Source organism: Gossypium hirsutum, chromosome A07 (assembly GCF_007990345.1).
Source record: "Gossypium hirsutum isolate 1008001.06 chromosome A07, Gossypium_hirsutum_v2.1, whole genome shotgun sequence".
Lineage (NCBI taxonomy): Eukaryota > Viridiplantae > Streptophyta > Magnoliopsida > Malvales > Malvaceae > Gossypium > Gossypium hirsutum.
The window spans coordinates 81,329,721-81,401,809 of record NC_053430.1 but is presented as its reverse complement, the minus strand read 5'-3'; the positions used below and the strand labels follow the sequence as shown (position 1 = coordinate 81,401,809).

The 72,089-nt window shown below is 35.8% G+C and overlaps 1 protein-coding gene, 1 long non-coding RNA gene and 1 other non-coding gene across 4 annotated transcripts; 2 read left to right on the top strand and 1 right to left on the bottom strand.

Annotated features, from left to right (window-relative positions):
- The first annotated feature begins 14,128 nt into the window (after nt 1-14,128).
- Nucleotides 14,129-14,234, top strand: LOC121204125 (small nucleolar RNA R71). The gene has a single exon (XR_005899053.1). It is a non-coding gene; the product is annotated as a small nucleolar RNA R71 (small nucleolar RNA).
- Nucleotides 14,235-38,823: 24,589 nt separating this feature from the next.
- On the bottom strand, nt 38,824-53,894 carry LOC107952790 (auxin response factor 8). 2 transcript variants are annotated; one of them, XM_016887964.2, is made up of 15 exons: nt 53,420-53,894; nt 53,282-53,338; nt 53,039-53,151; nt 52,831-52,929; nt 52,691-52,747; nt 52,438-52,593; nt 52,282-52,366; nt 51,069-51,159; nt 50,802-50,966; nt 50,606-50,728; nt 47,748-47,823; nt 42,079-42,226; nt 40,262-41,235; nt 39,980-40,170; nt 38,824-39,168 (listed from the first exon to the last, which is right to left on the bottom strand). In XM_016887964.2, the coding sequence occupies exons 1-15, from the start codon at nt 53,427-53,429 to the stop codon at nt 39,102-39,104; spliced, it is 2,412 nt and encodes an 803-aa protein (XP_016743453.2). In that variant the 5' UTR covers nt 53,430-53,894; the 3' UTR covers nt 38,824-39,101. The 2 variants fall into 2 exon arrangements, with proteins under 2 accessions (XP_016743453.2, XP_016743455.2); XM_016887966.2 differs by lacking the exons at nt 52,831-52,929; nt 53,039-53,151; nt 53,282-53,338; nt 53,420-53,894 and having other exon boundaries at nt 51,069-51,154.
- LOC121231880 (uncharacterized) lies at nt 43,822-49,554 on the top strand. Its single transcript, XR_005930033.1, has 2 exons — nt 43,822-45,881; nt 49,300-49,554. It is a non-coding gene; the product is annotated as an uncharacterized lncRNA (long non-coding RNA).
- Nucleotides 53,895-72,089: the final 18,195 nt, after the last annotated feature.

Here is a 72,089-nt window from a genome sequence, read left to right as displayed (position 1 = left end):
GGTAGCCTACCGAGTAACACTAAATCTAACCCAACGATTACCATTCAAGATAAAGAAGGGTTAGTTGAACCTGAACCAGAACCAAGGCAAGGAATTGTGGCAAGTAAAGGTAAAGGTGAGGTGGACCACAATGAGTAAAAACCGGTAAGTAGAGAGTACAAACCTCGTGTGCCATACCCTAGTGCCAGAAGGAAAGACCACACAGATGAACAATTTGGTAAATTCTTTAAACTATTAAAGAAATTACACATTAACTTACCATTTATTAAGCTCTTTCGTAGAAGCCAAACGCAGTTAAATTTTTAAAGGAGCTTTTAGCAAATAAACGAAAGTTGGACGAGGCATCGCATGTAGAGTTGAACGCAATTTGCTCAGCCATTCTACAGAATAAGCTACCCAACAAGTTGAAAGTTCCAGGGAGTGTTACGATTCCTTGTTTGATTGGTACTTTGAACGTGAATAATGCATTGGCTGATTTAGGGGTGAGCATTAATGTTATGCCTTATAAAATGTTTAAACAGCTAGGTCTTGGAAAACCCAAACAACCTAGGATGAGCATTCAATTGGCTGATAAAACCATTAGATTTCCTAGGGGTATCATTGAAGATGTTCTTGTTAAAATCCATAAATTTATATACCCAGTAGACTTTGTTGTTCTAGATATGGAAGAGGATAGTAACATACCTTTGATTTTAGGACGACCCTTTTTAGCAACTGCTAGAACCATTATTGATGTTGGTACAGGTGAACTCACACTTCGTGTGGGTGATGAAACAATCACTCTTCAAGCTCGTAATTTGAACAAAACATCGAATATTGAGGGTGGTTTATAAATCATGCTACTAATACCAATCATGTGGTGCAACCTTCTTTGCAGGAAACACGTTCGAGGAGCATACATGAGCCATGTTCAAGTAACAACAAAGGACCCATCTATGAAGAACGAAGACTTCAGGTTGATAAACTAGATGAATGGCGAACACCTGTCAAGGGAAAACCAAAAGCACACGAAAAATTGAAGCGACACCACAATGAACATAAGGATGAAACGAAGTAAATTAAAGTTGAGGAAAAAATATTTTTAGATGAAAATGACCCCCACATTGCTACTCTAGAGCACAATACGGACAGAGCGACTCCTTTCGCAGTAATGAACATCTTTCCACATGGTACAGTCGAGGTAACACATACTGTATTTGGAACTTTTAAGGTAAATAATTCTCGAATCAGACCTTATTTTGATAAAATTGATAGTAGAAAGGAGGAGTGCAAACTCCTCGCACCACCATGACCACGCACCCGAGAGGTAAGTCTAGCTTAAACTATAAATAAGCGCTTCTCGGGAGGCAACCTGAGCACTAACAGTGTTGATTTCTTTAAAATTTTAGTTTTCAAGATCCAAAACATTAACTGAATCCTTGAAAACAGATGGTCCAAATCCATACGGCCAAGCACACAGGCTTGCCTTAGGTCGTGCTCATACCACGGGAGGCGACACGGTAGTGCGATACGGTCGTGTGAAAACAGAGCAAAAATTTTACCCAAAACACGGGATTCGATACATTTCCACAGTCGTGTGACATGGCCGTGGACAGTCCTATCAAAATAACATGGTAGTGCGCCACATCCGTGGAAGAAACTGAAAAATTAACACGTGTGTACGACACACCCATGTCACCACCCGTGGTCGAGACTGTCAAAAGAACACGGGCGTGCGCATATATACACGGGTGTTGGAGAAGCGAACCACATCGCGCATGGTCGTGCGATACAACCATATGACCATATAGCCTATACACATAGGCGTGTCCTCAAGCCGTGTGGTGATTCCTCATTTCGCAATAAACACGGGCTGGACGTAACCCACACAGCCGTGTGACACGGCCGTGTGAGACCAGTGTTGGGCGACACGGCCGTGCCTCTTTTTAAACTCGTTTTATTTTTATTTTCTTTACTTTTATTTCTATTTATTTTTTAAGATTCATGTTTTATATTTTTAAACTCTACCTATCTTTATGGTAATCATCGAATTATTCCCTTAATTCTTCTTCACAGTAGTGTCTTTTCATTTATCCCTCAGAATCATGTCCTTCCTTCAACTTTATCTTCAGTTCTCGCTCTAGCTAATCCAAGGATCTCATCCACAATCTCAGGGCAATTTCACTTCTCTTCCTCTCTTTCGATATTATATTTATATTGCTATTATATATCTTTGTACATTGAGGACAATGTACATCTTAAATGTGGGGGGTTATTTATATCATTATCAAAAAAATCCCTGAATTTTGTCTTATTCTCACTTGAATCACTCATATCATTATTAGAATGAATTTTGATTAATTTATGATTTTTATTGATAAATCTTGAATTAAAACATAAGCATTTATGCATTGATTTTTTAAACTTTAAGGAATTAGAGAATTAAGCATGATAAGTTGATTTTTGAGAATTAAAATTTTTAGGTTGTTCCCCCAAGTTTAGGTATTATCTTGAGTTGAAATTCACAGGTTTAACATCAAAAAGCCATAATTTTTGTGAGATCTTGACCTTTAGAGCATATATTATTTCTTTCATTTTATTGTTCTAGAACTTGATTGATTATGCATGTCAAGACCACACATTTGATTTGATATGTCAAGATGATAAAGGCACTTAGGTTTAACCCACTCACTCCATAAAAGCCTACCTTCATAATTAACCCTTAGTGAACCCCCTTGGGCCCAACAACCCATTCATTGATCTACCGTCAATATCAACCCATAACCCATTATTGTTGAAATCCCCTAAATTAATTTGATCCCTAGTTTTGTCGAGATTTGATTTGAATAATTTGCTTAGCTATGTTTTATTTTTGATAGCTAGCCTATGTTACTTGATTTGTTCCAAAAAAAAACACATACATACATATTAGTAGTAATTCTTTATTTTTGAGCTTAAGTATTTAATTCCATATCCTATGAAGAAAAGCTCAATTCTAGGATCTTCTAATTAGGAATGTAATTTGTTAGTTTTAGTATTTTTCTAGTTAGGTAATTTTTCAATTCAATCTCGATTCTAACCTTTTCTTTTAGCTTGTGACCATACCCCCTAACCAAAGCCAAGCTACAACCCTCTAAAGACCTTTTGATTGATGTTTCATCTCAATATATAGTGGTGGAGATTTGATTTTCATGCAAGCTATGGTAATAATTTTTCATATTGACTATTGAGTGCTTAACTTGTTGACCTTAAACACCTCGAGTGATTTGAGTGAAGCCTTAGTGAGGATGTTAAACTTTGTGATATTTTGAATCAAAGGTGCTTACTTAGATGAGGGGAGACACCTATGTTTTCGTGATAAAATGCTCAACTTGGAATGTTTGAAACTTTGATGTTCTTCTAGCTGAATTCTCAATGTATGATTACTTATGGATTATTTTGAGATATTATTGACAGGAATTATAAGTTGAGAAAAATGAATTCTTAATTGTGAGTTGAGGATTTTGCTTGAGGACAAGCAAATGCTTAAGTGTAGGGGTATTTGATAAATCGTAATTTATACATATTTTTATCCCATGCTTAGCACATTTATGGATATTTCTCCTTAGATTTGGTGAATTTGATGCTCCTAATTCTTTAATTTCATGTTTTATACTTAGGTGAGCATAGGAAAGTAAAAAGAGCGAGAAACGGGCCAAAAAAGGAGAAAATGGGCCAACGTGGGAAATCAACACGGCCTGGACTTCCCTACGCGGGTATTCCACATGCCCGTGTAGTGTTAGCAGACTCTAACATGACTTGGACTTCCTTACATGGGTAGACCACACGGCCGTGTCTATTCAACAGACTTTAACACGATTTAAAGCACTCGCACATGAGCGTGTCACACAGGCGTGTCACTGTCGAGCCCAAGTCCAGTTCTAATCAGAAAAGGGTACTTTGGAGGGCTTTGAGGCATCCTAAAGCCTCTTTAAACACACTAGAGGAGAACTAAATGAGATACACGGAGTAGGAGGCAAGGAATTACTCGAAGGAAGCTGATTGATCCATCTTAGAAGCCAGATTCTCCTACAAGATTGAAGATCTCCCTTCAATTTCCTTCGGGATTTTTGGGATTCTTTATGTTTTGCTATCATTATTCTTCTGAGATGTTTTCTGTAATACCCCCTACCCGTATCCATTGCTGGAATACGGTACGAGGCATTACCGGAGTTTAACATTTTCAAATAATTCTGAGTCATTTATTATTCATATTTTGAAAATAATCATAGCGTCTCTCTATTAGGCCCTCGAAGCCCCAAACATACATTAGAAACCAACCGGAATTAAATCGGGATCATAGAAAAAAAAATTTCGCAAAATCTTAAATTATATTTTCATCTAAGTACTTACCATTTCAATGCTCCTTATAATTAAACATGTTACCATTCAATCAATAGCTTGGCACCTGTCTAAGCATCAAACAACATCATTGTTAGTATACTTGCACATATTTCATATAAATTCAACATTGATATACCTATTTTCTCGACATATCACACTTGAGTTTAATAATAATCTCAACTTGCATAAATTCCTGGTATCAACATATTAAAGATAATCATATATGTACATGTCACGAAATATATTATTCTCTTACTGTTTCTTCATAAGCATATGTGATTCATTTCGTTATATCAATATTTCATACACCATCATTTCCTTATATCTTATGTATATTTATTTCGGTAATAGTTCGTATTAAACTTAACATAAATTAAATTCCATGTACCTATACTTATTTCATTTATCTATTTTCTTAATTATTTTATACAACTATTTTGTACATATATTTCCATGTGACCAATTCCTATAAACATTTCACACAACCATTTTGTATAACCAATTCATATAACCATTTGTCATCTGGTACATATTACCTGAATATTAGTTGTTCAACAGATGTCTTGGAGTCTCTCATTCATGATCTTATTTATCTTCGACATGATGCCATAGTATCTTTCAACTATGGTCTTACTCGTTTTCTGTCATGTTGCCATGGTATCTTTCAACCAAGGTCTTATTCATTTCCCCGTCATGTTGCCATGGTATCTTTCAACCATGGTCTTACACATTTTCTATCATGTTGCTATGGTATCTTTCAACCATGGCCTTACACATTTCATTTCAGAAAACACACTCCCGCGAACCTCATCCTTACAGTGGGATTACCAGTCTAGGCTAAATCCCCTGTAATATAAACTCATAGAGTATTGTCGGGATTACCAGTCCAGGCTAAATCCCCTGCAACGACAGTTAATCTAATGAGCTTGGATCTGAATTACCAGTCCAGGCTAAGTTCAGACCCTAATTCGGATTACCCGTTCGGGCTAAATCCATTTTCCACATATTCTTTGGGAGGGCTATATCAGAATAGGATCATCCGTCCGGGTTAGATCCTTTTTACCGTCAATTCCTTTTTAGAGATCCATCGAATTTTCCTTTCATTCAATCGGGATTTCTTCCCCTTTTTATCAAATATATCAATGTTTCATCAATTTTTATACAATGAACATTCAAATCATATTCACATCAATAACATACATTTCAAGCATTTAAAAATATAATTCGAGTTACACGATCTTACCTCGTTGCTTGTTTGTGTTTATAATTTCACTAATTCGATAACATTTTCCTTTCCACGTTCAAGTCTTGTATTTGAGCCGTTCGTATCTTTATAAATAACTTTGATCATAATTTTCATTCATTTCATATTCTGATACGATCAATCAATATTCTAGGCAAAATTACCATTTTACCCTTGAACTTTTAATTAATGTTGATTTTATCATTAGGCTCAGAAAAATAAAATTCTTGTAATTTAATCCTTGTTTCAAGCCTAATTATTCTCAAACATATTGAAAATAGCCCATGAATTCTATGAAATATCAGAATTTTCTATAATTTCAACACTTTTCAATTTAATCCCTAAAACATGTTTTCACCCGATCTTAGTCTAAATTAATAATTTCATTCAATTTTTTAATTTAAATAATAAAATAACCCAATTCATGCAATTTGGTAATTTCTGACATTTTTATAAAATTTCCCATAAAATTTTATTTTCATTCAATTTAGTCCCTGAGCCTAAAACATGCAAATTAGCCATGCTAGTTGAATATTCATATATATTTTTCCTCCTCTTCCTCTCTATTCCTCATCCTTAATTTATATAACATGCTACAAGTAACATTATCAATAATTTCACTATTTACTTATATGTATATTCAAAACTGTCCATTTGCATCATAGTCACTAAATTATTTATATCTTAAGGTACAGAACTCGAAATTAAGATCCACTAATTTTCCATGAAACTAGACTCAATATCTTCTTACCATAAAATTTTTAAAATTTTTTATTTAGCCAAAAAGTACAGTTTATTTTTTAAAGTCACCCCTATTCTGTTGTCTGACAATTTCGACCATTCTTCACTAAAAATTAATTATCTCCTAGTACAAGATTCAAATGATATTCCCGTTTATTTATCTTGAAAATAGACTCATTCAGAATTCTAAGAATATAAATTTAATTCCATAATTATTTTTCTCCAATTGTTAATGATTTTCCAAAGTCAGAATAGGGGAACCTGAATTCACTCTGACCTTGTCTCACAAAATTTATTATTTCTAATAATTCACAATTCCATTGATTACATCGTTTCTTTTATAAGAAACTAGACTCAATAATATTTAATTCCATATTTTTTTCATCCTCAAATTCGATTCCCACAATTTATTGTGACTTTTCAAAGTTAGCCTACTGCTGCTGTCCAAAACTGTTTTAGTGCAAGATGTTTTTTATCATGTTTATAACACCTTTATTTTCTTTCCCTACACTATTTCTCATTATTTTCTCTTATCTTCTCTTCTCTAACATATCAAGAACATAAGACCATATAAAAGAAAACTCTACATTAACATCAATTCCATGCTTTTTCAACAATATCAAACGTAAAAATATATTGAAATCTTGATGTTCTTACCTTGTTCCATTGATTTCAACCTTTAACTTGATTTTCGCTCTCCTCCAGCTTCTATTTGTTGAATCTAACTTGATATTTTAGCTCCCCATAGTCTCTTTATTATTTTCCTCTCTTGGTAACCATAGAAATTCTTTTAATTTCTAGGTGAAAATGGTGAATTTTTTGTGGAAGGACTAAATTGTAAAGGAAAGAAAGTTTCTTTCTTCTCTTCTTTCTAACGTGGGGTGCATGGAAGAAGATGATGGTTGGTGTGTGTGTTCCATCTTTCTCTCCACACATATATATTTATACTAAATAAAATAATAAAATATCATTAAAATTATTAACTAATTAGTTAATCAACAATATCACCAACATCATCATTGCCTTTTAGATTTCTCTCTCCTTTTCATTGACCATTTTGCCCTTTATAATCTTCAAAACTTCATCCTTAAGTTATCACTTAATTTGGTAAAATTACAATTTAGTCCTCATAATTCTTTACCTATTCAATTTGGTCCTAGTTCATCCATTTTCCTTATTTTCTAGATCATTCCATCCTTAAAATATTTTCACTATTGGTCCTTCAAATTTTTCATATTTACACTTTAACCCCTCAAATTTTAAGTATTTACTCTTGAGCAACAAAAATTTTCTCACTTTTACAATTTAGTCCTTTCCTGAATTAATATATCATAATATAATTTTCAATGTTGACATAACTCAAAATTTCCCCTTTTTATCACTTTCTTTCCTTATTTTACTATATTAAAGATAATATCTTACTGTAAAAATTTTCGGGATATTACATTTTCTTTTTCACTTATGAACTAAATCCCCCAAATACCTAAAGGGAATGAAACCTAAGATGGATCTTGTTATTATTTTCTGAATTATATGATAAATATTTGACGTGTTCTTAATTATGAGTTCTTAATTCTTGCTTTAATATTCCAGGATATTGATTCAAGTATTGATGTGCTTATTCAGAGGAGCTAAAGTCTCTGTCTAAGAGTAGATCTAGCATAATTAAGCAGAGTTGGTTGCACCCCTAGACATAGAGCGACATAATTTTGCCAGATTAGGGTGAAACCTAATAAGGGAATCCATAGATCGAGTTAATGCAACACTAGGGGTTTTAATTAGAAAGAGATTTCAATTAATCAACCTAGGGTTAGATGTTGTTAGTCTCGAGAGAGATAATAATATAACTTAGGGATTTCTACGGATCAAGTCAAGTGAATAAATCGTCTGATTCAGAGTCAAATAACAAGTGCAGTCTAGGATTTTCCCTTGGGTATTGTCCAAATCAATCAGTTTTTCCCAAAAGTATTTCCCCAATTTTCCTCCTGTGCATTCTTAGTTTAGTTAATTAATTTAGATAAAACAAACCCCTTTATTTTTGGACTAGATAATTAAAAGAAATTTAATACTAGTACTTTTAGTTCTTGTGGGTTCAACATTCTGGTCTTGCTATAAACTATACTACTGTTCGATAGGTGCGCTTGCCTTTATCGTGATAATAGTTAGTTGATACGTGATATTCGTGACAGGTTTTAAATATTTATAATGAATCGTTCTTGAAACTAACTATTATCACAATGAAGGCAAGTGTACCTATCGAATAGTAGTATAGCTTTAGCAAGACCGGATTCTCAAACCCAAAGGAACTAAAAGTACTAGTAATGACTGTCTTTTTATTATCTAGCCTAGGAATAATGGAGTTTGTTTTAACTAACTAATTAACTAAACTAAGAATTCACAGAAAATAGAATTGGGGAATTACTTTTGGAAAAACTATTGAATTAAGATAATACCTAAGGAAAAATCCACCTAGATTTCACTTGTTATTTGACTCTGAATCAGACGATTTATTCATTTGACTTGATCCGTAGAAATCCCTAAGTTATATTATTATCCCTCTCGAGACTTACAACATCTAACCCTAGGTTGAATAATTGAAATCTCTTTCTAATTAACTCCCTAGGGTTGCATTAACTCGATCAATGGATCCCCTTATTAGGTTTCACCCTAATCTGGAAAAATTTTGTCACCCTATCTCTAGGCTCACAATCAACTCCACTTAATTATGACAAATGTACTCTTAGACAGGGTCTATTCCGCCTCTGAATAAGAGCTTAACTTGACTCAATATCCTGGAATATCAAAACAAGAATTAAGAACACATAATTAAGAACAAGTCAAATACTTATCATACAATTCAGATACTAATAACAAGATCTATCTTAGGTTTCATTCCCCTTAGGTATTTAGGGATTTTAGTTCATACCTAAAAAGGTAAACATCTCAGAAGAATAATGAATGCAAAAATAAAGAAAAACCCAAAACTTCTGAAGGGAAACTGAGGGGAGATCTTCAGTCTTGATGATGAATCCGACTTCTGAGATGGATCAATCGGCTTCCCTTGAGCAGTTCCCTGCCTCCTTCCCTGTGTCTCCTTTTCCTCCTCCTCTAGGGTGTATTTATAGGCTTTGGAATGCCTAAGAACCCTCAAAATTGGCCTTTTCCGAATTGGACTAAACTAGGGCTCGGCAGGGACACGTCTGTGTGACACGCCTGTGTGTGATTACTTCAGGCCGTGGTCAAGCCTGTTAAAGAGGTACGGGCTTGTGGTACACCCGTGTGAGCCGTGCTTCGATTCTACCAAATTGACACTACCGTATAGTCTACCCGTGTGAGGAGGTCCAGGCCATGTTGATTTCGTATGTTGGCCCATTTTCTCTATTTTTGGCCTGTTTTTCGTTCTTTTCACTCTCCTATGCTCACCTAAGTATAAAACATGAAATTAAGGCATTAGGAGCATCGAATTCACCAATTTTAAGGAAAAATCATCCATAAAATGTGCTAAGCATGGGATAGAAATATGTATAAATTATGGTTTATCAAATACCCCCACACTTAAGCATTTGCTTGTCCTCAAGCAAAATCCACAACTCATAATCAAAATAAATTCTTCTCAACTTTTAATTTCTATCGATAATATCTCAAAATAATCCATAGGTAATCATACATTGAAAATTCAATTGAAGAACGTCAAAGTTTTAAACATTCCAAGTTGAGTATTTTATCATGAAAACATAGGTGTCGCCCCTCGTCTAAGTAATTACCTTTGATTCAAAATGTCACAGAATTTCACAACCTCACTAAAGATTCACTCAAATCACTCGAGGTGCTTAAGGATAATAAATGAAGCACTCAATAGTCAATAAGGAAAAATCATTACCATAGGCTTGCATGAAAATCAAATCTCCACCACTATAAATTGAGATGAAACATCAATCAAAAGGTATTTAGAGGGTTGTAACGTGGCTTTGGTTAGAGGGTGTGGTCACAAGCTGAAAGAAAGGGTTAGAATCGAGATTGAATTGAAAAATTGCCTAACTAGAAAAATGACTAGTCAATAATTGCGTACAATAGAGCTTTTTCTCAGAATATGGAATTTAACTTCTTTAGCTCAAAAGATCACTACTGCTAATATGTATACTTTTTTTTAAGAACAAGCCAAGTTACAAAATAGAATAAAACATAGCTAAGCAACTATTCCAACTCAAATCTCGACAAAAATAGGGATCAAATTAATTTAGGGGATTTCAACAATAATGAGTTATGGGTTAATATTGAGGGTAAATCAATGAATGGGTTGTTAGGCTCAAGGGGGTTCACTAAGGGTTAATTGTGAAGGTAGGTTTTTATGGAGTGAGTGGGTTAAACCTAAGCGCCCTTATCGTTTTGACATATCAAATCAAACGGTGTGGTCTTGACATGCATAATCAAGCAAGTTCTAAAATAACAATTCAATACTGACGCACTTATAATGAAAGTGAGCATGAAAGAAATAATAGATGCTCTAAAGGCTCAAGATCTCACAAAAATTATGCCTTTTTGATGTTCAAACTTGTGAATTCCAACTCAAGGTAATACCTAAACTTGGGGAAACAATCTAAAAATTTTAAATTCTTAAAAATCAACTTATCATGCTTAATTCTCTAATGTCTTAAAGTTTAAATAAACAATGCATGAATGCTTATGTTTTAATTTAAGATATATAAATAAAAGTCATAAATCAATCAAAATTTATCCTAAACATGATATGAGATCTTTTCAAGAGAACAAGGCAATCATTCAGGGATTTTTCTGATAGTGAAATGAATACCCCCCCACACTTAAGATGAACATTGCCCTCAATGTACAAAGATAGAAATATAGAAAATAATATAAATATAAGATAGGGAGAGAAGTGAAACTTTCTGAGTGATGAATGAATTTCCTTGAACTGGAGTGTGGAGAATAATCTGCGTGAGGGTGGAGGAGGATACTCCGGCGGTAGTAGAGGTTCATTAGTCCATAAGTCCTGCGCCAAAAGAATATTATATCTGAAGTTGGTTATGGTCGTGGTCGAGCAAGACGTGACAGTCGTGGAGAACCTTTCCCAGTGGAGTTTCGAGTCCCTGAGTAATAGTGAGCTTTGGAGCTCTTTCTAACTGTGATCAAATCAGGAACTCTTTAAGAGGTATACTGAAGCATAATTACTCGTAATAAAATAGCCGAAGAATAAAAATTGTGAAAACTCAGGATGAAATAGTATTAAAAGGAAATAAAAAAATAATTTCAAGATATAGAGATAAAAATAAAATAAAATAAATAATAGGTGTTTATAGAGAAATTGAGGCACACGGCCGTAGGGCACGCCCGTGTGCTCTAAGCTCAGCCCGTGTGTTTCGTACTTTTCGAAATTAGGCGCATTGGTGTACACGGCCATGTTGCACGGTCGTGTCAATCTTCGTTCGCTTCTCCCATGCCCGTGTGGGTAGGCGCACGCCCGTATTAAATTGATAGGTTTACCCATGGTTTCAAGGCACGAGTATGTCGCACACCCCTGTTGTTTTGGCAGGTTCGCCCACGGCCATGTCGCACGACCGTGGCGAGTTGTTGTAGCCCATGCTGGGAAAAATCTTTGCCCTGCTTCCACACGGCCTAAGGCACGCCCATGTTCTAGGCTGTGTCTGTGTCGGAAACCTGTATTCAAGAGCTCCATTGGTGAGTTAGGTGTTTAAACACTAAAATTTAAAGAAGTTAATACAATTAGTTCTCGGGTTGCCTCCTGAGAAGCGCTTATTTATAGTCTAAGCTTGACTAACCTCTCCATTGAATGGTCATGGTTGTTCGAGGAGTTTATACTCCTCATTCCTATTGTGACTCTCACCAAAATAAGGTTTTAGGCGGGTATTGTTTACCTTAAAAGTGCGGAACTTGGGATGACTTACCTCGACTATACCGAATGGAAGAATGCTAAGTACCGTAAGAGGAATTTCTTCATTCAGTTTGGTAGTGACAATGTGAGGATCTACGGCATCTAATAAAACATTATCTCTAACCTTAAGTTGATTTGGAAAGGTATTGAGCTTGTTCTGGCGTAGTTTTGGTTTATCATGTGTTCTCAGTTTATGTGTCCTCCATTCATCTAGCTCCTCGATTTGTAGCCTTCATTTTTCATGAATAGGTCCTTTATTATTGCTTGAAAATGGCTCATGTACTTCCTTCAAACTCATTTCCTGCAAAGTAGGTTGCACCATATTGTTAGTTTTAGTAGAATGGTTTAGACAATCACCTTCAATTTTTGATGTGTTGCCAGAATTCCGAGCTTGAAGGGTGATTGTTTCGTCTCCCACACAAAGTGTGAACTCACCTATGCCAACATCAATAATCGTTCTAGCAGTTTCTAAAAAGGGTCTTCCTAAAATCAAAGGAGTGTTGCTATCCTCCTCTATGTCCAGAACAACGAAGTCAACGGGAAATATAAATTTATCGATTTTAACTAACACATAATACCCCTAGGAAATCTTATAGTTTTATCTGCTAATTAAAATGCTCATCCTAGTCTGTTTGGGTTTCCCAAGACCTAGTTGTTTAAACATTTTGTAAGGCATGACGTTAATACTAGCCCCTAAATCAGCTAATGCATTATTAAAATCTAAACTACCAATTAAGCAAGGAATTGTAAAAGTCCATGGATCCTTCAATTTTTTCGGTAGTTTATTCTGTAGAATAGCTGAGAAAACTGCGTTTAACTTCACATGCGAAGCCTCATCGAACTTCCGCTTATTTTCTAAAAGGTCCTTTAAAAATTTCATTGCTTTTGGCATCTGCGATAGAGCTTTAATAAACAGTAAGTTAATATGCAATTTTTTTAAGAGTTTAAGGAATTTACCAAATTGTTCATCTGAGCAGTCTTTCCTTGTCGCATTAGGGTATGGCATACGAGGTTTGTATTCTGTACTTATCGGTTTCTACTTATTGTGGTCTACCTCACCTTTGCCTTTGCTTATCTCAGTTTCTTGCCTTGGTTCTGGTTCAAGTGTGACTAACCTTTTCTCATCTTGACTAGTAATCGCGTTGAGTTACTCCCTTGGGTTAGATTCTGTGTTGCTTGGCAAGCTACCCTGTGGTCGTTCAGAAATCAACTTGGCAAGCTATCCAATCTGAGTTTCGACCCCTTGGATCGATGCTTGTTAATTCTTAAGTGCTGTCTTGGTATTTTAAAAACGGGTTTCTGACATCGATATAAACTTTGAGAGCATCTATTCAAGGTTCGGCTTCTTTTCCTGTTGGTAGGGTAGTTGTTGGAAACCCGGAGGATGCTGTGGCCTTTGATTTCCTTGACCGCCCCACGAGAAATTGGGATGGTTCCTCCAACTTGCATTATAAGTGTTACTGCATAGGTTATTTTGGGATCTAGAGTTATTGTTACCCATATATTGGACTTGTTCCTCCTCAATGCTAAGGTTGAAGGGTTGATATTCTGTGCATGCTTCTCCTCCATTCGAATTGCACCTCATTATTGGATGTACCTGAGAAGAACCACAAAAATTGTCAATCTTTTTATTTAAGAGTTCTACTTGGTTAGATAGCATAGTAACCGCGTCGAGATTAAAAACACCGGCTGCTTTCATCGGCTTTGTTCTCATAACTTTCCACTGATAGTTATTTAGTGACATCTCCTCAATAAATTCGTAAGCCACCTCAGGTGTTTTATTATTGATAGTTCCTCCAACGGCTGCATCAATCATCTGTCGAGTCGAAGGATTCAGGCCATTATAGAACGTTTGAACTTGTAGCCAAAGTGGTAACCCATGGTGAGGGCAGCTTCTCAAAAGGTCCTTGTATCTCTCCCATGCATCGTAGAGTGTTTCTAAATCCATCTGCACAAAAGAAGAGATATCATTATGTAATTTGGCTGTTTTAGCCGGTGAAAAATATTTTAATAAAAATTTTTCGATCATTTGTTCCCAAGTAGTGATTGACCCTCGTGGTAACGAGTTCAACCATAGTTTAGGCTTACTCCTTAATGAAAAGGGAAACAAGCAAAGACGGATGGCGTCATCAGAAAAGCCATTAATTTTAAAGGTATCGCAAAATTCTAAGAAATTCGCCAAGTGAGCGTTGGGATCCTCATCCTGCAAACCATCAAACTGAACAAACTGTTGTATCATTTGAATTTTGTTAGGTTTCAGTTTAAAATTATTTGTAGCAATAGCAGGTCTAACTATACTTGACTCAGTTCCTGTTAAATTAGGTTTAGCATAATCATACATAGTGCGCGGAGCAGGATTCTAATTAACAGCAATCGCAGGAGGTAAGGGATTTTCTTGGTTTTCAGCCATCTCCTTGGTTGGGGTTTGAATATCGTCCTCTTGCTCGTTCTCTGTGTATCTTAAGCTTCGCCTTATTTCTCTTTGGTTTCTGTGAACTATACGATCGATCTCACTGTCAAAAAGCAATGGTCCTGACGGGTTTCTTCTAGTCATAAACTATAAGAACCTACCACAAAAAGGTAAAAAAAAGAATTAGCAATAAAAATTAGAATAAAATTTAAATTGCAATAAAAGTGGACGGCTAAAGTAATAAAAATCGAGTGTTCCTAATATCTTAGTTCCCCAGCAACGGTGCCAAAATCTTGATACGTGATATTCGTGACAGGTTTTAAATATTTATAATGAATCGTTCTTGAAACTAACTATTATCACGATGAAGGCAAGTGTACCTATCAAACAGTAGTATAGCTTTAGCAAGACCGGATTGTCGAACCCAAAGGAACTAAAAGTACTAGTAATGACTGTCTTTTTATTATCTAACCTAGGAATAATGGGGTTTTTTTAACTAACAAATTAACTAAACTAAGAATTCACAGAAAATAGAATTGGAGAATTACTTTTGGAAAAACGATTCAATTAAGACAATACCTAAGGAAAAATCCACCTAGACTTCACTTGTTATTTAACTCTGAATCGGATAATTTATTCATTTGACTTGATCCGTAAAAATCCCTAAGTTATATTATTATCCCTCTCGAGACTAACAACGTCTGACCCTAGGTTGAATAATTGAAATCTCTTTCTAATGAACTCCCTAGGGTTGCATTAACTCGATCTATGGATCCCCTTATTAGGTTTCACCCTAATCTGGCAAAATCTTGTCACCCTATCTTTAAGCGTGCAATCAACTCCACTTAATTATGAAAAATTTACTCTTAGACAGGGTCTATTCCTCCTCTGACTAAGAGCTTAACTTGAGTTAATGTCCTGGAATATTAAAACAAGAATTAAGAACACATAATTAAGAACAAGTCAAATATTTATCATACGATTTAGATAATAATAACAAGATCTGTCTTAGGTTTCATTCCCCTTAGGTATTTAGGGATTTTAGTTCATAACTAAAAGGGTAAACATCTCAGAAGAATAATGAATACAAAACATAAAGAAAAACCCAAAACTTTTGAAGGGAAATTGAAGGGAGATCTTCAGTCTTGATGATGAATCCGGCTTCTGAGATGGATCAATCGGCTTTTCTTGAGCAGTTCCCTGCCTCCTTCCCTGTGTCTCCTTTTCCTCCTCTGCTAGGTTGTATTTATAGGCTTTGGAATGCCTAAGAACCCTCAAAATTGGCCTTTTCCAAATTGGACTAAACTAGGGCTCGGTAGGGACACGCCCGTGTGACACGCCCGTGTGCGATTACTTCAGGCTGTGGTCAAGCCTGTTAAAGAGGCACAGGCGTGTGGTCCACCCGTGTAAGTCGTACATTGATTCTGCCAAATTGACACGGTCGTGTGGTCTGCCTGTGTGAGGAGGTCCAGGCCGTGTTGATTTTGTACGTAGGCCCATTTTCTCTATTTTTGTCTGATTTCTCGTTCCTTTCACTCTCCTATGCTCACCTAAGTATAAAACATGAAATTAAGGGATTAGGAGCATCGAATTCACCAATTTTAGGGAAAAATCATCCATAAAATGTGCTAAGCATGGGATAGAAATATGTATAAATTACGGTTTATCATTAGTTTTCAAGTACAATTAATCATAAATTTCAAACTTATCACAATTTTTTCACATCAAATTGTCCTTTGATGACTCAAGATTTGTGTTTTCCTACTGATTTTATGTTGTTTCCATTTGACAAGTTCGATATAATTCTAGGTATGGACTGGTTGACTTTGCATGATGCTGTCATAAACTGCAAAAGAAAGACAATTGATTTACGGTGCCATAATGATGTGATTATTCAGATTGAATCTAATGATTTGAATGGTTTACCAGCGGTGATGTCTTCAATGTTAGCTCAGAAGTATGTGAGAAAGGGTTGTGAAGCTTACTTTGCGTATGTGCTTGATAGTAAAGTGATCGAAAGAAAGATCGAATTAGTACCAGTTGTGTACGAGTATCTGGATGTTTTTCCTGAAGAATTACCAAGTTTGCCACCTATCTGAGAAGTAGAGTTTGGTATTGAGTTAGTGTCGGGGACGACTCTGATACTGAATTAAAAGAATTGAAAGCTCAGTTGCAAGAGTTAACAGATAGAGGTTTCGCGCGACAGAGTTTCTCTCCCTGGGATGCACCAGTTTTATTTTTTTTTTTTAAAAGATGGAATTATAAGAATATGTATCAATTATAGACAGCTCAATAAGGTGACTATAAAGAATAAATATCCGTTGCGACGGATTAACGATCTGTTCGATCGGTTGAAAGGGGCTACTGTGCTTTCAAAGATAGATTTGAGATCAGGTTACTATCAGTTGCAAGTTAGAGACTTTGATGTGCCGAAAACTACTTTTCGAACAAGGTACGGACATTCTGAGTTTTTTGTTATGCCATTTGGACTTACTAATGCACTTGTTGTTTTCATGGATTTGATGAACTGGATCTTTAGACAGTATTTAAATCGGTTTGTGGTTGTTTTCATAGATCGCATTTTGATCTATTCCCGTGATGAAATCAAGCATGCTGAACATCTGAGACTTGTGTTACAGATTTTGCGAGATAAACAATTGTATGTGAAGTTCAGTAAATGCGAGTTCTGGTTAGGCGAAGTCAGTTTTCTGGGACATGTTGTATCAGCATCGGGTATTCAGGTTTATCCGAGTAAAATTTCGGCTATACTTGATTGGAAACCATCGAGAAATGTTTTTGAAGTCCGAAATTTTCTAGGACTTGCTGGTTACTATAGACGATTAGTGAAAGATTTCTATATGATTGCAACCTTGATGATGAAGCTACTACAGAAAGATACTAAGTTTGAGTTGTTAGAAAAGTGCCAGAAAAGTTTTGATCCATTGAAAGCCCTTTTGACCGAAGCTCCAGTACTAGTTCAGCCAGAATAGGGTAAAGAATTTGTTATCTATAGTGATGCATCTTTGAATGGTTTGGGCTGTGTTTTGATGCAGGAAGGCAAAGTTGTAGCTTATGCCTCGAGACAGTTAAAGCCGCATGCAAAGAACTATCCAACGCACGATCTGGAACTGGCAGCTATTGTGTTTGCGTTGAAATATGGCATCACTATTTGTTTGGTAAAAAATGTCACGTTTATACTAATCACAAAACTTTGAAGCACTTGATGACTCAGAAAGATCTGAATTTGAGAGAGCAATGATGGTTAGAGTTGCTAAAAGATTACAAACTTATAATTGATTACCATCCGGGAAAGGCTAATGTTGTTACTGATGCTTTAAGCCGAAAATCATTGTTTACTATGTGTGCAATGAATGCGCATATAGCTAAGTCTGATGATGGTTCGATAATAACTGAATTAAAAGCAAGATCGTTATTTATACAACAAATCTGTGAAGCTCAGAAAGTTGATAATGATTTGTTAGCAAGCAGGGCCAATGTGACTTGAATGTTGATTTAGAATTTCGAGTTGATGCTGAGGGTTGTCTGAGGTTTAGAAACCAAATATCTGTTCTGAGAAATCCAGAGTTGATTCAGATGATTTTGAATTAAGCTCATAATAGTGGATTATCTATTCACCCGGGTAGTACGAAAATGTATAATGATCTGAAACAGCTTTACTAGTGGCATGGTACGAAACGAGACATTTCTGACTTTGTTTCGAAATGTTTAGTCTGTCAGCAAGTAAAAGCCGAGCATCAGGTCCTTTCTAGATTGCTTCAGCCGATCATGATACCTGAGTGGAAATGGGACAAAGTCAAGATAGATTTTGTATCCGGTTACCGTTGACACCGAGCAAGGAAGATGTGATCTGGATTATTGTGGATAGATTGACTAAATCGACTCATTTTGTTCCAGTTTGCACAGATTACTCGCTGGATAAGCTAACTCAATTGTATGTTTCTCAAATTTTGAGATTACACGGAGTACATATTTCTATTATTTCGGATAGAGATCTGAGGTTTACATCACGGTTTTGGAAGAAACTACAAGATGTACTAGGTACGAAATTACATTTTAGCACTGCTTTCCATCTGAAAACAGATGGTCAGTCCGAATGAATCATTCAAATACTTAAGGATATGTTGAGATGTTGCATTCTCGAGTTTTAAGTTATGTGGGAATGATACTTACCTCTGATTGAATTTACGTACAATAATAGTTTTCAATCGAGTATCAAAATGGCACCCTACGAGGTTTTGTACGGCCGTAAATGTTGAACACCATTATATTGGACTGAGCTCAGTGAAACCAAGATACACGGGGTCGATTTGATCAGAGAGACTGAACAGAAAGTAAAAGTGATTCGCGAAAGTCTGAAAACAGCGTCAGATCGTCATAAATTGTATGCGAACTTGAAACGAAAAGATATAGAGTTTCAGATCGGGGAAAAAGTGTTTTTAAAAGTCTCGCCATGGAAGAAAATTCTCAGATTCGGTCATAAAGGCAAATTGAGTCTGAGATTTATTGGACCGTATAAGATTATTGAGAGTACCGGGTCGGTTGCGTACAGACTATTTTTGCCATCTGAGTTAAAAAATATCCATAATGTATTTCATGTTTCAATGCTTCGACAGAACAGATCCGACCCTTCACATGTGATTAATCCGTCAGAGATTGAGATTAAGCCTGATATGACATATGAGGAAAAACCAATTCGTATTCTGGCTCGCGAGGTTAAGGAATTGCGGAATAAGAAAATTTCATTAGTGAAAGTACTGTGGCATAAACACTAAGTTGAAGAGGCAACATGGGAGATAGAAGATGCAATGAAAGAACGTTATTCGAACCAATTCACTGGTAAGATTTTCGGGGAAGAAAATCCCTAAAAGGGGAGAGTTGTAATAGCCCGATTTAGACCCTATTCAGAACGGTGGTTTCGGGACCACGAATCTGAGTCAGAAAAATATTTCAAAATTATTTTATGTGTTTATTATGTGTGAATTTATATCAGTGAAATTTTCATGTTTTAATTTTGTCGTTTGAGTGCTGATTTAATAAAAAGGGCTTAATCGCGTAAAATGAAAATTTGATGGTTAAATGTGAAAGGGCCGAATTGTTGTTTTCTTTTTAATTTAAGGTATTTATAATGAAATATTACCATAGTTAAAGTGATGGACGGTTTAAGACATGAATTATAATGGTTTTATATTTTAGTTTAAAGGTTAAATATGTAAAATGGTAAATATGTTATTATAATAAAACATATAATAAAGTATCATGCATTTATCTTTTATTTTCCATGACCAAATGTTAAAACAAAGTAGAAAGAATAAGGTTTTCAAAGTTTCAGCCATTGTTGAAGCTTGATTAAGGTATGTAACTAGCTCGATTTTTGATAATTTTTACGTATTTGATATCGTTGGAGTGTAATGTACAAAGCCCATGCTTGAATATCTGATTCAGATGAATATTTTGAATTATTCCATTGATGAATAATTGAGCTTTACGATGTTAGATGGTGAATTATGAAAAATAGGTTTTGGATTACTATGTTTTGTATTGGAATTTTTGATGAGTTTAAGTAATTTGGGCTAAATTGCGAAAATAATAAATTGAGGGGCTAAAATGTGAAATAAATGAAATGTATGGACTTGTATGAACAGAAGGAACATTCAGCCTAAGCATAGTGTATTCAAATTTTGGATGTTTTGTGCAATTTGGACTAAATTGTAAAAAGTGTGAATGTTAGGGGCAAAATGGTAATTTTCCCATTTATGTGTTTTTTGATTAAATTGAGTGAAATTATGTTTGAATGGGTTTAATTTGAATATGTTTAGATCAAGAACCAAAGAAATTGGATTTGGATCGGGGAAAAACAAAAGTTGTCAACTAATCGTTCCGTTCCGATTATTGTTGTCCGAGGTAAGTTTATAAGAAAATAGATGTTATTTATTTGATTAAATACAAACTATATATGCTGAAATGAATAATGTGATAGTATATATATGTGGAAGCCGAATATGATTAAGGTTTAAAGCTATGTGTATGAGTTCGATTTGATCGAGTTTCGACATCAGAAAACCCCGTACGAACCTTAGGAATAGCTAGGATACATATGTCATGACATAAGATTTCCGATATGTGTTCTCGTGTAAGACCACGTCTGGGACATTGGCAACGATATGTGTGTTCTCGTGTAAGACCCTGTGTGGGATAGTGGCATTGATATGTCATTACATGTAAGACCACGTCTGGGACGTTGACATTGTACGATATGTGTGATAATCCGGTTATCCTATTCAATTCTGAATGGTTCAACAGGCAATGATAAGTTGTGATCGAATGTGTAAAACGAGCTAAAATGATCAGGTATGTGATAGTTGATTACCTATTTGAAAATAAGGTAAGTTGGTTATTTGATATGTGATGCAAATAATACATGATACTAATGTAAATATATGTGTATTTGTGTAGTATATTCGGCCACATGCTATGTATAAGTATGTGATATTAAAGTTTGATTCATGATTATATGCATATGAGTTTGTATATATTCGGTTATATAATGATATTATGGCTTTGAAATTGAATGATATTTTGATAATAGATATATGTATATTCAGCTAAGATAAAGTTTAGATATGAATATATATGTTGTATAAGAAATTATAAGCTTGAAATTAAAAGTGATTATGATAGCATAAATTGTTTTGGTTAAATTGAGTTGATTATGGCATTGAGTTGTTTATTTTCTTGTGACTTACTAAGCTGTGAAAGCTTACTATGTGTGTGTTTGCTATATGTTTTATAGATTGTGGAAGCTAGTTACGAGCTCGGGGATCATCAGAGAAGTCTATCACACTATCGATTGTTTTGGTACTTTTATAAGTTTGAACTTGAACCTATGACATGTATAGGCTAGTTTATATATTTGATTTTGAGGTATGTAAATATGAGCTATGTGAAAATGGCTTATTATTTTGTTAAGCTTGGATTCTATGCTTTGATCAGATGATGGTTATGTTTGGTTTTGGTGTTTCGGCTATGGCTTGATTATAATGTTAAAGTTGGTGTGTATATGGCTATGACTTAAATTCAATTTGGAAGTATGTTTCATGGTGTATATATATATGTTATTAAGTTATATGAATTGGTTGGATTAATAAGATAGGTAATGGTTGGATATATGTGGTATTACTTATGTGCATTCAGTTATGCTTTAGATTTATTGTGGGAATTTGTTTCATGGTATAATTGTGATGTTTTAATATGTGTTTTGGTTTGAGAAATGATGAAATTTGGTATAATCATGAATATGATTATCTAGTTAAATGTTAATGTCATGTGAGAGGAAGTGTGTGTATAATTGCTTTGGTTATTTTATGAGTTAAAATAGGTTATAATGCATGATTATATACGGCTAAACCTATTCAAAATAAAGGTTTATGCTTAGGACATGTTTACCTATGAATTAACTATTTAGGTTCGGTCATGAATAGCAATGAGTGAATAAAATTTTAAAAGTCATATTGAAGTTATTTCGAATGACGGAATGTTGGCTAAATTATTTGATATAGGCATAGTAATAAACATGCGAAATGGGTGTAATATTGGTTGATATTTGTGCTTAAAAATGGTTCATTTTGTTTTGGTCTTATGCGCATAAATTGTATAATAGTATAGATACTCTTGGTCATTTGGTGAGTATGTTTAGATACAGTTTATTAATATTAATAAATCTATGTATGTAGTATAAACATCTATGGTATGTTCAGTCATGTGGTTAAGTTGTTATGGTACTTTTGTTTTATTTGTTTTACTATGCGCATGTGCAAAAGTTTTGTAATGATATATGCTTGAATATTAAGTTTACAAGTGTCATAAATGTTAAGACATATGGTTCGAATATTATATGTATTAAGTACAAATAGCATGACTTTGATGCATGTTAGTTGATTTAATTATGTGATTAAATAGATGATATTAATATGTTTGAACTTTGGATCATAGTTTGTATAGGTAATCTGATGAATATAGTATGTTTTTTTTAATTGGCTATATATATATATTAAAAATGTGTGAACTTGACTTGATGTTTGCAAATTTGATTTGAGTATTTGTAAAGAAATTTATTTGTCTTTGAACATGAAATGAATTATATGATTAAGCTAAAATGTGTTTTAGTCAGGTAATGCCTCGTAACCCTAATTTAGCGACGGATACGGGTTAGGGGTGTTACATTTTGACCAGTAGAAGAGAGAGTACAGGAGTCGTCAGTATTACTGATGCTTATTTTCTATGAAGCATGGCCACTGGGCATATCTTTGATTTGGCATACTTCATCACCTTAGCCTTCCGCCGTCAGATTGACCGCCACAGGAAGGGTCCCATCTGTTTAGGCCATTATGTGACTCGACTTGCTCGACACTTCGGTCTCCTTGACACAACGGTCCTCTACACTTACACTCGTCGGCCAGATGTCCCCACAGGGAATCTTGAGCATGATCCATATGAGGATGATCGAGTGGCGTCATGGAATAGATCCTCCTCAGTACAGATTAGTTCATTCTAACTCTCAGAATGAACCCGAGAACTTTACTGATGATGTACCCTTCCATCATGAGGATCCACCTTAGCCTCCACCTTCGAGTCACCATCCTGTTTCTTCTGCTGCTACTTTAGCGGACCTCTCCGAGCGGTTCACTCATTTCGAGCAGCATTGCTTTCAGAGGTTCGACAGTATTGATGTGACATTGCAGCAGATTTGTCAACATCTCCATATCTTTTCCTCAGCGTCGACGACTCACGACACCGACGAGTCTAATGATGAGGACCATTGAGTCCATTTGTTTTATTTTTATTTTTATTTTTATTTTTATTTTTATTTTTATTTTTATTTTCTTAGACTTATTTCATTTTTATATTTTGAACTATATTTTTATTTTTATGGTTGTTTCTAATCTAGTTTTCATCCCTTAATCTTCTTCACTATTTGTGTTTATTTTCTTATTAGTATGCTCGGAATCATGCTCTACATTTAGATTTCACTACAATTCCACTTTTCACTATTCTGAGGATTTCGTCCATAATTCAGGGCAGTTTCAGTTTTCTCCCTCTATTATAATATTTTGATTATATTGTGATTATATCTATTTGTACATTACGGACAATATACATCTTAAGTATGGGAAGGTTATTTATATAATTATTAGAAAATCCTTGAATTATGTCCTGTGTTTAATTAATTTTCTCGTACTTCTATTAGAATAAATTTCTATTGATTTGTGATTTTTGTTGATGTGTTTTTGATTAATTTGTTGATAATTGTGTATTGGTTGATTTAAACTTTAAGGCATGAGAGAATCAAGCATGATAAGTCTATTTTCAGAATTAAAAAAAAAATTGGTTGTTTCTCTGAATTGAGGTATGACCTTGAAGTTTGAGATTTGCAAGATTGACATTAAAAACCATAAATTTTTGTGAGATTTTTATCCTTTAAAGCATACATTTTTCTTGCTCATTTTTATTGGTTATGAGTGTGTCAATATTGATTTGTTATTCTAGAACTTGCTTCGATTATGTATGTCGAGACCACATATTTAATTTGATATACTGAGATGATAAATGCACTTAGGTTTTAACCCACTTATCTCATAAAAAGCCTGCCTACATAATTAACCCTTAGTGAGCCCCTCTGAGCCCAACACATCGTTTCTTGATTTACCTATTAATGTTAACCCATAACTCATTTTTTGCTCATTGAGAATTTTTCCCATTTTATTGACTCCCTTTTTATCGAGATTTGAATTGGTTAATTGCATGATTAAGCCTTTTGTTTAAGTTGCTGAATTATTTATTGTTCTCAATTAAAAAAATAAAATATATATATACGTATATATTTATTATTGTTTAGTTCTATGTTAATTGATCTTGAACAGTTAAATTCATATTTTGAGAAGAAGCTTGTGTTTTTCTTGAATAGTTTTCGATTGATGTAATTGTTTTTAAATCAGCATTTGTTTATTTTTCTAGTTTGGTAATTTATCAATTCAATCTTGATTTTAACCAACTTTTTCAGCCTTCCTCCACACCCTTTAACCTAAGCCCCATTACAATCTTTTAAAGACCTTTTGATTTGTGTATCATCTCATTTTATAATGGTGGAGATTTGATTTTCATGCACACCTATGGTAATGACTTTTCATGTTTGACTATTAAGTGCTTATGTTTGGACCTTAAACACTTTGACTGATTTGAGTGAATCTTTAGTGAAGATATTGATTCTTGTCGATTTTGAATTAAAGGTAATTATTTAGATAAGGGGAAATACCTATGCTTTCATGCTTTAAAAATGTTCAACTTGGATTTTTTGAATCTTTAGTACTCTTTTAGTTGAATTATCAAGGTATGATTAGTCGTGAATTTTTCGAAACATCATTGGTGAAAATTATGAGTTGAGAAAGATTAATTTTAATTGTGAGTTGAAGATTTTGCTTGAGCACAAGGAAACACTTAAGTGTGGGGATATTTGATAAGTCATAAACATAACATGTTTTTAATCCCATTCTTGATGGGTTTTTGGATGATTTATTATGTAAATTAGCAAACTTGAGGCCCCTAATCCTTCAAATTCATGTTTCTATACTTAGGTGAGAATAGGGGAGCGAAATGAGCGAAAAACAAGCCAAAATTGAGAAAAAAGAGTTGTTCTTAGCATCCACACAACCTAAGCATTTCCACACAGTCTGGCCACACGCCCGTGTGAGCTACACGCGCTGGACACACGCCCATTTGCCAGCCCATGTCGATTCACACCCTGTTTCCCAAACATGTGGAAAAACTAAATTTTTAGGCTTTCTAGGCATTCTAAAGTTTATAAATAACAATTAGAAGAAGACCTAAGGGGGCACACGGAGAAGAACGAAGAAGACTGGATTCAATTCAAAAGCGGATCTCCTTTAAAATTGAAGATCTCCATTTAATTTCCTTAGAAGTTTTATTGAGTTTCTTTATGTCTTGTTGTTATCCTAATTTTGAGATGATTTATATGAATTAAATTCCCTAGATACCTAGGGAAGATGAAACCTAAGATGAATTTTATTGTTTTATTTCTAGATTACATGATAAATACTTGATTCTTGTTCTCAGTTACGTATGTTTATTTCGTGTTTTAATATTTTCAGGATATTAATTCATGTTTAATGTGCTTATTTTAGGGGAGCAAAAGTCCCTATTTAAGAGTATATCTAACTTAATAGAGGGAAGTTGCATGCAATCCTAGAAATAGGACGACATAAATCTACCAGATTAGAGTTAAATCTAATAGGGGAATCCATAGATTGAATTAATGCGATAATAAAGGTTTTAATTAGATAGAGATTTCAATTAATCAATCTAGAATCATTTGTTTTTACTCTTGAAAGAGATATTGTAACCCCCAAACCTGGCCTAGAAATTATGGCCGAATCTGATGATGTCACATAGTAGTGCTTTTCGAAAAGTATGTCTTCGCTAAATCCCCTATTCTATTTAACTCATTTTGTTCCATTATCTAATGCTTATTTCAAATTGTTTCGTACCTTTTCAAAACATTATTCATTTACAAATCGATATTCAGTTTCCAAAACATTTTTCATTACGGAAGCTTTTAACCAGTTTGCATGTTCGTGGAATTTTAATAAATCATCATTTTCATTTGAAAACTCGAGTTTTTCTTATCAATAGCAGATTTAAATTATAAAACCGTATAAAATCCAAATCTAAACCAAAATCCGTAAAGGCCATAATTATAGCAAAATACCCCAAATAAAAGTAAAATCATAAGTAGATAACAAACAATGTGAAAGAAATCGTGTGGCCACCCTTGAGTCCTCCGCTGCACCGATCCATCAAGTCTAGGGATTACCTGTGCAGATTAAATCGAAGGGGTGAGTTTACGTAAACTCAGTGTGTAATCCCCATATAAAAAAATAGACAGTATGCAAATGATCACAGTTTGGGCCTAAGCCTTATTCAGTAACGATATTGATTTCAGTTTGGCCTTAGCCCATCTCAGTACACAATCAGTCATGCAGTTGGGCCTTAGCCCATCAACGAAACAGTAGCAGTAATAGATATGCAATCACAAAATTCTACCCAGCCAGCCTCTACACACCATCTTCGTCCAACCCTACACTCCATGTGGGGATTTAATCGACCCACCCATCCCTACACTCCAAAAAAGTACCGAATGCAGCACTAGACAGTAATTTGTAACTGAGTTACCGGTAAATTAGGCTCGAGGCCTTTCAATGTACTTCCTCCGAACAATATCAACCCCAACCCAATGCAATGCAATATACAGTTATGACATGTTATAACATGGTAACAGTACATACTGTAACGCCCCGAATTTGGGCCTAGAAGTATTGGGCCTTTAGTATGGGTTCGTAAGGAGGTTGTATATAAGCATTTAATTGTACAAGGAAATGACACAATTAAATGTCTACTTTAGTGGTTAATGGCCCTGAGAAGTGTTAGAGAAATCTTGGGTTCAAACCTGGGCTTTAGCAAAAATTTTGGTAATAAGTGAATAAAACCTTGGGTGCTTGGATGAAGGCCATTTAAATTATTGTGGTAAATAAATGACACAAGGAAGCTTGTGGTCTAATGGTTGTGGTGTCATTAAGGTTGCAAGGGAGCCTAGGTTCAAGTCTTGGCTCTTGCAATTTATTTTGGTTTTTCTTTTAAAGGAACCTGGACTTTGGCCTATAAACCTTATATTTAATTGAGGAAAAAATATGACACAAAAAGAGCCTGTGGTGGAGTGGCAAGGTGGCATGTTGTGTAACTGTGGGGTCTAAGGTTCAAGTCTTGGGATGTTTAATGGAGTATTTATTTTGCTGTTTAAGCTGTGTAGGAGGTGGAGTTGGACTGGAACTCTGTGGTTGAGGTGGTCATAAGAAAATAAGGAATTTTCCTAATGGTTGAAAGTAATCCCACATCGGGAAGCTAACATGGGAATTGGTGAGAAGCTGGCTTTAAATAGAACAAACCAGATGAGTTGGTGAAAAAGAAAAAGGTGAATAAGACCCAATGCAAGATGTACCAAGGTCGGTGATCTTGGACTTCAGCGCATTCTCATAAACAGGTGTGTATTCACGCCCTTCTTTGTTAGAAATCAGCAAAACCTGAAAGCTGCCATGAGCGTTCTCGTGTGTTGGGGCTGTTCTGGGCCTCGATGGGTTAAATGGGCCCTATGAGCCCGTGGGCCTCCTTGTGTAAATCTAACTATTAGGTGGGAAGTAGTTGGGCTTGATGGGCCACATGAATGTGATTGGGCCTGATGGGTCATGTGAACGAGATTGGGCCTAAAGGGGCCAAATAAATAAGTGTGGATCTGTTAGTGTTTAGTAAAGGGGTTGTTGGTCTAGTTTTTGGGAACTTCTCAAGCAGACATAAAACTTAAATAATTAATTAATCACGATCGTGGATGAGTCATAAGGTTAAGGTGTGGCAATGGGTATATGCATGTCTAGGATTAGATCTAGGGAGAGCTTGGTACTTAAACAGTCTTAATGACTCACCTCCTCTTCTCTGGAATCCTACCTGGTGCATAGTATCTGTTCACTTTAGCCAACGAGGACTTGTTAATGGGCCAAGGTAAGTAATAAACCCATAATAAAGAGAAATTATTGAAATACCCTTGATTTGTAAAATTACCGAAATACCCTCGATTTTGAAATTATTGAAATACCCTTGATTTGTAAAATTATCGAAATACCCTCGATTTTGAAATTACTGAAATACCCTCGATTTGTAAAATTGCCGAAATACCCTCAATTTGTGAAATTCCTGAAACACCCTCGATTTGTAAAATTACCGAAATACCCTTGATTTGTAAAATTACCAAAATACCCCTGATTTGTAAAATTATCAAAATACCCTTGTAGTGTAAAATTACCGAAATACCCTTGTAGTGTAAAATGACCGACATACCCCTATAGGATAAAATGACTGTTTTGCCCTTGAGGGTAAATGATCGACTTAGACTTCGAATTTGACTGATTTGATGAAGAATATATGAGTACGTTTTAATTGACTTGACTGTAGTTGTATGACTGATATGTTCTTAATATATGTTTAAAAAACTATTAATGAGTATGGTCATTCTGCATACTCGTGTGTTGATTGAGCATGACATACACGACATATTGCATGAGTTGGGAATTATGGAATGGAGGAAATATATGAGGATCACATGGTTGCTTAACGACCGTGGATCAACCGAGGGCTATTAAGCCTAATATTTGATTAGCAACTTGCTGCAATGAAGGTAGTACTGCAACTGGGCTACCATTGATGTGTATAGGATGGGTGGGTCGATATTTATATCCCCACATGATGTGTATCAGGGGACGGAGTTTGTGTGTAGCGGTTAGATTATAGGGGTGGTTGCACAGCATTGCATGTATGATATTATTGTGATATTATTGCGATGTGGGCTTCGGCCCAACTGAGGCTAAGATGGGCTAGGCCCAATTGATTCTATTATGGGCTATGACCCAAATGATATTGTAACGGGCTTTGGCCCACGTATGCTCTGAACTGGACTGTACTGTTACTGTAATGGGCTCCAGCCCAGACTGATTCTGAATTCTGTCTGTTTACTGACTGTTACTCTGGTAAGGGGATTACACACTGAGTTTTCGTAAACTCACCCCGTTTATTAACTGTGCAGGTAATCCCCAGTGTTAGGTGGATCGGTGTCGCAGAGGAACTCGAAGACGACCACACAAATGCACATGTTTTTCTATTTTATTTATTTAGTTAAGCACTTTGGTTTTTGATTTGGGTTGTATTAAGGCCTCTTTATTTTCTTAACCTTTTATTTGAGAAATTTATTTAGTATGCTTAATATCTGTTAGAAGTAAGGCACGATTTTCTAAAAAAACAACTGGTTTTCAAAATATCTCGTTTCCGTAACTGTTTAAAAGTAAGCTTCCGTAGCAAGTAAGGTTTTAAGGGAATTAACGTTTCACAAGTTTTAAAATGGCCAGAGGCTTTGAGTAGTAAAAAGGGTTTTCAATGAGAACATGGTTTTAGAAAAATACTTCAATGTGACACGCCAGATTTGGGCCTAACTTCTAGGCCAGGTTTGGGGTGTTACACATACAATGTCAATTCAATGAAACATCATCATGCTCGATAACATGTACACATATAAATCAGTCATACAGTTATGTCATTCAATTAGGGGTCTAGGTAAGCTTACTGACCCTACAGTAGGTTCACAGTCATCTTAGGCGACCCGTGCAACCTTGGCAACAAATTGTGAAAATAGGCTCACATGCCCAGGTTGTCTACCCGTGTGGACCCACACACCCGCATGGCCAACACGGCCCAAATTGGCCTTGGTCGTGTGATTCGTCGTGTGGATCACACGGTCTGGCCCAAAATCTCATACGCCCGTGTAGGCCCACATGCTCGTGTGGCCCATACAGCCCAAATTGGTCGAGCTCGTGTGTAGCACACAGCTTACCTAGCCATCACATGGTTGTGTCTTGTGTGCATGGCCTAGCCTCGTCAATCGTATGCCCGTGTTATGGCACACGGCTTACCACACGGCCGTGTGGCGTAGACAGAATAGTTTTTTGCTTTCGCTGAAACCTCATTTTTTGCATTTTTGGGTACACACCTGGTACTATTTCGATGTGAAAACTATCCCGAGCCTTCCAGAACCTAAATATCGGCATAACAACATCCAGAGTTAGACCTAAAATCCGGTATAAAAAAGTCATAAAACCAACCATAACTCTATTCATACAACCACACTTACCTCAACCCTCCAAGCGATTTAAACTACAAACCTACGATAGGGGAACCCCGAACTTCACCATTCGTCGCTGCCAAAATAGGGATTAAGCCTCCAAATAGCAACTAGAAAAAGAAAAGACTACATCAACATTTAATTCCACTTACCAAATCAATGAAGTCAGATGGTAAGCAAAAGAAAATGAATCGAGATAGGAATCAAACGAAGAAAAAGAGGGAGAACAAAATTCGGCAGAGAAGTAGAGAATCACGTCAAGAATTTGGGAGAAACAACCAAAATTTTGAAAAAAAGAAAACTACTCAGATAAACCCCCAACTCCCAATCCCTCAAATCTCTCCACTAATCCCACTACTCAGAATTCTAATGCAACCAAAACTCTGCCACCAACTCAAGCAAAATAAAACACCCTTGCTGAAGCAAGGATTCGAAAACAAGACCTCAAACACTCTAACACTCCACCTAACCACTAGACCAGTAGGCCCATTCTGTTGTATACTTACGAATATTTAAATAAAAGCCTATCGAACAAAGTTAAAGCTTTACTCAGAAAAATCCAAAATTTGACAAAAACATGGCTTGAACTTGGAACCTCTCACACACCTAGACACTTAACCACTGAAGCAGATACTCAATTGTGTATCAATCAATCGCAAAAGCAACACCTAAAATTTGGGGCGCTACAACTTTACCCCCCCTAAAAGAAAATTTCAGCCTCAAAATTTACCTGATCAGAACAGATAAGGATACTGTTGTCGCATCGTATCCTTAGGCTCCCTCGTGGCCTCCTTCGAGCTATGATTACGCCAAAGAACCTTAACCAATGGAATGGATTTTCTTCTTAGAACCTTTACATCTCGCTCCAACATCTGAACTGACTCCTCCTCAAAGGTCAGATCCTACCTAACCTCGATCTCCTCAACAGGAAAAATATGTGTTGGATTAGAGCGGTAGCGCCTCAACATCGAAACATGAAAAACATCATGAATCTGATCCAACTCTAGAGGTAGCTCTAATTGGTAGGCAACCGATCCCACTCGTTTCAGTATGCGTTAAGGTCCAACAAATCTAGGGCACAACTTGCCGTTATGACCAAATATCAATACCTTCTTCCATGGTGAAACCTTGAGAAAAACAAAGTCCCCCACAAAATACTCAATCTCACGTCACTTCAGGTCGGCGTAGGACTTCTGTCTATCAGATGCCGCTTTCAGTCAGTCTCAAATTAATCTAAATTTATCCTTGGTATCAGAGACCAGTTCAGGGCCCAGAAAACGCCGTTCACCCAACTCAGTCCAACATGAAGGAGTGTGACACCTACGACCATTAATGCCTTGTAAGGTTCCATCTGAATGCTAGACTGATAGCTGTTGTTATAAGCAAACTCCGCCAGTGGCAAATAATCTTCCCAACTACCTCGAAAATCAATCACGTAACTCCTCAACATATCTTTCAGTATCTGAATCATCCTCTCAGAATGACCATCAGTCTGAGGATGAAACGCAGTACTGAAGTCCAACCTTATACCCAGCTTCTTCCAAAATCGAAACGTGAAGCAAGGGTCCCTGTCAGATATGATTGAAACTGGTACCCCATACAGTCTCACTATCTCAGATACATACAACTTAGCCAGCTTCTGCAACAAGTAGTCAGTACAAAAAGGGAAATGGCTTGGTCAACTGATCCACGATGACCCATACAGAATCCTTCTTAGTAGATATAAGAGGTAACCCACTAACGAAGTTCATAGTCACTCGCTCCCACTTTCAAAGTGGAATCTTAATTGGCTGCAACAACCCCGAAGGTAACTGATGCTCAGCCTTAACCTGCTGCCAAGTCAGACATTTACCCACAAAATCGGTAACCTCACGTTTAATTCCTGGCCACCAGTATAACTCATGAAGGTTACGATACATCTTATTTCTTCCAGGATGCATAGCATAAATGCTACTATGCGCCTCTCTATGTATCAACTGCCTCAATTCAGTGTTTTTCGGTTCACAGATTCTCTCACGGAAATAATATACCCCTTTCGCCATTCAATCCAAAGTCATCAATATGCCCACTCTCAACCTGTCAGAAACGAGGACCCAAAGATTCATCTTCCAACTGCTTACCTTAATTTTCTCAATCCACGTAGGCTTAGCCTGAAGCTCAGCTAGCAGACTTCCATCATCAAATAAACTGAGACGAGCAAACATCGCCCTCAAATCAGTCATAACCTTACGACTTAGTGTGTTGGCCACCACATTGGCCTTACTAGGGTGGTATTCAATAGTACAGTCGTAATCCTTAAGCAACTCAATCCACTTACGCTACCTAAGATTTAGCTCCTTCTGAATGAGGAGATACTTGAGGCTCTTGTGATCTGTGTAAAGGATGCATTTGTCACCATATAGGCAATACCTCCAGATTTTTTATACGAACACCACTGCGGCCAACTCTAAGTCATGCGTCGGATAATTCGCTTCATGAGTCTTAAGTTGACGAGACGCATACGCTACCACCTTACCTTATTGTATCAACACACATCCCAAACCGACATGTGATGCATCACTATAGACAGTAAACTCTTTCCTCGACTCAGGCTGTACCAAAACAGGGGCCTTAGTCAGTACAATTTTTAGCTTCACAAAGCTCTATTGCTGTACATCAGTCCAGTTAAATAGTACACCCTTGCATAACAGCTTAGTCAAAGGTGTTACAATTAGTGAAAAACCCTCTACTAACCGTCGATAATAACCTGTCAATCCCAGAAAAATACAGATCTCAGATATAGTCTTAGGTTGCTTCCAATCCAAGATAGCCTCAATCTTACGAGGATCGACTCTAATCCCCTCAACAAAGACCACATGACCCAAAAACGCTACTTCACGTAACCAGAACTCATATTTACTGAACTTGGCGTACAGTTGTTTCTCTCGCAGAACCTATAGAACCACTCTGAGGTGTTCATCATGCTCATCCTCAGTCTTCGAATACACCAGTATGTCGTCAATAAATCCATAAAAGCTGTCGGTGCATTTGTCAGTCCAAATGGCATTACCAGGAATTTGTAGTGTCCATAACAAGTCTTAAACATCGTATTATGCACATCAACTTCCTTAACTCTCAATTGGTGACACCCTGATCGGAGATCAATCTTAGAGAAAATCGAAGCCCCTCGAAACTGGTCGAACAGGTCATCTATCCTCGGTAAGGGATACTTATTCTTGATTGTTAACTTGTTCAGTTACCGATAGTCAATATACATACGCATGGATCCATCCTTCTTTTTTCACGAACAGAACAGGTACTCCCCGCGGAGACACATTAGGGCGGATGAACCCACGATCCAGTAGCTCTTGAATCTGAGCCTTAAGCTCCACAAGCTCTTTTAGTGCTATTCTATAGGGAGCGATGGACACCGGAGCTGTACCAGGAAGAAGCTCAATCCCAAACACTACTTTACGATTCGGAGGTAACCCCGGTAGCTCTTCAGGAAAAACATCCGGAAAGTCCTTAACTGCCCTAATATCCTTAACCTAAAAATCCCCAGAATTTGAAACACTGATATAAGCCAGATACGCCTCACATCCCTTACGAACCAACTTTTTAGGCCTCAATGCAAAAATCACATTCGATAAGTAGTTCCGACGTTCCCTAATTACGACTACCTCGCTATCCTCCTCAATTCTCAGTACAACTATTTTTTGTGTCACAATCTAAGCTCACCCAGTTTTTAATCCATTCCCAGTATCAAATCAAATTCTCCGAAAGGCAATTCTATCATATCAGCCAGAAAAATAGCCCCTTGAACCTCTAAAGGAATGTTTCTAAACAATTTATTTACCCATACTGATTGCCCCAGCGGACTCAGTACAGTCACCTCACTTGTAGTGCTCTCAACCAAGATATTCTCGGACACAGTACAAGCTATATAGGAGTGAGTGGATTCTATATCTATCAGCATAGTATAAGGTACATTATAAATAAAGAACGTACCCGTGATGACTTCTGAAGTATCTCCATCCTCTCGGCAACGTGCAGCATAAACTAGAGCCGGCTGTCTCGCCCTAATATGACCAACACCTCTGCCCGGTGCTCTCTAACCACAGCCCAACCCATTACCACCTTTAGCCTGACTATGACCTCTTGGTGGCTGCTGAACTGCTCTCGATGGTGGTGCAGACCCAGTACCCGGAGCTTGCATCTAATCAAACCTCCGTGGATATTCTCTAATACAGTGCTCTAATGAACCTCACCTCAAACAAGCCCCAGTTCTTTTCTAACACTCGCCCTGATGGTGTCTACCACAGTCAGTATACGACGGCTGTCCAATAGCAGTAATAGAAGCCCAACTCTGATCGGTCCATCAACTCTGGCCTTTTTCTTAGGCCTCTGAATGGAACTCGAGGGCTCCAAATCCCTCTTGCTCCTACCTCTCTCTCGATTCTGGCGCTCAGCACGCTTCACTCCTTGGCGATCTTCGCCTTATGAACCAGTACAGTAAAATCTCTCTCCCTCTACGGGAGCTATCAGAACCCTAAGATTATCCCTGAGGCTATCTTCGAAGCGAGCACATCGCTCATACCCAGTCACCACCATACCTCGAGCATAGCGGCTCAGTCTTAAAAATTCAGCCTCATATTCGGCCACCAATCTATCTCCCTGAGTTAGATTCAGGAACTCTAGCCGACGGGCATCCGCGTAACTGGCACCCACATACTTTTCCTAAAAAGCGGTCTTAAAGAACTCCCAGGTTAGTCAATCGGGCTGGGTGCCCTCCTTAATAGTAAGCCACCACTGATATGCCTCATCACATAGCAGCGATACAACACCTTTTAATTTTTACTCGGAAGTACAGTCCAGGTTGTCCATAATCCTCTCTGTAGCCTCAATCTAATACTCAGCCACATTAGGGGCAACTCCAGTAATACCCTTGAAAAGCTCTGCTCCGTTAGACCAAAGTCGTTCCGTAATCGACCCGCAGCCTTTAGCTCCAGTTATTAGGCCCAGCGACCCTCTCTAAAATCCTCAACATGGCCTGGGATAGAGCGTTGTCCCCAACCGCTCGATCATGAGATCTAGTCTCAATCACAGGTGAAATCGGTGTCTCACTAGTATCCAAATTAGGCAGATTGCCCGATGATGAAGACCCAGCTCGAGCACCTCTACGGCCTCTACCGTGGCCTCTTGTACCCCGTCCGCGAGTACCTCTGGTGCTCATTGTCTAATGGCATTTTATCTGTATTAATAATTTTATGCATTAGTTTACAGTTCCAGTATTTATTAACTGATATTTTATGAAAAACGGTATCAGAAGTGTAAAGTTTGTTTCGTACATCACAGTGTCAATCAACGTCTATCAGTTTTACTACAGTCTCAGTACTACCTATAGCAGTTTCAGGATATATTATCAAAACAGTTTCAGAAACTTACTAGATCGGCACCGAAGACTCAGTGTACCACACATTTGGTAAAAATATTTCAAATCATTAGAAAATAGTTCTTAGAAAATCAAATCTTGAAACCCAATTCCACAACCGAGTTTTGTAACCTAGCTCTGATACTACTAAATGTAACACCCAAACCCGGCCTAGACGTTATGGCAGAATCTGACAATGTCAAGTGGTAATGCTTTTGGAAAAGTATGTCTTCGCAAAATCCCCTATTCTATTTAACCCCTTTTGCTCCATTATCTAATGTTTATTTCAAATCTTGTCATACCTTTTCAAAACATTATTCATTTACAAATCAATATTCAGTTTCCAAAACATTTTTCATTACTGAAGCTTTTAACCAGTTTACGTGTTCGTGGAATTTTGATAAACCATCATTTTCATTTGAAAACCTGAGTTTTTTCTATCACTAGCAGATTTAAATTATAAAACCGTATAAAATCCAAATCTAAATCAAAATCCGTAAAGGCCATAATTACAGCAAAATACCCCAAATAAAGATAAAATCATAAGTAGATAACAAACAGTGTGAAAAAAATCGTGTGGCCACCCTCGAGTCCTCCGCTGCACCGATCCGTCAAGTTTGGGGATTACCTGTACGGATTAAACCGAAGGGGTGAGTTTACGCAAACTCAGTGTGTAATCCCCATATAAACAAACAGACAATATGCACATGATCACAGTTTGGGCCTAAGCCCTATTCAGTAACAGTATCGGTTTTAGTTTGGCCTTAGCCTATCTCAGTTCACAATCAGTCATGCAGTTGGGCCTTAGCCCATCAACGAAATAGTAGCAGTAACAGATATACAATCACAAAATCCTACCCAGCCAGACTCTACGCACCATCTTCGTCCAACTCTACACTCCATGTGGGGATTTAATCGACCCACCCATCCTTACACTCTACAAAAGTACCGAATGCGGCACTAGACAATAATTTGCAGCTGAGCTGCAAGTAAATTAGTCTCGAGACCTTTCAATGCACTTCCTCCGAACAATATCAACCCCCAACCCAATGCAATGTAATATACAATTATGACATGCTATAACATGATAACAGTACATACAATGTCAGTTCAGTGAAACATCATCATGCTTTGCTCGATAACATGTACACATATAATTCCGTCATACAGTCATGTCATTCAATTAGGGGTCTAGGTAAGCTTACTGATCCTACAGTAGGTTCATAGTCGTCTTAGGCGACCCGTGCAACCTTGGCAACAAATCAGTTAAAATAGGCTCACACGCCCATGTTGTCTGCCTATGTGGGCCCACATGCCCGTGTGGCTTACCCGTATGGGCCCACACGCCCGTGTGGCCCACACGGCCTAAATTGGTCAAGCTTGTGTGTCGCACACGGCCTACCTGGCCATCACACGGCCGTCTCTAGTGCACACAGCCTAGCCTCGTCGATTATACGCCCATGTTATGGCACACGGCCTACCATACGACTATGTGGCGTTGACAGAATGGTTTTTGGCTCTCGTCGAAACCTCGTTTTCTGTGTTTCCAGGTACACACCTGGTACTATTTTGATGTAAAAACTATCCCGAGCCTTTCAGAACCTAAATATCGACATAAGAACAACTAGAGTTAGACCTAAAATCTGGTATAAATAAAGTCATAAAACTGACCATAACTTCATTCGCACAACCACACTTACCTCAACCCTTCAAGCGATTTAAACTACAAATTCGCGAGAGGAGAACCCCGAGCTTCACGATTCGCCGCTGCCAAAACAGGGATTAAATCTCCAAATGGCAACTTGAAAAAAAAAACAAGACTACATTAACATTTAATTCCACTTACCGAATCAATGAAGTCAGATGGTAAGCAAAAGAAAACGAATCGAAACAGGAATCAAACGAAGAAGAAGAGGGAGAACAAAATTCGGCAAAGAAGCAGAGAATCACGTCAAGAATTTGGGAGAAACAACCAAAATTTTGAAAAAAAAGAAAACTACTCAGGATAAACCCCCAACTCTCAATCCCTCAAATCTCTCCACTAATCCCACTACTCAAAATTCTGATGTAACTAAAACTCTACCACCAACTCGAGCAAAATAAAACACCCTTGCTAAAGCAGGGATTCAAACACAAGATCTCCAACACTCTAACACTCCAACTAACCACTAGACCAACAGACCCATTCTGTTGTATATTTACGAACATTTAAATAAAAGCCTATTGAACAAAGTTAAAGCTTTACTCAGAAAAATCCATTCTGTTGTATACTCAATTGTGTATCAATCAATCGCAAAAACAACACCTAAAATTTAAGGCGTTACAAATATTAACATAATTTAGGGATTTTTACAGATCAAAGCACAAATAAATAAATCATTTAATTCAAATTCGAAACAATAGGTGAAGTCTAGGTGGATTCTTTCCTGATATTGTCTATCTCATTGGTTAGTAATTATTAGTACTTTTATTCCTCGTAGATACGATATTCCTTACTCCCCATAACTATACTATTATTTGATAGGTGCACTTGCCTTTGTCATAATTATAGTTAGCTTAACGACCATCAATCAACAAGCAAATTTAATTTAAAACTACTTGTTTAGTCTAATATACTATAGAGTTTTACTTAATTTATTTATGCAACCTATACATAGGCTTTTGCATTGTATACAAAACACACAATTCATTATTATTCAACTTTTCTTTTGAGTTAATAAATTTTAATAAATTTTTTAAGTTTTTTTTTTTAAATCTCTCTTGAGTTTCTTTTCAAGAATTGGTTGCGTCAAAATCCAAGTTTCTTTCTTTAACGCCTAGAACCTTAAGTCAATCCGCAACTTAAACAAACTTTACAATTCGCTTCTGCGTTCATCCAACTCATTCCGTATCACCTAGAAAGTACCCATTAATATTGATGAATGCAAGCAGCAGAAGAAACTTTGCATGTAAAGCATGTATATCATAACCATTATGATATAACAAAAAGTCGTCACTAATCAAGTCAGGTTCTGATTTATAATAATGCTTGCACATCAGTAGGGAGGTGGTTCACACTAGGAGTGGATACTGCAAAAACCCACAGCAATTTTATTCTTATTCAACTCAACAAACAGGTACAGTCCACGCAGACTCGTACATGATCTCAGTCACCGGAGCCAGTGCCTGCTGCTATTCATCTCCTGACCTCAAGATTGGCTAATATGGCTCCACCTTTTGCTATCCCATCTTCTGCACATCCTCTGGTGAAAGTATCTTTATGTACCAAACATTATTCACAAATGCCCTGCATGTTTGGTTATCCAAACAAAAGTTAACCATGCATTAGTGCGCTTAAATGCCGAAATGATAATCAATCAAATGTCATTGAAATGCGAGGAAAATTGTCCTAAGTTTTTAACTCAAAAACATGATTCAGACTCGTGACATTATAATCCAGTGTAAAAGGATATATGTACATGATGAGACAGTTGCTTAAGCCGTCATAGAAGAGATGATTGTATTTCCCCAATTAGTTTAAACTACTGCACGAAAAGTTGATCTGAATCTGAAAAACACCTCAAATACTAATCCACCCGGCTATGGCCGGGAAACCAGAAAAATCAACAACCCAAAACAGCTTAGCTCAAACCCCAAATGACACAAACCTAATCTATTAAAAGACTGAATCTAAAACGATCAAAACTTTAATTGATTTGACTTTTGAACAAAGTAATTTAAACTAAAATTTATAAGAAAGCTTCCAAAATGGAAATAAGACCAATAGTGTCAATCAGGGCAAAAAGTAAACAGATAGAAAAGAAAACACTAGGGAAAAGGAGGTCAAACTCATTGAGGGAAAAAACATAAAAAAGTTCTTGTTGGAGGGTGGGGGGTGGAGGGATATACTCTTAATACCATGAAAAGATCCAATCTAATAGAGGCAGACCAGTGAGGGCAGGAACCAAACTATAAAAATGATCTCAATTTCATGAGTATAATGCGGATATGGTTTGAAATGCAATTCATTTCTGAGTTCTTCACTCGTGAATTATCTAACTAGCATCCCATGAATGCATGCGGAGTTTAACTAATTTATAACCATAATAGGTACTTACTCCCATGGGTCGTCTCCAAGGAGAAGAATATCATTCTCCCTGTCGACAAATACAAGCTGCCAGCCTGATCTAAGAGGGTCTTCCAACTTCCCCTCAATTCCAAACATCTGAGCCAGCTCCTCTCGCAGCTCATGATAGCTGCTGAACCGGGAGATGTCCAATGAGCGCCCCACCGACCCTGATTTATAAACCTACAGGGAAACAGAGACATAGATCATTATTATGATCTTGAGCAAACTATGATACATATAAAATACATTTTAGAAATCGCTTTTCATATACCTTGATAAATGTTCGAGATGAAGTTGGTGGGTCCACTTGCCCTGTGCTCTGCAACTCTGAAGAGTATTGCATGCAACCATACAAAGGATTCTGGAATGAGGGATCCCCTAATGGAATTGAGGGCATATCAGCTTCACTTGAAGATGTAGTGAAACCACGCATTGAGGTGGGCAGTAGAAGGCCAAATGAATCGTCGTTAACACCAAAAAAAGTAGAATTCTGGGCATCAGAGGTACCAATATCTAGTTCCACCGTAGCATCTTTTCCAGGAGAAACTTGTGGAACTGATGTTGAACCAGCAAAGGTATTTACATTCAAATGAGCATACTTCGGAGCCCAGGACAGTTGGGGTGACTGGTCAGCTAGCATTGACTGACCAGTTGTGGAGAAGTTCAAAAGATTTGCACTGCTTTCAGGACACAAGGAACCCAGCATATCCAGAACAGGGGGACCAGATCCTGAGTCAATAAAATCTGGTTTCAGAAATGATGAAGGCACATTCAACTGCTGCCTCTGCTGGAGCTGATCACTTTGAGTCATGTTATGCTGCGGCTGAGCCTGTTCCTCTGATTGATTGCCTACTTGTTCCCGTCCAGGGACTGGGAGAAAGCTCTCGATTCGAATTATGGATTGCTGTGCCTGCACAATGTTGTGTGGAACTAACTGTGAAACAGACTGCTGCTGCTGCTGCTGCTGCTGCTGCAACAGTAAATTATGGCTGCCTGGCTGTTGAACATATTGAAAAGATTGCTGCAACTGCTGTCTCGGCGGATCCCCGCTTCCCAAGTTCTGCAACCCATTGGCCAGCATATGTTGGTACTGCAGATTATAATCATTTCCAGGGAAACTCAAATCTAGTTTCTGCTGCATCCATGGATATGAGCAGAAGGACTGAAGATTCAGAGATTGTAGTCCTTGCTCTCCAGATCCTCCCCTTAGCCACGTTAACCCATTAGATATATCATCTCTGTTATCTGCAAGAACATAACTATGATGCAAGATATCCAGGGAAACATTAAAGAAAAAAAAACCAGTAGTAACAAGCATGTTACTATTAATCATGATTGAACTGTACAAGGTAAGCAGTGAAAACCAATATAAGCCAGATGATAATCATTTTCTTTGATTTTGAAAATCACTTGTGCATATAGTAGTACAGCCTAATGGATTTTAAATACTGGCAGAGCAACTGAAATATCTCTAAAGTCGCTCCAACTTGTCATTTTTCTTGAAATACCCGTATCCAACACCCATGTTTGATGCATATTTGAACTCAAGTATGAAGATATGAACCTCCAAGGGCCCTTCCAACACATGGAAATTAAAAAAAAAAAAAATGAACATACTGATGATGTCAGACACATTCCCATATCCAACTTCATACCCAAGTCCATGTAGCTCTAAATTAGGTAGCACATCATCCTTCCCCTGAAGAGAAAATAATTACTGGATTCAAGTTTAATCAAGAATTGGAAAGGCTTTTGTTCAAAAGACTGGTTCCAATCTTGCTTTGAATGCACATTTTGACAATCTTAAAGTTCATAGGCCTGATCATCAAACTTAAATCTTATCACATTAGAGTCATCCCTCAACTTCTAATCAAGGCTCTTGTAAAACAGGAAAAAAATTATCTTCAGTTCCCCACATTTCTCTCTTCGCCTTCTGGAAGAGTTAAACACTCTTGCCTAAGGCAGCTATAAATCTTAATTCCACACCCCAAAACAAGATAGGTTAATCAATCTTAAATACATTAAATTAAAAATAAACTCCAGCCTTCAAAAAGGGGCTTCAGTATATAAACTTAGAAAGAACAATACCAAACAAAGATGAGGAACCCGGATGCCAAGGGCGTTTCAATCTGAGGGGAAATAGAGATGGATACATTGGAAATGTTGTTAAAGGCTCAATCTCCCACAATGATACCCTTGGCTGCCTCTCACCTGTTGCTGACTCATCCCAACCAACCTACACAAAGTAGTGGGCAGGAAATCAAACTCAGTTGAAAATTTAAAAATTTCTCTTTTTCATGAGCAAGTAAAAACAAATTCCGAGTCATATGTAAAATGCCATGCATTCTAACAGGACTTAAGGTAACTCTAGTACTTTAGCATTTTGCACGAGTATTCTCTTCTCAAAACTCACAAAATAGATATATACAAAGAAAGGTAAACCTAGGAAGGCAATTTGGGACATAAGTTCAAATTGTTAGAAACTTGGTACACATAGATATAACAGATGCAGATGCCAATAAAATGTACTTTATTGTTATCCTATCCGAGCCATTGATGATAGACAACACAATATTAAACATGCTAATAATAAAAGCCTAATACACCTTTCTACCCTGGTTTTAAGGCCACCATAGAATAAAGTGCATCTCTAATATTCTTCCCAATTTTGAGGACACTCAAACCCACAAGGGACTAGAATGGATTAAATATGTTACCAAGTTACTAGAAGGTCTGGTTTAAAGTTTAATCAATCAAAACTAGTTGAGAAAAGATTGGGAACAAAACAAAAGTTTTTGGAGTAATGTAGGGATTACGATGGAGTTTGGACAGCAAACTTATTTGACAGAAAAATCAAGTTTTTGGAAGTCTGTAACCTCACCCTTGAATGGTTTGCTCTAGGATTTTTCCCCTTTTTTTTTTTTGCATTCCTTTTTTTCTAAAATATATACTTTTTCTTTCCTAGGAGAAACAAAGAGAGGCAACAAGAGAATGGTCAATGCAAGAAGCTAGTTTTACGAAGGGTTAATGTAATTTTTGGCTCCCAAACTTGGCAACTAGGTCCATTTTAGGCCTTTGAATTTGGAAAATGTAAAAGTTTAATGATAGGGCACAATCTCAAGATGCCCCATCATTAGATCTTGACGAAATCCAAATTCAGATACCAAAAAGAATCCACTTGCCAAGTTCAGATATCAAAATGAACTAAAAAATGTACAAGTACCAAAGTAGATCTAATTGTCAAGTTAAATGGCCAAAAATTACATTAACCCTTTTACAAAATAGAAAATAAATCAAATCTAAAGCATGATTAATTTCAATAAAGTGTTGCCTATTAAAAAGCCTAGAACTAATTTCAATAAACTGTTGCCTATTAAAAAGACTAGAGTTTATCATGCACCGGAGGTGAGGCTGATGCACTGATTAAACTTTGGGGTTGGCTGGCGAAGGTGCTCCGACTTCTTTGAGGGTGGTGGTGTGAAAGAATGACAAAACTAAGATGGTGAGTACTATTTTTTGGGCTTCTAGGGTTTGAATATTTTGAAAAACCTGAAAATTTTGAGGGTCAAAACTAGTTCAGGTTCTTGGCCATGTTGAAAGCAAAGAATTTTGGAAAAAAAAAATAGAGAAGAATTGTAGAGAAGAAATCGCTTCTGTTTCTTGCGTGTATAATGATAAAAAATACATGGCTATTTATACACTAAGGTGTAGCCTAAGGAAGGTTATAGTAATTACAGAAAACAAAAACAAAACAAAATCAAATCACAGGGTTAAAGCCTATAAAACTGCTGTTTAGGCAGCTGTTACTAATCTGTTAACACAGTATTTTTGCAGATGAGACTAATCTGTCAAAAAAAGCACTTCTAATTTTACATGCACAAATCTGAATCCAGAATGCAAGGATTTAAATTGCAATTGCTGCCACATTCTCTAATCGCATTTTTTGTTTGGGTTACTTATAGGAAACAAAAGAAAATAAATTATTTCCAAAAATCAATTGTAGGGATTACGATGGAGTTTGGACAGCAAACTTATTTGACAGAAAAATCAAGTTTTTGGAAGTCTGTAACCTCACCCTTGAATGGTTTGCTCTAGGATTTTTCCCCTTTTTTTTTTTTGCATTCCTTTTTTTCTAAAATATATACTTTTTCTTTCCTAGGAGAAACAAAGAGAGGCAACAAGAGAATGGTCAATGCAAGAAGCTAGTTTTACGAAGGGTTAATGTAATTTTTGGCTCCCAAACTTGGCAACTAGGTCCATTTTAGGCCTTTGAATTTGGAAAATGTAAAAGTTTAATGATAGGGCACAATCTCAAGATGCCCCATCATTAGATCTTGACGAAATCCAAATTCAGATACCAAAAAGAATCCACTTGCCAAGTTCAGATATCAAAATGAACTAAAAAATGTACAAGTACCAAAGTAGATCTAATTGTCAAGTTAAATGGCCAAAAATTACATTAACCCTTTTACAAAATAGAAAATAAATCAAATCTAAAGCATGATTAATTTCAATAAAGTGTTGCCTATTAAAAAGCCTAGAACTAATTTCAATAAACTGTTGCCTATTAAAAAGACTAGAGTTTATCATGCACCGGAGGTGAGGCTGATGCACTGATTAAACTTTGGGGTTGGCTGGCGAAGGTGCTCCGACTTCTTTGAGGGTGGTGGTGTGAAAGAATGACAAAACTAAGATGGTGAGTACTATTTTTTGGGCTTCTAGGGTTTGAATATTTTGAAAAACCTGAAAATTTTGAGGGTCAAAACTAGTTCAGGTTCTTGGCCATGTTGAAAGCAAAGAATTTTGGAAAAAAAAAATAGAGAAGAATTGTAGAGAAGAAATCGCTTCTGTTTCTTGCGTGTATAATGATAAAAAATACATGGCTATTTATACACTAAGGTGTAGCCTAAGGAAGGTTATAGTAATTACAGAAAACAAAAACAAAACAAAATCAAATCACAGGGTTAAAGCCTATAAAACTGCTGTTTAGGCAGCTGTTACTAATCTGTTAACACAGTATTTTTTGCAGATGAGACTAATCTGTCAAAAAAAGCACTTCTAATTTTACATGCACAAATCTGAATCCAGAATGCAAGGATTTAAATTGCAATTGCTGCCACATTCTCTAATCGCATTTTTTGTTTGGGTTACTTATAGGAAACAAAAGAAAATAAATTATTTCCAAAAATCAATTGTAGGGATTACGATGGAGTTTGGACAGCAAACTTATTTGACAGAAAAATCAAGTTTTTGGAAGTCTGTAACCTCACCCTTGAATGGTTTGCTCTAGGATTTTTCCCCTTTTTTTTTTTTGCATTCCTTTTTTTCTAAAATATATACTTTTTCTTTCCTAGGAGAAACAAAGAGAGGCAACAAGAGAATGGTCAATGCAAGAAGCTAGTTTTACGAAGGGTTAATGTAATTTTTGGCTCCCAAACTTGGCAACTAGGTCCATTTTAGGCCTTTGAATTTGGAAAATGTAAAAGTTTAATGATAGGGCACAATCTCAAGATGCCCCATCATTAGATCTTGACGAAATCCAAATTCAGATACCAAAAAGAATCCACTTGCCAAGTTCAGATATCAAAATGAACTAAAAAATGTACAAGTACCAAAGTAGATCTAATTGTCAAGTTAAATGGCCAAAAATTACATTAACCCTTTTACAAAATAGAAAATAAATCAAATCTAAAGCATGATTAATTTCAATAAAGTGTTGCCTATTAAAAAGCCTAGAACTAATTTCAATAAACTGTTGCCTATTAAAAAGACTAGAGTTTATCATGCACCGGAGGTGAGGCTGATGCACTGATTAAACTTTGGGGTTGGCTGGCGAAGGTGCTCCGACTTCTTTGAGGGTGGTGGTGTGAAAGAATGACAAAACTAAGATGGTGAGTACTATTTTTTGGGCTTCTAGGGTTTGAATATTTTGAAAAACCTGAAAATTTTGAGGGTCAAAACTAGTTCAGGTTCTTGGCCATGTTGAAAGCAAAGAATTTTGGAAAAAAAAAATAGAGAAGAATTGTAGAGAAGAAATCGCTTCTGTTTCTTGCGTGTATAATGATAAAAAATACATGGCTATTTATACACTAAGGTGTAGCCTAAGGAAGGTTATAGTAATTACAGAAAACAAAAACAAAACAAAATCAAATCACAGGGTTAAAGCCTATAAAACTGCTGTTTAGGCAGCTGTTACTAATCTGTTAACACAGTATTTTTTGCAGATGAGACTAATCTGTCAAAAAAAGCACTTCTAATTTTACATGCACAAATCTGAATCCAGAATGCAAGGATTTAAATTGCAATTGCTGCCACATTCTCTAATCGCATTTTTTGTTTGGGTTACTTATAGGAAACAAAAGAAAATAAATTATTTCCAAAAATCAATTGTTTATAAATCACCTAAATAAGCCTAGATCTACAATTCAAATTCAGAACAACCCCCACTTCCATTGCCATCCACTATTCTAAATGGGTTGATTTCTTAGTATGCCTCTCCCACCACTCTCTCTTCCTCTTCACTGCTTTTTTGGAACCCTGAATCACCCACTGTTGCCATGAATTCCCACAGTCACCACCCCCTCCAATGGTTCCTTAAACAAAACCAATGTAGCAACAATAATGGCATACCATTTCCGCTATCCATCATTAAATCTCTTATTTGCAGACATGACAAGCCACCTGAGTCATGAATTAAATTTGCAGCCTCTATTTGGTGAATGGCAGTGGAAGTGGGCGGCACTACTGCGAAATAACAGCTTTCATTACTGCTATTCTATTTAGATTTCAAAATTTGATAGAATAAGCCAAACCCACTACAAATCAAACCCAAAACAACTAAACTCAAAATGACCCATATGGACCCTAATATCATGTTGAAATGGTAAATAATTGGTAAGTTAAATGGTTTATCACATGTCAGTTAAGTATGAGTTTCGTACGGTTTTCTGTTAAAGTTGGGTCCCTCCTATTCAAATTGGTTTTATGTAAGATGCTTTAACATGATATCAGAATCAAAGTTCATTTATGTTGTTTTTCTTGCCCAACCCCAAGTGAAGTTGACAGTAGAGGTGTAAGAGACTATTCTCGCAAGCTATTCAAGATTTCATGTTCTTGTTTTTCTTAATTTGAGCTTGTAAATCGAGTAAACAAATTCAATCAAGCCAAGCGCAAATAGTTCAATTTCACCTTGAGCTGTACTTGAGCTGAGGACATGATAATCAAGTTCAAGCCCAATAATGAGCTGCGAGTTTCAAATAGAACTCGAGCTCAAGCTCAAGCTTTTCATTTTTCAAGCTTAGCAGCTCAATTACAACCCTTTTTGATGATCCCTAATAAGGTTGGCCCTTTTTTATTATCCTAGATCTGTCGAGTATGAGTTTCTAATGATCTTATATTAAAGATAGGCCCCTCCACCTATTATCAATTGGTGTTATGTTGCATGCTTTAACAACAAAAATCTAAAATTTCTGAAACTAACCTAAATTTGGAATGATCTAAACATGAAATTACCAAACTAATGTGTTTGCTATCTCTACCCATATTGGATAATCCTCCCACCTAAAACACTCTTTAATACAAGATTCTAACTTCACATAATCATCCAACTAGTCTCTGGAAATCATAGACATAAAACTATAAATCATGGATATAAAATGCAAATGTATTTTTTTACACATGCATAAATAAAATAGAATATGGCATCATATTATCACAAACAATAAAAAAAATCCATGCATAAATATGCTAGCAATTACCTTCACAGACCGCCAATGGGAATTTGGCCAACAAACAGGATCCAAACTACTTATACCAGTTATTGTACCCATATACCTGGAGAAGGGGAAATTTGACATTTACATATAAACAAATAAATGGTCCAACATAAAACAGCATCTCTTTGGTGCCACATTATTGAGAGCCATGCATTGAAGAATTAAGAGTGCACTTTCAATGGCAAGCTTACCACAAACTCCAACTAGCAAACAAAATTGAATGATGTTTGTTAAAACCAGTATTTCATCTAGGCAAAGAGTACAATTTGTATTCATGTCAAAAAGTTCCCACATTATGCAATCTTATCTAACAAATATAACTTTTTAAAATCGTACTAGTATTCCTGATTAACACCTTGCAGGAAAATATCTATAATCACTTTAAACATTTCCCCTGCTTTTCCATGACTCATTTTCCTTGATTATTTCCATCTTACTTTTCTCCTATCATTCTTTTGTTTTTCATCTCTTACCTCTTCCCATTTTCTTAAAATCAACCCTTGGTCTCTTTTGTATCATACAGTCTCATTTTTCTCTGAAGCCTCAATATTATCTAAAAATAGTTTTTCTTACCATAATCAATCTGCATCAACACAACACTCTATTAGATACTCCAAAAGCATGTGATGTTATAATTTATGTTGTCACTCTCCTTGTATTTATCTTGAACTTTGCTCTCTTTTCGGTCCATATTATCCTAAAAAAATATAGCTTGGGTCAATATTTACTTTTACTAATTGAATTTATAATTTAATTTGTTCTTGAAGGTTTCATATCTGCTTAAGAAACTTTTTCAAAAGAAGTTTTAACTATTCTGGATACCGAACAAAATTATTTCGATTTCTTTTCCAATGAAAAAAAAAAAGAAAAAAAAAAGAGAGAGCAAGCAAGAGATTAGCTCCTCTTATCCAATCCCTTATCTCTCTATAGCCAAACAACCTATAAATTATAATTCAGTAAGAAAAAAGAAACAAACACAACTGCTCCTATGTGCATGAGAATTTTAGGTTTGGACATGACCTATCGGTTAAGATAAATTTGCATAAAAATTCAGGTACATCTTATGACAGAAAAGTTTAAACCTTGACCTAATATACACCATTTCTCACCATCCTGAAGTTCAAATAAAAAACAAAATGTGGTATGGAATAGTAAAGCAAGGCGCAACAGCCAAGTTTTATGAACAGGTATTCTACTTGTACTGAAATCCACTTTTCTTTTAAGGTAAAATTTAAAAAAAAAAAAAAAAGTTTCAAATACTAAACAAGGACTATGCTTCTTTGTCATGAACCTTTTACCTAATAATTGAAATCAGCAGCAGCATAAGTGACTAAAATGGCGGTATTGTTTCTTTACGATCTGCCACGAATTACACTATTATTTACATCTTTTTACATATAACTGTAGCTTGTTTAATAATAAATCAAATCATCTTAGTATATATTTATGTTTTCATGCTTGAAGTAGTGATTTCTACTTTTTAGCAGTTTTTATTACATCTTAGATATCTAAATAAGGTTACATGGTCTTGTAGGACAAATCAGGAGCTAAAGATGAATATTCCGGCCAAAATTGCTGCCTATGTCACCACACCAAGACACCGATGTCGCAACACCGAAGAAAAAAGCAAAAACAAGTCCTGGAGCGAAACTACCTGCTGTGTTGTGACACTGACCTATGTTGCAACACCACAGGCCTATGTTGCAACACAACTTCTGCACAGCCCAAAAATCCTTGCACGTGACAGCTGCATTTTTTAGGGCAATCAGGAATATTTTTCCTAGTTGAACTCTAAATACTTCAAGGATAGTTTAGACACTTTAATATTCCGAGTTTAACCTATATAAAGGCCATTGTAACTAGATTAAACACACAATTTTAGGGAGACAAAAATTATTCTTAAGTTTTTATTTTGTTCTTAGTTTTATTTAGTTTACATTATGTTCTTGTAATTGGAAGATCCTATTTCAAAGTGAGACTTTTGGGAGTGGAGATTGTTCTGGAACCACGCTTTCATCGATAAATCCATGAGCATCTCTTCCTCTTGTTCTATTATTTATATCTCTTTCATTAACTTGGTTAATAGAATGTTTGTGTAAATACTAGAATAATTTGTGTTTATTTATCTCTTACATGTTTCATTTGTATGTGCCTAATTAATTGATTGGAAGGTAGAGTTTCTTAGCGGATCAATTGGTTGGGAAAGGAAAAACTTAAAACCCTAGGCTTGATGACCCTAGGAAGTTATATAGGTAGGAATGAACCTGAAATCGGTATTGCCTATCCGTGAAAACCTTACCCCAGCCTAGGCTAAAGGAGCTCACGTTGTTGAACCAAGGAATAGGAAAAGTCGATATATTAATCTAGTATTAGATTTAAACTTAGTTCAATTTAATTAGTTTATTATTATTATTATCATCTTGCTTTCAATTTAACATTACTAATTCGTGACTCGAGTAGATTAGTAATTATTTCCGGTAATTGGCTTAATAGCAGTTTTCCCCGAACTGCAATCCCTTGGGTACGACCCTCGGAGTACTCCCAATACTTCGTTGTACTAACAAACTATATTACAATTTGACTTGTACACTTGCAGACACCGCCTAATTTCCCATCTTTTGTAGCAGTATACACACTCTTGACATGAACGTCAAGAGGCAGTCACTATACATACACAAGTTATTTGCCACCATATCACAAATTCAAAAGAAAAAAAAAGATACTAGTAAAATAGGAGATGGCTTTCAAGAACATGAAACAGATAAACAGGAGAAATTAATAGAATTGCATGAGATAAACCACTAAAATAATATTAAATGAACCATTAAGAACTATAATACCTACGAACACTTGATTCTTCTGTCTCAAAAAGCATCCGAAAACGCATCCCAACTGAGACACGTGTGTGGAAAACAGCTTTGACATATTTTGAAAGGGGTATTATAAAATCAGATGGGCTAGCCCTGCATATTAGAAAAACAAACTGGTTACAGATAAGGCATAAAGAAGAAATCAGAGGTAAGAAATCATCACCACCTTGGATTATAAAATACTGTAAAGCAGCTATTAGTTGCCGCAGCATGAGCTGCAGCAGCAAGTAGTCCAATGTGCATGCTATCACTAGATAAAACAGATGATGGCATTACAGTTTGTGGACGAGTGGCACGGCGAATTCCCAAAAGAAGCTGGTTCTTTTCATTCCTATGACAGAAATTGACAAGTAACCCAACAAATTACAAGTACTGGGTATAATTGGGGAAAAAAAGTTCAGCAGCATGAGCAGGAAAAAAGCAAAGTGAATACCAAATAAAAAGAACAGAATCCCCTGCAACAAGTCTCTTGGCACTAACAAACACACTCCAGCCTGTAGTAAGAAGGTGGCGTTTAGGCTGTCCTGCAAGTCGTGTGACACCACATCAACTTAATAGTTGTAGTACTAGATATATACTTTTAGTGTCCAACGAACGAAAACCTAGTTTGAATAGACATCTAAAGCAAATTACAAAAAGATGATGGAACCATAGTTCCCTTAACTACAGGCACAAAAGAACCATTACAGAAAATATCAAATGAATGCACTAAACTAGGAACCTCAGATACATAGAATATATAAGGTATTCAACTCAGAACAAAATTTAGGATACGAAAACTTCAGTAGATTTACTTTTGAGTTTTTAAGTTTATTGAACAATTGTTAGTTCCAAACCTTTCGGAGTTAAACCACTTAGCGACAAGATTTTCATTATCTATGGTGAAAGCTTATATCTGGATCTAATTACGTATTGCAATAATGACTAAACAGAGTGGCAGTAACTTCCTCGTTCTCTTAAAGTATGTATCACAAACTTAATTGGCAGCACATTGATCTTCCGAGTCTATCAGCATCTTCAATTAATCTATGGCTTCAAGGTTCCTTAACATTTGAAAGTTGATGTTCAACTAAAGCAATGTATCAATCTTCATTGTTGCAAATTATTACCATGATTTTGCACAAGATCCACATTTGATTTCTGTGCCAAAGATTCTAAATTTAGCTTGAAGCCAAGTTGAAATACATCAAAAGCACTGTATCTCTAGAAAGGACAACCATAAAGCTAAGGAGATAAAAAAAAAATGACTTAAAACCATATGCACTAGGCACCTTGAAAGACTTCAACACAAAGTAAATTGCATGGTACACTAAGAATTCGACCATGTTAACTCTCTTTTTCGAACCATCAAGTACTATTAACCAAACCCAATCCATCTCTGTTAACCGAAATTGAAGGAAATTCCATTCAACAGGAACACAGGCACAAACCACAAGTCATATGCCTCATTTACACCAATCATAAATTTATAATTCTATGAAAAAATCTTTATGACTAATAAAGATAAAGAGATCCACAGGGTAGAGAGAAAATTCCAAACATATAAAAGGAAAGGTGGATTGGAGATTTAGGAAAAAAGAACAAAGGATCCATAAATGATTATAACTATGAGAATGGTTTTGATGGGACCAGCAGTTGAAACTAACCTCTAAATATATGTCTAAATTTCCACTCAATGTCATGAAGATCCCTTGCAATAAGTTCCTGAGCTGGAGGCTGCTGTGAGAAGTCCTGCAAACAAAGAAAAAACACATCAGCACTATGAAACCGGCTTAAAGGTAGAGATATAAGACATCAACTACCAGTGGCGGAAAGACTTTCTCAGCAGCACGACGAGGAACAGAAAAACCGCCATGGGTACTAGTGTCACTTGCTGTCAGTGTCTTGTAGAAATAATTGGTTGGCTGCTTGCTTGGAATTCCAAACTCCATAGGAAGAAATGTACCCTTCTGCTCTTCCTACATGAAAAATATAGATGAGGGCAAAAAAGAAAAAACATATAAAACAAAACCAAAAAGGGTACATTTTAGTGAAGAAGAAAGCAATGGTTCTTACAGGCGTCAAAGGCTGCAACGACATTTGGGCATATACTTCATCTGTCTCAACATCAGCCTGAGATTATGACATGCATGAAGAGTTTTTAACTCCTGAGGCCTTGAATGACTGAAAATGAAGAGAAAAGAAAAAGAACTTACGTGCATGGTAACATTTTGGAGCTGACATATCAACTGAGGAGGCAAGTCCGGGTAATTCGGAATGTGAGTGTCAACCTCCTTGTTAGTGGTGGCTGCTACCTGCAAATTGATCACATTTTTCATTGTATTTGGAACTAACAAACGTCACTACGACCCAGAAAGAAAAAAGAGAGAGATTTAGTTTAAGTCAAAAGAACAAGAAAAAAACCTGCTCGCTATGACCCTGAGGAAAGTAGACCACACGGGTCCCCACAGTTGGTAGACAAACCAGTGGGCCAGCGCAGGCATGCCATAGCTCTAAGTTCAAGCACTTGTTTTCCCCTAACAATCATTCATTATAATTCGAATAATGAAGAAATCAAAATTTACATGCAAATGTATCAAGATTTAGAAACACGAAAAGGTGACACTCCAAAATTTTTGAACAAAATAAAGAGAGAAAAAAGAATACCTTCATGAGCCTGCTGACCCTGGCCTGATGCTGAAAGCTTCATATCAAGCTTAGTTTCTAGTTTGAAAGAAGGAAAAAAAAAAACCGAAATTTTGTTATTCTAAAATATAATTTAAAAAATCCAACAAAAATCCCAACCTTCACTCATGCAGCAATTGGCAGAGGAAATGACGAAAAACCCTGAAATTTTAAAACAAAAGAAAGAAAAAAGGGAGCCCCATTTTAGATCTCAAGGTTGAGAAGTGGAAGAAGAAGGAAATGAGAGAGTTTCCTCTTCTTCTTCCATAGCAGCAGCGTGGGTATAGGGTTTTACTGAAGCAGCAATAAAACAAAAAGCAGAGAAAAGGGAGAGTTAAGAAGAGTTTGGAGGAGAGACAATCTGAGCCGTTGGGTGATCCGTACGGGAGCATCGGAGCGTCCATTGAAGGTATGATACGACAGCAGGGCATGTGCCACCATCCTTCAATGGTCACTGTCACAAGTACCGATTGATTGCCTCCATTATACTTTATATGAGGGGGAATTATCAACAGGTGTAGTCCTTTTCCATCCATAAATATTATGCCCTTCACACGAAATTTGCTTCATTACTGACATTCATGTATCTTCTTTCTCTTAAAACAACACATATATAATGTCATATGTGTGCGTAAATTTATACTACAGAAACTAGAATTATTAGTTTACTATCTTTGACTTTGGATAAAAGAAAATCAAACAAAAGTCCATGGCTGTTCTACTTTTCTATATCCACATTGTCTTACGTGTATATATTATTAATGGATTAAATGAGATATCCCAACCTAATTTCGCTAGAGAAATTATAAAATTATTTTTAATTAAAATAAGTTAAATTATTTAAAAATATTTTTTATTTTTGATTTAATAAAAACAATAAATTATATTAAGATCATCTGAAAAGTATAATTTTTAAGCACCAGTAAAATAGTGTCAAATCATTAAATTTTAAAGATGACAAATCATTAAATTTTAAAGATAACAAAGTATTATTATACACTTATCTATATCTAATATATTCTCCAACTTAATTTAACTTTAATTAAATTACTTAAAATAATTAAATTTTTAAATTATAAACAAATCTTTTCTTCTTTTACAAAATTTAATCATTTTATTTTTTCCATTAGTTAATATTTTTATTTTTATGCAACCAATTTTTTTAAAATATTTTTTTGCAATTTTTTATGTCATTGGCAAATAATTTTGGTAATTATTTCACCTTGAACCCAGAACTTCGAACTTTAAACCTAGAACCTCAAACCTTATACCTTGAACCCCTGAGGTTTAGGTTTGAAATTTAAGATTTAAGGTTTAAGTTTAAGGTTCAAGAATTTAGAGTTTAGGGTTCATGTTTAAGGTTTCAGGGTTCAGGATTGCGAGTTACGATTTCGAGATTCAGGGGTCAGGCTTAAGGGTTCAGGGTTACGAGTTTAGGTTTAAGGTTCTATATTTTGGGTTCAGGGTTCGAGATTATCAAAATCATGTATCAATGACATGAAAAAAATTGTCTAAATATAATTAAATAATTTGAAAATGACCATGAATAATCTGGTGGGAATGGTCCAAAAAATAATTTCTCTATAAATTGGTTTATAATAATTTCATATCTTTAAATTTAATAATTTGACAAATTTTTATTAGTGTCTAAAAACCTTAATTTTTAAGATTGTCGTTATGTAAGTTATTCCCTTGATAAAATTTGAACTTACGTCAATTAATACTTTTATTTTTATTTTTCTTTTAATATTTTCAAAAAAAAATTCACCAAAAAGCAATATTAGGAAATAAAGTAAAGATCAAACTAGTTGTACATTCAACTTTGACGCAATGGATTGAACTGTCTTTATATATTTATTTATTATTATTATTTCTTGTGTATTTTAATGTTTTGAAACTTATCTAATATAAATAAATAATAAAAATAGTTTTAGAGAAAAACAAATTCATATGGGTGAAGTTCAAGTCCAAAGACAAAAGCAAAAAAATGCATTATATAAGAACCCACTTGAAAAGTAATTGAATAATTAAGTTTGAAATCTTACCTTGTATATAGGGGGTGTAGGTCTAAATTTTCCTTTAATGCAGATTTTGTATTTTTATTCATGGAAATATCCAAAATTGTACCATAGGAGCGGCCGAATTTGTCTTAAGAAAACTGTGTAAAACATGCCTCAATTTCTAGTAAAACTCGATTCTTTTATTCGATTTCTAATTTTTATAATCTTATTTATTGGTTTTTCATATCTATATTTTAAATATAATATTTATTTTATTTTATTTTATTTTATTTTATATAAATATTTATTTATTTATATTTATATTTGTTCGGTAACGTTTTGTCCAGAATTTGTAAATATTTACAAGGAAAGAAGCATACAGCTTTAATACATAGGAAATAAAGTCTAAAGAAATAGAAAACAAAACAAAATGGTATGGACCTTTGAATGCATGTAAGTTATACCTGAAAAGCATATAATGTTAAGAAAAAATATATATTGGAAAATACAAGCGAGATCAAGAGTTCCTACTCCATCATTACGCATTATGATGCGAGTTTGGCTACGGAGCTAATTACCGAACCCTTAGAGCTGCCATTGGGACCAATCACTCGAGCCCAAACAAAAAGGTTCCAAGAGTCTATTTCAAGCTACATAAATCGGACTTGGAAAGAATGAGTGTTCGAATAGCAAGTGAGCAACAAAATAAGCTCATGTTGCAACGTCCTACAAGCTGACTTAGCTCGTTTCAGCCCAAAAGAGTTCAATTCGATACAAAGCTAGCTCATCGAGCTGATTTCAATTTATTTATTTTATCCGTCTTTTGTGTTGAAATAAATTTATTAAGTTGTGCTAGTTAATTAGTTAATTTTCAGTTCAAATAATTAATTATTTTAATGGTGTCTAAAATCTGGACATTTTTAATTTAATTAAATATGTCTCACATTAATATATGTGTTTTAATATGTGTGGTTTAGGGCATAATTTATGTGTCTAGATTAGAACAAATTAATTAGTTGCTGCTAATTTAATTTGTCCAGCCGCATGACATAAATTAAATTGGGTTTGATTTAATTGCTGTCGATTTTAATGTGTCTTAACCCATTTAATTGTTGTTTTATTTTGTAGTAAAGGCATGCATGAATCGGCCTGGAAGGAGCTGAATAAACATCATTTTCTAGCTGACTTCTTGTGCAGCTCAACAGCCATGAAGAATTAATTTACAGCTGCAGCTATTTATTCCCTCTAGGTGACGCCTTGAGCATTGCAATGGACACCCTTCTTCACCAAGTAATCAGCTGAATGGAGCTGGCCTTTGAAGTCTTCCAAGCTGACTTAAAAGCCCCTTGACCGTCCAGCTAACCAAAGCATCATCCAGTTGCATGCATGCATTCAGCTGAACATAGCAAGGGCCATTTTGAGCTCATTCATTTCTCCAGCTGTTGAGGAAGCTTCAAAAAAAACTTCCAAGTCATTTCTTAGCAATTTCCAGCTGAATTTAAATGTCCAATGAGCTGCTTAAGAGACCATTCGGCTAGCTCCTAATTTGCCTATAAATAGTTGCTCAAACTATTGTACAAAAAACTTTTGTCGAATTTATGCTAAATTGTTATTTTGTGAGAGTGTTCACTCTTGTTATTCTCCAAAGACTGACCTGACTTATCAAGTGGTCCTTGTGGCGTCAATCCGTCTTTGTTTTTCGAACTTATAACTTTGTTACCAAAGTGTGGCGTTCACTTATACCGAAGGTTCCTATCAATCTTAATAGAGGGTCTTGGTCTTCAATCTATCCTTCAAACATTCTATTGCCATTCTTTCCTTCACTAAGCATTCATATAAGTTTCGGGTTAACACATCAATATTGTGTTAGTTCATACTTAAACCTTAGCCGAGCCATATTCCTATTCCATAACCGACTTTGCTATTTCTTTCTTGACCCATTCCTTCTTTGAAATTTTCAGCTTATTTGCAAACCACCTGAAGCTTACCCAATTTAACGATCGGGCAAAACTTTACGACTCAATTCTTAATTGAGGGCGAGCGTATATTGTTTGGGAACAGAGCTAGGTTAAATTGAGGTGAGAATCATTATTTTTAGTATTCCCGGGATTGTAATTCAGTGAAAAAAATTCATACAAAAAAAATATATATATATAGAAAAAAAAAGGTTGAAATATACATAAAAAATTATAAAATACGAAATTAAAAAAAAAAAGAGGAAGTGAAAATTTATGTTTTAAATAGTTTTCTACCCGAGATTTTATCATTCCTTTTTACAACCAAAAACGCCACATTTCTACCCTCTCATTTCTTTTTCAAGCCTACCTATTCATCCCACATCATTTCCCCACCTAACCAGCATTATTTTTGCAAGCCGACTCACAAACGGACGTTGAGTGTCTAAGTAGTCTGTGGAGAACCTTGAGAGGCGAGCTTGAGCGAAAAAAGGCACGAGAATAGTGAGACTATTCGAGAGTATAAAAGCCGAAATTTTGCTTTTTTCTTTGTGAGTGAAATTGCGAGGTTTTGCTGTGTGCTTCAAAATTCTATGTCGAGAAGTCCCAAAAGAAATCCAACAGCCGGAGAAGGATTGCGACCCATTCGCAATGTTGCGGGTGGAGGAGTGCTAGGTTTGAATATACAAGCCTTAATACGTGAGATAGAAAGGCTTTTTGATCGTAAGCTCGAGCCCATCGAAGATTGACTCTACCAAGTGGAGGCGCGAGGAAACGAGAAAGAACCCCCAAGGAAGTAAGGCGTGGGCGTCCTAATCGGAATCGGGAGGAACCTTATGAGTCAAGTGATCAAGAGAGCGACCACTCATCTGTTCAGAGTGTGTAGAATCGAGGCCAAGGTAATCGGGGTCATCAAGAAAAAGATCGTCCCGATGATAACATCAGAAACATTAAAATATCCATACCGCCATTCTATGGCAAAAATGACCCGGAAGCATATCTAAAGTGGGAAAAAAAAGTTGAGCTCGTCTTCGAGTGTCATAATTACTTGGAGATCAAAAGGGTAAAACTCGCAGCTATAGAGTTTTCTGATTACACAATCGTATGGTGAGATTAGCTCGTAACTAGCTGAAGGAGGAATGGCGAAAGGCCTATCTCTACGTGGGCTGAGATGAAAGCTATCATGAGGAAACGATTTGTTCCTTCATACTACCATAGAGACTTGTATCAACAGTTGCAAAATCTCACTCAAGGCAACCGTAGCTTTGAAGATTACTACAAAGAAATAGGGGTTGCCATGATACGAGCCGACGTGGATGAAGATAGTGAAGTGATGATGGCGAGGTTCCTAGCTATCTTGAACCGTGATATTGCCAATATCATGGAACTTCAACACTACGTTAAAGTGATAGACAAGGTCCATATGGCAATAAAAGTAGAGAAACAATTGAAGTGGAAAGGAGCCATCCGATCCTATCTATCATCTTCTGCCAACAAATGGAGTCAAGGGACGAACAAAGTTCCTAATCGTCCCAAGGAGCCTTTAGTTGTTACCAAGCCCAATTAATCAAGTGGCAAAACTAGCAAGAACAAGAATGAGCCTGCTTCCAACCATTTTCGAGATATCAAGTGTTTTAAATGCCAAGGCAGGGGACACATTGCTAGTCAATGTCCCAATCGTCGGGTGATAGTGGTTCGACTTAGTGGTGAAATTGAGTCCGAAGATGAAAAGGAGGAAGAATCCGAAAACCCCACTGATGAAGAAGACGAAGTTGAGATGCCTGTTGACGGAGAGATCCTTGTTGTAAAACGAAGTCTAAACATCCAAGGAGTCGAAGATGACCAACAACAAGAAAACATTTTTCACACTCACTACCATATTCAAGGTAAAGTGTGCAGTTTGATAGTCGACGGAGGAAGTTGCACCAACGTCGTGAGCACCATGCTCTTTGAAAAACTTGGTATAGTCACGACGAAGCATCCAAATCTTTACAAGTTACAGTGGCTAAACGACGGTGGTGAACTTAAAGTAACCAAGCAAGAAAATATGGCATTTTCGATAGGCAAGTACTGACATGAAGTGATTTGTGATGTTGTGCCAATGCACGCGGGACATCTTCTGTTGGGTCGTCCTTGGCAATTTCACTGTTGAGTTATCCATGATGGCTACACAAATCGATATTCGTTCAAGCATCTTGGAAGGAATATCACTTTGGCCCATCTTACACCGAAGCAAGTTTATGAAGATCAACTCAAAATGAAGCAATCTGTGGAGAGATCAAAAGAAAAAGAGCAAAATAAAAAGAATGAAAAGAAAAAGAGTAGAAAAAGTGAGAAAAGTGAGTTAAAAACACGAGTGAAAAAAGAGAAAGAAAATGAGAGTGAGAATGAAAAAATGAGTGTTTTGCAAGAAAGTGAGAGATTCGAAAGTTATTATTGACAAAATAACCCATTCTTGTACTTATGTACAAAGAATACTTGTTGGAAACTAACGAGATTGAAAGATCTTTGCCTTCTTCTATTGTCTCTTTGTTGTAGGAATTTGAAGACGTATTTCCCGATGAAGTGCCGAACGAGTTGCCTCCCATTCGAGGCATCGAGCACCAAATCGACTTTATGCTGGGAGCATCTATTTTGAATTGACCAGCTTATAAGAGTAATCTCGAGGAAACAAAGGAGTTGTAAAGGCAAGTATCCGAGTTGATGGCAAAAGGCTACATTTGAGAAAGCCTAAGTCAGTGTGCAGTTTCGGTATTGCTTGTACCTAAAAAAAACAGTTCGTGGCGAATGTGCATTGACTGCCATGCCATCAACAAGATCACCGTCAAATATAAACACCTCACTCCCCGCATCGACAATATGCTTGACGAACTTAGCGGAGCCCAACTCTTTTCAAAGATAGACTTAAGGAGTGGCTATCACCAAATCTGTATGCGGGAGGGAGACGAATGGAAAACCGCATTCAAGACTAAGTACGGTTTGTACGAATAGTTGGTAATGCCATTCGATTTTACAAATGCACCTAGCACCTTTATGCGTTTAATGAATCATGTTTTGAGTACTTTTATTGAAAAATTCTGTGTTGTATATTTTGATGATATTTTTATCTATAGCAAGTCATTGGAAGATCACGTTCAGTATCTGCGTGTGGTGTTAGAAGTTTTACGAAAAGAGGTACTTTACGCTAACTTAAAAAAAATGTTCTTTTTGTACTGATGTGGTTGTGTTCTTAGGTTTTATGGTGAGTGCTCGTGGCTTACAAGTTGACCAAGAGAAGGTCAAAGTGATCAATGAATGGCTGCGCCCAACGAACATCATCCAAGTACGGAGTTTTCACGGGTTGGCAAGTTTTTATTGAAGGTTTGTACCTAACTTTAGTACAATAGCCACCCCCTTGACAGGTATTATCAAGAAAAATTCTCTCTTTAATTGGACTGATGATCAAGAAAATGCATTTAATAGGATCAAAGAATGTCTAACTAATGTTCCGTTATTGTCTTTACCTGATTTTAACAAGACATTTGAGGTTGAGTGTGATGCCTCAGGAATTGGCATTGGAGCTGTTTTGACGCAAGATGGATGGTCTATAGCATATTTCAGCGAAAAACTCAATGGGGCCGCGTTGAATTACCCAACATATGATAAGGAAATGTATCCTTGATCCGGGCCTAGAAACTTGGCAACATTAACTTTGGCGGAAGGAATTTGTCATTCATACGGATCATGAGGCCTTAAAGCACCTTCGAGGACAAACGAAGCTTAACAAGAGTCATGCCAAGTGGGTGGAATATTTGGAGTCATTCCCTTATGTGATAAAATATAAGAAAGGTGAAGAAAACATTGTCGCTAATGCATTATCACGAAGGTATGCACTTGTCAATCAATTGGATTCAAAACTGCTAGGTTTTAAATTTTTGAAAGATCTTTATCAAACTGACATTGATTTTGGTGAAGCCTATAAGTGTTGTATGCAAGGAGCCTATGAAAAGTATTATTAGCATGAAGGTTACCTGTTTCGTGAAGGTAAGCTTTGTATTCCTAATGGTTCCGTAAGAGACGTGCTAGTTAACGAAGCTCACGATGGTGGACTCATGGGCCACTTTGGAGTTGCTAAAACATTGGCCATATTGCAAGAACACTTTTATTGGCCAAGAATGAAACACGACGTGATGAAGAAGTGCGATCGATGTATTGCTTGCAAGAAAGCAAAGTCGCGAATCAAACCGCAAGGTTTGTATACACTGTTGCCCATCCCGGATGCACCGTAGGTAGACATTTCGATAGATTTTGTTCTAGGCCTCCCTAGAACCAAACATGAAAAAGACTCAATATTTATGGTTGTAGATCGTTTTTTGAAAATGGCTCATTTTATACCTTGTCACAAGACTGATGATGCCACTAACATTGCCAATTTGTTTTTCAAGGAAATTTCCAGGTTGCACGAAATACCTCGCACCATCGTCTCCGATCGGGATACAAAATTTCTTAGCCATTTTTGGAAGACGTTATGGGGAAAGTTAGGCACCAAATTGCTGTTTTCAACCACGTGCCATCCCCAAACTGATGGCCAAACCGAGGTAGTTAACCGAGTCTTATCGATTTTATTACGAGCCATCATTCGTAAGAATTTAAAGTCGTGGGAAGAATGTTTGCCACATGTGGAGTTTGCTTACAACCGAACGATTTATTCAGCCACAAAACATTCTCCTTTTGAGGTAGTATACGGTTTCAACCCTTTAACCCCTCTTGACTTAGTACCTTTGCCTTCTAACCAGTTAGTGTACGTAGATGGCAAAAGAAAAGCCAATTTTGTTAAACAGCTTCACAAGAAGGTCCAGGAAAATATCGAGAGGAGGACCGAACAATATGTGCGAGGAGCGAACAAAGGGCGCAAACGAGTCGTGTTCGAACCTGGAGACTGGGTTTGGATCCATATGTGCAAAGAAAGGTTCCCCGAGAAAATCAAAACTCCAACCAAGGGGTGACGATCCATTCCAAGTGTTGGAACGGATCAACGATAATGTCTATAAAATAGATTTACCCGGTGAGTATGGAGTTAGCGCTAGTTTTAACGTTGCTGATTTCTCCCCTTTCGATGTAGGTGACGATTTGGGGACAAATTGCCTCGAAGAGGGGGAATGATGGGATCTTGGCTACAGAGCTAATTGCTGAACCTTTGGAGCTGCCATTGGGGCCAATCACTCGAGCCCGAACAAAGAGGTCCTAAGAGTCTATTTCAAGCTACATAAATCGGACTTGGAAAGAAGGAGTGTTCAAACAGCAAGTGAACAACTCAACAAGCTCATGTTGCAGCATCCTACAAGCTGACTTAACTCGTTTCAGCTCAAAGGAGTTCAATTCGATACAAAGCTAGCTCATCGAGCTAATTTCAATTTATTTATTTTATGCGTCTTTTGTGCTGAAATAAATTTATTAAGTTGTGCTAGTTAATTAGTTAATTTTCAGTTCAAATAATTAATTATTTTAATGGTGTCTTAAATCTGGACATTTTTAATTTAATTAAATATGTCTCATATTTAATATGTCTGGTTTAGGACATAATTTAATGTGTCTAGATTAGAACAAATTAATTAGCTGCTGCTAATTTAATTTGTCCAACCGCATGACATAAATTCAATTGGGTTTGATTTAATTGCTGCCGATTTTAATATGTCTTAACCCATTTAATTGTTGTTTTATTTTGCAGTAAAGGCATGCATGAATCAGCTTGGAAGGAGCTGAATAAACATCATTTTCCAGCTGACTTTTTGTGCAGCTCAACAGCCATGGAGAATTAATTTACAGCTGTAGCTATTTATTCCCTCTAAGTGACGCCTTGAGCATTACAATGGACACCCTTCTTCACCAAGTAATCAGCTGAGTGGAGCTAGCCTTTGAAGTCTTCCAAGCTGACTTAAAAGCCTATTGACCGTCTAGCTAACCAAAGCATCATCCAGCTGCATGCATGCATTCGGCTGAACATACCAAGGGCCATTTTGAGCTCATTCATTTCTCCAGCTGTTGAGGAAGCTTCAAGGAAACTTCCAAGTCATTTCTTAGCAATTTCCAGTTGAATTTAAGTGTCCAATGAGCTTCCTAAGAAACCATTCAGCTAGTTCTTAATTTGCCTATAAATAGTTGTTCAAACTATTTACAAAAAAAACTTTTGCCGAATTTATGCTAAATTGCTATTTTGTAAGAGTGTTCACTCTTGTTATTCTCCAAAGATTGACCTGACTTATCAAGTGATCCTTGCGGCGTCAAGCCGTCTTTTTTTTCGAACTTCTCACTTTGTTACCAAAGTGTGGGGTTCACTTATACCGAAGGTTCCTATCAATCTTGATAGAAGGTCTCAATCTTCAATCTATCCTTCAAATATTCCATTGTCATTATTTCCTTCACTAAGCGTTCATATAAGTTTCAGGTTAACACATCAATATTGTGTTAGTTCATACTTGAACCTTAGCCGAGCCATATCCCTATTCCATGATCGACTTTGCTATTTCTTTCCTGACCCATTCCTTCTTTGAATTTTTTAGCCTATTTGCAAACCGCTTGAAGCTTACCCAATTTAACGATTGGGCAAAACTTTACGACTCAATTCTTAACCGAGGGCGAGCGTAGATCACATTAGTACTAAAAATTGAATTTCATAAATTGGTGTATTGTAATCATCATTAATAATATTGTTTATTGTGAAAATTCTTCAAAGTAACAAATGCATTAGATTCATTTAATTAGATGTAGACAAAATAAATCGATTTGAACTTAAATTGAAGTTACTGTAAACTAAAAAAAAGACGTGTTATAATGGATCTAAAAAATACAAGTCCTCCTCACCTATCCAAAAATCCTTCCACAAGAGAAGAGCCTAGGGTCGAACTCTAGGCCAAAATTATTATTTTGAAAATATCTCTCGACGAAATATCAAATGAGGGGGTAATGGACGGAATGGAAGATGAAAGGAGGTGAGGGTGAAGCAAGAAAATAGTGCAAAGAAAAGTGAGTGGAGGAGATCATGGTAAAGGGAAATATATAAATGTTTTTATACAAATTATTTTCAAGCATTTGAGAGGGTTTATTTTTTAAAATTGGGGTTTAAAAAATTGTAATAAGATACTTTTTATTTTTTAAATCATAATAATGCTAGTATAATTATGAAAATTAAATTTATGACAATTTGTTAAGATAAGAGTACAAAATTTTAAATTAAGTCAAACATGTGGACCAACTTATTATTTAAAGAAAAACTTTAAAATATTATTTTCAAAAAGATCGAGTACATAGTTTAATTAACATGTAAACTTAAAAAAATTTTTAAATAATTTCATTATAGGTTTTGATTATATCTGTCGTTTTTGACACAAGTCTTAGAACTACTCATAGTCTTTTCCCAACCCCAACCGATAAATAGGAGAATAATGCGTTTCAGCACACTCAAATTCACGTCTTTCTACATTAACAATAATACTCATACCAATCGAGATTAATCTTTTTAAATACTCATTTAAAATTAAACTAAAAAAATATAACTAATTTCTTAATGTTATTTCTGTACAAGGTGAAGTATGAACTCTAACAACCATCTAATTATCATGTGGACCAACAAGCTTAAATATGAAATTATTACGAGTTCTACAAATAAAATATTAAATCAATAATATATATTTTAAAGTTTTCCTTGTGCATCTAATACATGTTTTATTTGACTCGCAACTTAGCATGCATATTAACCCTTTAAATATTATTTAAAAAATACTATTTTTTTGAATAAAAATAAAATAAAAAATTTGAATTAAAAAAGGCTAAATATAATTAATAGAAGAAATTGGTTTTAATTTTTTTAACAGTTCGGGTAAATATATTAAATTAATTGTGAATTATCTCTAGTATCGTAGAAAATATCATTATCTTTAATTACATTGTTTAAATAATTAATAACATAATTTTCAAACTTGTTTTCTAATGAATGTAAATCAACCATTTCAAAACACCATTAAATATTTTTTTAAATAAATAAATACATTTAAAAAAAACATTTTTTAATAGGTGGGTATATATATTAAAATAATTTGTGAATTATAGTGTACAATAATATTTTCAAATACGTTATTTAAAAATAATAAAATAAATTTCAAACTTTATTTTTGATTGAATTGTATATGAATTTTAAATTATCTCATAAATATAATGTAAATTAATCCTTTTAAAAGGGTTTTTTTTATCAAAACAATTCTTATTTATTATTACCTTATTTCCTAAAATACAATTTTTCAGGGATATCTTGACACCAACAGTTATCGAATTCCATTAAAAAATTGAGTCGCTAATTCTCCATTGTACTAATGGATTCGCAATAATAATTATATAATTATTAAGATTCCTCAATACCTATTGGTGTTGAATTAAGAGGTATAATTGGGATTTTTAACTTGAAATATTTAACCCGAACCTTAATACAATGAATTTGTTTAAACTAGAAATCTATAGTTGTTGAGTTTTTATATTGAATTGTTCATAGTTATAGGATTTTCTATCCTAAAATAGTTCACTTGATACTAATATAGTGAAGAAAACTAAACTTGAAAAGGTATGATTCTCAAGTTTTAAGGATATAGGAAAATGTTGTTGGTGAGATCCTTAATAGAAACTTGACTATATGCTACAAATGGATGGTTAGGAAAGATTTGGATTTGGATGGTTGGGAAGATGCAACGCGAGAGAAATTGAAAATATGGTAAATTTTTTTTATGAAGTTAATTAGACATTAATGTAATTGTAAAAGAATTAAAAACTCGATTTTTTAAAAGTTAACCAAACATTAATTCAACTAAAAGATGCCAAAGACTCTTTTTTTTTTACAAAATAATAAATATTATTATGATTTTGAACATAAAACACCATAATATTTAAACCCTCGACTTCTTCATTTCAACCAAAACATCATTTGATTTTTATATAAATTTTTAATAATATATTTTTTACATAATTTTTTTCACCCATATCATGAGTGTGCCATATCTATACCATACTTGAAAATAAAAGACATTGGATTTCAGATTGGTAACAAAGTGTTTTTAAAAGTCTCTTCGTGGAGAAAATTATTGTGGTTTGGTAGAAAAGGGAACTTAGTTTGAGGTTTATCGGGCCGTATGAGATTGTTGAGAGAATTAGTTTTGTAGCTTACAGATTGCCATTACTTCCTAAACTCGAAAAGATACATAATATTTTTCATGTTTTGATGCTGAGACGGTATATGTCAGATCCTTCACATGTGATTTTCCTTAGTGTGATTGAATTACAACATGATTGAATTATAGCCTGATTGTCGAATTCAGAGGAGTCGATAGCTATTTTAGCTCGAGAGGTAAAGGAACATAGTAATAGACATGTACTATTATTGAAAGTTCTATGGTACCGACACGGTGTTGTGGAAGTTACGTGGGAAAATGAAGAATCGATGAAGTCACAATACCCAACCTATTCTTAGGTAAAAATTTTGGGGACGAAATTTCCTAAGAGGGGAGAGTTGTAACAATTCGTTTTCAGTTATGTCGGAAACAGTGGTTTCGTGACCACAATTCCAATGTGTGAGTCCGTAAATATAAATAAATAATATTTATGAGGTCATTAGAGTGCCGTATTAAAGTTTGATCTAGTAATTTTTATATTTGAATAGTTAATTAAGGAAAGATGACTAAAGCGTATAAACTGCAAAAGTTAATAGCTATTAGTTTTTATGGGCTAAATGAGTCTAAAAGCAAAATTGAATGGTTTTAAAAGGTAATTAGGCCATAGAAAATTAGCTTGGACAGTTAGTACTTAAGATTAGTCATTTATAAGTTTTGTTCTAGGTCTGTCTTTTGACATGTTTTCTCTGTCTATCTTTTGACACGGTTGTTTTTTATTCTTTTGCTTTTTCTTTTTACTTTTGACCCTGGGTTTTATGTTATCCTCGCTATTGTCTTGGTGTTTTCTGTGGTATAATTTATGGAAGACGAGTTAGCCAACCTGAGTTTATTGGATAAGGAGGAGGAGGCGTTTCAGAAGGATGCCGTGGTTATCGAGCAAAGTTTTCAGTTTAGTCTAGTGGGGCGTTGTGTAACAGATAGTGTGGTTAATTTTCCTGCTCTACGTAACACGATGGCAGCTTTATGGCATCCCATTGGAGGGATTTCTATAGTGGATCTCGGGAATAAACGCTATCTTTTCCAACTCTTCAATGAGGTTGATGTCCAAAGAGTGATGGCCAGCACGCCGTGGTTCTTCAACAGTCATCTGGTTTTATTGCACCGAATACAAAAAGGAGAGAATCCGTCAGTATTGCTGTTAATCTTTTCTGAGTTCTAGATTCAAGTTCACGAATTACCTACAGGGCTAATGTCTGAACCAATGGCTAGGCAATTTGGTGATTTTTTGGGGAAGTTTCTTGATTATGATACTTCCATTCCGTCTTCAAGCAATAGAAATTATATGCGTATCCGTGTTCGCCTGGATGTCACGGCGCCATTAAAACGCAAAAAGAAGATTCAAGTGGGTGGAGCTTTAATTGTTTATGCTCGATTTAAATATGAAAAACTAAGCCTGTTTTGCTTTATTTGTGGTAAGTTGGGGAATGGGGAGAGCTACTGTCCATTCCGTTTGAGAATTGATCCTTCAAAAATTATTTTCGGGTGGGATTTATCTATTCGTGCAGTGCCACGGCGGCTGAATATCGTGGTGAGTAGGTGGTTGCGTGAAGCCGATGGATCACAATGCCAAGTTGAAAATATGGAAAGTTCTAATCACAGCAATAGTATTAATTGGGAGATGGATTCTGGCCATAACATAGGGAGAGATTTTGGGGATAAGATGTCAAATCCCAATTTGATTCCATTAGGATCCAATCAACAATTTCCTATAAAAGGAAATAATAATGGAAGTAGTTTGGGCAAAGATATTTCGTTTGTTGCTGGGTTGGAAAATGGGCTTATGGAAATGATTGTGGAAGAGGAAAATGACCCATTAACAGCTATGGAAGGAAAGAAACGGCAAAGGCTTGTGACTAGCTCGAATGTTACTTTGGGCTTTAATGTGGAAAGTGGCGCCCTCAATTTAACGGCTAGCTCTGGTGAACAGAGCAGCCGATCACAATGAAAATACTAAGTTGGAACGTTCGTGGCTTGGGGAGGCCTCGAATTGTTCACAGGCTCAAGAATAAGTTGAGAGCCATTAATCCCCGAATTTTGTTTCCCATGGAAACAAAATTAAGTTCTAAACGGATGGAATTAGTTAGATTAAAGTGCGGGTTTGAGAATAGGATTGATATTGGTGCGGTGGGGTCAAAAAGAGGACTCTCTTTGGGATGGAAAAGGAATTCTTTGGTTAGTCTCAGAAGTTTTTCTTCTTTTCATATTGATGTTGACATTCACGATAATAAACGAGGGGAGGGCTGGCAATTAACGGGTTTCTATGGGAATCCAGACGGTCAGCTTAGAGGTATGTAATACCCCCTGCAACATTCAAGTTAGTACAATAATTTCCATGTACCAATAATATATACCATGATTGATGAGCTCATCAATATCATAATTTCCATTTCCTTGTTATTTTTCCATAGTTATCCCGTTGAATTTATCGGAATTTCGATGGATTTTTAGAGGTACACTTTTAGTGTACAATTCCGGGTCCGTCAATTCATATTCATGTGCGCACATTTCCATTCAGAGAGCACACTCCCGCGAACCTAAACCTTGCAGCGGGATTACCAGTCCAGGCTAAATCCCCTGCAATATAAACTCATAGAGTATTGTCGGGATTACCAATCCAGGCTAAATCCCCTACAACGACAATTACTCTAATGAGCTTGGATCTGAATTACCAGTTCAGGCTAAATTCAGACCCTAATTCGGATTACCCGTCCAGGCTAAATCTATTTTACACATATTCTTCGGGAGAGCTATATCAAGATAGGATCACTCGTCCGGGCTAGATCCTTTTTACCTTCAATTCCTTTTTAGAGATCCATCGAATTTTCCTTTCGTTCAACCGGGATTTCTTCCCATTTTATCAAATATATCAATGTTTCATTAATTTTCATACAATGAACATTCAAATCATATTCACATCAATAACATACAATTTCAAGCATTTAAGAATATAATTCAAGTTACACGAACTTACCTTGATACTTGTTTGTAAACAAAAAAAAATCTACTAATCCCGAACTTTTTCCTTTCCTCATCTAGCTTCGCATTTGAATCTTCTGGATCTAAATAAATAAATTTAATTATCAATTTAATACATTTCATGTTCATATGCAACATTCTCTATAATTCAACTATTATTATTTATAGTTTATTCAAAGCTGTCTATTTGAGTCATAGTCACTAAATTATTTATAAATCTAGCTACGGAACTCAAAATTAAGATCCATTAATTTTCCCTGAAACTAGACTCATATATCTTCTTACCATAAAATTTTTAGATTTTTTGGTTTAGCCAATAAGTACAGTTTATTCTTTAAAGTCACCCCTGTTCTGCTGTCTGACAGTTCTGACCCTTCTTCACTAAAAATTAATTATCTCTTCATACAGGATTCAAATGATGTTCTTGTTTATTTCTATTAAAAATATACTCATTCAGGATTTTATACATATAAATTTAAGCCCCTAATTATTTTTATTAAATTTTTTATGATTTTTTCAAAGTCAGAACAGGGGAACCCGAATTCATTCTGACCTTGTATCACAAAATTCATTATATCTCAAAATTTACAAATCCATTGCTTACACTATTTCTTCTATTGAATACTAGACTCAATAATATTTAATTACATATTTTGTTCATCTTATAATTCGATTTCTACAATTTATGGTGATTTTTCAAAGTTAGTCTACTGCTGCTGTCCAAACTGTTTTTGTGCAAGTTGTTTATTACCAATTTTCCCCTAAGCTTTTAATAAATGATAATTTCGTCCCTACTCAATTAGCCTCTCAATTGAGCTGATTTTTCTCAATTAACATTTTATTTTATCACCTTAAACTAGTTTACAACCTTTAGGAATCAGAATTTCAGCAATAGACTTTAATTCCAAGCATTTTCACAATTAGGTCCTAAAAATCAATTTCTATTGAAATTACCTAATACAATCATCTCATAAACAAATTAAAGCTTTAATTTCATTCTATTTCATCATAAAATTACAGCACTCAACCATGGTGACTTTCAATTTCATCCATGAAATCAAAAACTAATGAATTTAATAGTAGAACCTAGTTGTAAAAGTCTTAGAAACACAAAAATTACAAGAAAAAGGCAAGGATGAACTCACTCGGTGCAAAAATTATGGAATACCAGCTTAGAGAACCCTCCTATGGCATTTTTAGCTGCTGGAATTGAAGAGAAATGAAGAGAAATCTAGATATTTCCTATTTAGTCCTAGTTTTATTTAGTTATTTTTGCAATATTCCAATTTTCCCTTATTATCAATTTTCCTGTTGATTTTATGCCCTTGCCGTCCAGCCCAAATAAATTTTGGGTCTAATTTCCTTTTAAATCCTTTCTCATTAGACTCTTAAGCTATTTAATCATTCTAGCAACTTTTACACCTATTACAATTTAGTTCTTTTCATTTAATTGACTACCCAAACATTAAAATTTCCTAACGAAATTTTAATACCACATTACTAACATTTCATAAATATTTATAAAATTATTTTTGACTCAGTTTTACGAGATTGAGGTCCTGATACCTTGTTTTTACCCAATTTCTTCAATAATTTCTTTTTCTAACTAACCACTAAATCGGTAAAAAATTTTTCTATCAATATTTTCATACGATTTTCCTATCATATCAATTTTCATGCAAAAATATTGAAATAAATTTCTCTTTAAATCGAATTTGTGGTTATGAAGCTACTATTCCGATAACCTTGAATTTAGGCCATTACAAGGTACATCATGGGAACTACTTCGACAACTTGGTAGTGATCCGTCCTCTCCATGGGTTGTCTTGGGGGATTTTAACGAGATTATAAACTCTTATGAGAAAAGAGGTGGCTGTCTTAGATCGGAGCGTCAGATGAATGCCTTTTGAACGACGTTGGAGGATTGCAATCTCAGTGATTTGGGCTTTGTTGGTAGGTGGTTTACTTGGGAGCGAGGGAAGTTTTCAAACACAAACATACGAGAGAGATTGGATCGCGGAGTTGCTACGTTGAGTTGGATTGATATCTTCCCCAGTTATCAGATTGAACATTTAAATCATTCATTTTCTGATCATTGTCCTATTCTTTTGGATACTATGAAAAAGAGTTGGAAGGATCAGTGTAGTTTTGATAAGGTGTTTTGATTTGAAGCTAAGTGGTGTTTGGATAGTTCCTTTGAAGATGTGGTTCGAATTTCGTGGAATGATATGTTAGGAAGTGTTCCAAATAAGCTTGAGAGATTAGGCTCTTTGGTTCAGCGTTGGAGTAGATCCAGAATTAATGAGGAAAGGAAAAATCGAGTGGATTTGGAAGATAGACTGGAATTCCTCTTTAATCAAGAACCTGATGATGAGATTCTAGGGGAAATAATAGAGGTCCAACTGGGACTTAATCTGGAAGCTGATAAGGAAGAATTATTTTGGGAGCAACGAGCCCGTGTTAATTGGCTAAAAAATGGAGACTGAAACACTAGTTTTTTCCACAAAATTGCTGTTCAACGCCAGTATCGTAACCGAATTGCAGAGTTAGATGATGGGAATGGAAGGAGGTTTTCTTCGACTGAGGATTTATTATGTCTCGCTTCCGATTATTTTAAGGATCTGTACTCGGCTTCTGAGATAGGTTTTGACGAACATGTTTTTGGACT

Excerpts from the sequence above, each read along its gene's own strand:
- LOC107952790 (XM_016887964.2), bottom strand. Across the intron at positions 50,967-51,068 it reads GATTCTGTTCTTTTTATTTG|GAATGAAAAGAACCAGCTTC; the intron begins GTATTCACTTTG and ends TTTCTGTCATAG. Across the intron at positions 50,729-50,801 it reads ACAGTATTTTATAATCCAAG|GGCTAGCCCATCTGATTTTA; the intron begins GTGGTGATGATT and ends TCTAATATGCAG.